This window comes from Peromyscus maniculatus, chromosome 21, assembly GCF_049852395.1.
Source record: "Peromyscus maniculatus bairdii isolate BWxNUB_F1_BW_parent chromosome 21, HU_Pman_BW_mat_3.1, whole genome shotgun sequence".
Lineage (NCBI taxonomy): Eukaryota > Metazoa > Chordata > Mammalia > Rodentia > Cricetidae > Peromyscus > Peromyscus maniculatus.
Window position 1 is genome coordinate 780,951 of NC_134872.1, and position 60,948 is coordinate 841,898.

At 40.1% G+C, this 60,948-nt stretch overlaps 3 protein-coding genes and 1 pseudogene across 4 annotated transcripts; all 4 read left to right on the plus strand.

The window, feature by feature from the left end:
- The first annotated feature begins 23,952 nt into the window (after positions 1 to 23,952).
- Positions 23,953 to 24,891, plus strand: LOC102917330 (olfactory receptor 2H2-like). Its single transcript, XM_006998335.3, has one exon. The coding sequence runs from the start codon at positions 23,953 to 23,955 to the stop codon at positions 24,889 to 24,891; it is 939 nt and encodes a 312-aa protein (XP_006998397.3).
- A 4,668-nt stretch (positions 24,892 to 29,559) lies between these two features.
- LOC102921030 (von Hippel-Lindau disease tumor suppressor pseudogene) lies at positions 29,560 to 45,121 on the plus strand (annotated as a pseudogene). Its single transcript, XR_013046821.1, has 4 exons — positions 29,560 to 30,239; positions 38,595 to 38,664; positions 41,017 to 41,155; positions 45,065 to 45,121. The product of XR_013046821.1 is annotated as a von Hippel-Lindau disease tumor suppressor pseudogene (transcript).
- On the plus strand, positions 41,153 to 45,121 carry LOC102917028 (olfactory receptor 2H1-like). The gene has a single exon (XM_076558073.1). The coding sequence runs from the start codon at positions 41,228 to 41,230 to the stop codon at positions 42,164 to 42,166; it is 939 nt and encodes a 312-aa protein (XP_076414188.1). The 5' UTR covers positions 41,153 to 41,227; the 3' UTR covers positions 42,167 to 45,121.
- A 2,456-nt stretch (positions 45,122 to 47,577) lies between these two features.
- Positions 47,578 to 52,835, plus strand: LOC102916719 (olfactory receptor 2H1). The gene is made up of 2 exons (XM_076558074.1): positions 47,578 to 52,571; positions 52,696 to 52,835. The coding sequence occupies exon 1, from the start codon at positions 51,352 to 51,354 to the stop codon at positions 52,288 to 52,290; it is 939 nt and encodes a 312-aa protein (XP_076414189.1). The 5' UTR covers positions 47,578 to 51,351; the 3' UTR covers positions 52,291 to 52,571; positions 52,696 to 52,835.
- The last annotated feature ends 8,113 nt before the right edge of the window (positions 52,836 to 60,948 follow it).

Genomic DNA, 60,948 nt, shown 5'->3' on the forward strand with positions numbered 1-60,948 from the left:
ACCACCGCCCGGCAAATATGAATTCTTAATGATTTTCAAAATTGCTGGGAGAAATTAACTGGCTACAGCCTACAATTGGATTAACAACTCAAGAACTAAATAATTTATTTCAAACCTTACAAGGTGATAAGGACTTAAATAGTCCAAGAAAAATGTCAGCTGAGGCTGAGAGAGAATTGGCTCTGGTAAAAAAGAAATTACAGGATATACATGTGGACAGCTTGAATCCAGAGCTTCATGGTAGTCTGGTTATTTTACCCTCTGCACATTCTCTCACAGGAATTCTTATCCAGAGAGAAGATGATATTTTAGAATGGATATTTATACCACACAAACAATCTAAAAAATTAAAAGACTTATGTAGGAAAGAGTTCTGAATTGATTCTGAAAGGAAAATTGGGACTTTGTCAACTACCAGGAATAGACCCAGCTAAAATTGTGATACCTTTTACTAAGGCTGAAATGCCTCATTATGAGCAGAAAATAAACATTGGCAAAGAGTTTGAAGTAATTTTTTGAGAGAGATTAGCAACAAATATCTCAAAAGCCAGAGACTTCAGTTTATAAAAAGAACTAATTGGATTCTCTCTCATATGATAAAAGTAACTCCAGTTTCTGGAGACCTACATTCTATACTGATGCAAATAAATTGGGGAGGGCAGGTTATAAGTTACTAACTAATATTGCCCAAAGACCTATAATTCACTTCAAAAATCATAATTATATGTTATTTTCATGGTGTTACTAGATTTTCTAGAACCTCTTATGATAGTTACTAACTCTCCATGTGCAGAAAGATTTCTTTTACATATTGGAACTGCTGAATTTATTCCAAATGATTCAGAATTAATTGCATTATTTATTCAATTATAAGACATAATCAGAAATAGAAATCATTCATTGTATGTAACACATACCAGATCCTATACGGGTCTACCAGGCCCTCTAGCAGTAGGTAATGATGACATTGATCAGTTAGTAGGAAAAGTGGTAGAAGTTACATAATTTCATAACAAACACCATGTTAACAGCAAAGGTTTGAAGAAAGATTTTTCTATCACTTGGCAACAGGACAAGGAAATTATAAGGAAATGTCCTACTTGTTCTTTGTCTAAACAAACATCATTACCTACAGGAAGCAACCTAAAGGGTACTTAAAGAAATAAAATTTGACTAATAGATGTGTTTCATTTTATAGAATTTGGAAAATTAAAGTATGTGCACCATACCATGGATACATATTCAGGATTTCAATGGGCAATTGCTCTGAGTTCTGAAAAGGCTGATTCTGTAATTGCACATTTATCAGAAGTTGTGGATATTATGGGGATACCTGTACAAATTAAGACTGACAATGCTCCAGCATGTGTCTCTAGGAAAATGAAATAGTTTTTTTGCATAACACAACATAAAGCATATTACAGGTATATCACACAATCTTACAGGACAAGCAGTTATAGAAAGATCTAATTGCACTTTATTAAGAACTTTTTTTTTAAGAACTTGGTCAAAGAATTTGACCTTTTATTGAGTGGCAGGAGGATCTAGGATAAAAAACTAGTAATTTTTTATAATGTTAATTATGAGTCTATAATTAAGTAAGGCTCTTTGACTTTTGTTTTGTTTTGTTTTCAAGACAGGAACTCTCTACACAGCCCTGACTGTCCTGGAACTTACTGTGCAGAATGGGCTGGCCACAGAGATCTGCCTGCCTCTGCTTCTAAGTGCTGGGGTTAAAGGTGTGTGCCACCACACCTGGCACAAGCATTGCTCTTTGAAAAAATATAATTATCAAATTTCTTTATCTGTCTCTTCTTTGAGGGCCTTTTAATTTTTATTTTATTTAAATACCATTTTTTCATTTATTTTGCATATTGACCAGCTTCCCCTCTCTCCTCTCCTCTGAGTCCCCCCAACTCATTTTCCCATCCCCCCTTCCCTTTCACTCCTCCATCTTCATTCAGGAGAGGCAGGCTCCCATGGGCTTGAGTAAAGCATGGCACATGGACTTGAGGCAGGATGGAGCTCCTCCCCTTGTGTCAAGGCTGGGCATGTTAATCCAGCATGGGAACAGGTTTCCAAATGCCAGCTAAGTGCCAGTGACAGGTCCTAATCTCACTGTTAGAAGACTTACAAAGAGACCAAACTGCACAACTGTCACACACGTGCAGAGGGCCTACGTCAGTCCCTTGGAGACTCCCTAACTATTGGTCCAGAGTCCATGAGCTCCCACATGCTCAGATCAGCTCTCTCTGTGGGTTCCCCATCATGACCCTGACACTGCTGACTCATGCAGTCCCTCATCCTTTCTTCAGCAAGACTCGTGGAGCTCAGCCCAGTGCTTGGCTGTGGATCTCTGTATCTGCTTCCATCAGTTACTGGATAGAGTATTTCTGATGATAATTAGATAATCTACTGACTACAGTAGATGGCCAGTTCAGCACCCTCTCCACTTTGCTAGGAGTTTTAGCTGGGGTCATCCTCGTAGATTCCTGGGGAATTCCCTGGTACCAGGTTTCTCCCTAACCCCCAGAATGAGCCCCCATCAAGATGTCTCTTTCATTACTCTCTTTCTCCAGCCCACCTCTCAAACCAAGCCTGCCCAACCCTCCCTCTATCTCCCCCACCCCTACCCCCAGTTTACACAGGAGATCTCTTCTATTTACCTTCCTAGGGAAATCCATGCATCCCTCTTTGGGCGCTCATTGTTATCTAGCCTCTCTGGGGCTGTGGATTGTAGGTTGGTTATCCTATACTTTACTCCTAATATCCACTTATGAGTGAGTGCATACCATGCTTGTCTTTCTGGGTCTGTGTTACCTCATTCAGAATGATTTTTTTCTAGTTCCATCCATTTGAGTGAAAATCTCATGAGGTCATTGTTTTTTATAGCTGAGTATAATGTATTGTATAAATGTACCACATTTTCCTTTTCTATTCTTTGGTTGAGGGGCTTCTAGATTGCTTCCAGTTTCTGGCTATTATGAATAATGCTGTTATGAACATAGTTGAGCAAGTGTCCTTGTGGTATGATTGAGCATACGTTGGGTATATGCCCAAATGTGGTATTGTTGGGTCTTGAGGTAGATTGATTCCCAATTTTCTGAGACACCACTATACTGATTTCCAAAGTGGCTGTACAAGTTTGCACTCCTACCATCAGTGGAGGAGTGGAGGAGTGCAAACTCCACTTTCTCCACATCCTCTCCAACATAAGCTGTCATTAGTGTCTTTAATCTTAACCATTCTGACAGGTGTAAGATGGTATCTCAGAGTCGTTTTGATTTGTGTTTCCCTGATAACTGAGGATGTTGAGCAATTCCTTAAATATCTTTTGGCCATTTGAAATTCTTCTTTTGAGAATTCTTTGTTTAGATCTGTACCCCATTTTTTCCATTGAATTATTTGGTATTTTGATGTCTAGTTTCTTGAGTTCTTTATATATTTTGGAGATCAGCCCTCTGTCAGATGTGGGATTGGTGAGGATCTTTTCCCATTCTGTATGTTGCCATTTTGTCTTATTGACTGTGTCCTTTGCCTTACAGAAGCTTTCATTTCAGGAGGTCCCATTTATTAATAGTTGATCTCAGTGTCTATGCTATTGATGTCATATTCAGGAAGTAGTCTCCTGTGCCAATGCATTCAAGGCTACTTCCCACTTTCCCTTCTATCAGGTTCAGTGTATGTGATGATATTTTATTTGTGCTCTAACAAATAAAACTTATTTTGGGATCAAAGAACAGAACAGCCACTAGATTAGACATAGAGACCAGACAGTGGTGGCACACATGCCTTTAATTCTATCACTTGGGAGGCAGAGATCAAAGCCACACTGGGAACAGAGCCAGGTGTGGTGGCACATACCTTTAATCCCAGCACTTAAGATCTTATGTCTTTGCTTGGGAAGAACACACAGTTTTAATTCCAGGAAGTGATGGCAGGAAGCAGAAAGATATATAAGGTGTGAGGACCAGGAACTAGAAGCTTTTTAGCAGCAATTCAACTGAGATCCATTTGGATGAGGACTCAGAGGCTTTCTGTCTGAGGAAACAAGATCAGCTGAGGAGTTGGCTGTGACTTGTTCTTTTTTTCTGATCTTTCAGCATTCACCTCAATATCTAGCTCCAGGTTTTTATCATAAGACCCTTTAAATTTTGTGTTCCAAGTGCAACTGGATTTATGTTGAGGTCTTTGATCCACTTGGACTTGAGTTTTGTGTATGGTGATAGATATGGACCTATTTGCATCCTTCTACATGTCGATATCCAGTTATACCAGCACCATTTGGTGAAGATGCTTTCTTTTCTTCCATTGTATAATTTTGGATTCTTTGTCAAAATCAGGTGTTCATAGGTGTGTGGATTTATGTCAGGGTCTTTGAATCAATTCCATTGATCCATGTGTCTGCACTTATGCCAATACCAACCTGTTTTTATTACTATAGCTCTATAGTAGAACTTGAAGTCAGGGGTGGTGATGCCTCTGGAAGTTCCTTTATTGTACAGGATTGTTTAGCTATCCTGGGTTTTTGTTTTCCTATATGAAGTTGAGTATTGTTCTTTCGAGGTCTGTGAAGAATTGTGTTAATAGTTTGATGAGGCTTGCATTGAATCCGTAGATTGCTTTTGGTAAGATTGCCATTTTTACTATGTTAATCCTTCCTATCAATGAGCATAGGAGATCTTTCCTTTTCTGATATCTTCTTCGATTTCTTTACTTAAAGACTTAAGGTTCTTGTCATACAGGTCTTTCACTTGTTTGGTTAGAGTTACCCCCAAGATATTTTATATTATTTGTGGCTGTTTTAAAGGGTGTTGTTTCTCTGATTTCTTTCTCAGACCATTTATTATTTGTATATAGGAAAGCTACTGATTTTTTTTTTTAGTTAATCTTGTATCCTGCCATATTACTGAAGGTAGAATTTTTGAGTCACTTATGTATACTGCAGATAATGAAAGTTTGACTTCTTTCTTCCCAATTTGTATCCCCTGGATGTGGTGGTAATCTAATTGTACTGAATTATTATTTTGATTGTATGTTAATAAATAAAGTTGTCTGGGAGTCAGAGCTATTAGAGCCATAGCAAGAATGTGGCGGTGGTGGCACACGCCTTTAATCCCATAGATATCTGTGTGTTCAGGGTCAGAGCTATTAGAGCCATAGCAAGAGTGTGGCGGTGGTGGCACACGCCTTTAATCCCATAAGATCTCTGTGTGTTCAGGGATACAGTCAGCATTGGAGACATATGCCTTTAAGACCTAGGGGGCTGTACATTCAGACAGTGACGAGGCAGTCATGTGTTTGGGTTTACAACCAATGAGAAGGCAGAACAACATACTATAAAAAAACGAACCGACAGGAAGTAGGTCTCTTTTCGCGAAGCTGGGACAGCAGGAGGAAGGGTGAGATTTTAGCTCTGAGCTCTGACTTCTCGGCTCTCTCTTTTACATTGTTTCTGTGTTTCTTATTTAACAAGACGGTTGGTTACATCTACATCTGGCGCCCAACGTGACAAGAATCCATTAAAAACTGCTTGGCTTGGCGGTAGGTCCGCTTTCCCGCAAGGGCGGCAGGCGGCCCGCGGAGGACGCGGCACGCGGCAGCCGGCGGCGATCGGCTTCTTAGTCTGAGCAGCGGCTTCTTAGCCTGGGTCTAGTTCTGCTTGACCTCAGGCTGGACTATCGGTGAGCTGCTTGCTTAAATCCTGCTTGCTTAAAGCCGGTGCTACAAACAACTCAGACCTGCCCTGCCGAACAGGGCCCTGCCTGTAAAGCCAACGCACGTGGTTGGAGCTTAAGGAAGTCAGACCCAAGCCTTGACTCGGCACAAGAGGGAACACGTGGCTGCATTTAAACTTTAGCCAGCTACGCTTTCTTGTTCTCTCTCTCTCTCTCTCTCTCTCTCTCTCTCTCTCTCTCTCTCTCTCTTTCTCTTTGGATTTACACCTGGGACACTAGGTGGCTGCTTTGAAAATCCCCTCGAATTTCTACTGTTCTACGCAGATGCGGTAAGTCATAATATATCAGATATTTTAAAGGAAACTATCTAAAAGAGAATTTTTTTCACATTAAAAAACAAATGGGTTTTATGTGTACATTGGAAGAAAGTTGGTTTTTGTTCGAAATTTTAGGCAGTCTGGCAATGGAACAACTATATAATATTAGTATTGGTGGAATTATGCACCTTATCACTATAATAATCCACATTTTAATATTTAAAAAGATAGTCAATTTAAGTGCCAGGATAACAGCTTTAGAAGAACTTGTTAAACCTGTAAAAATTCAGACAGAAGAAATTAACAGTGAAGTTGTTTCAAGTCGGGATCATAAGGTTGGAGAAAGAAAGCCTGTTTTCACACAGTCACCCTTAATTTATCCTGTAACCGTACAGCAGATGCCTGATCAAATGGCTACACAAAATACTTGGGCTCCAATTGAAATGTTGGATTTAAAAAGGTTTAAGGAGGCAATAGTATCTTATGGCATGCATTCCCCATATGTAAAGCAAATGTTAAACACTTGGTCAACATATAATAGGATAGTACCACAGGACTGGAGGGACCTTGCACAAGGTGTTCTGGAACCCAGCCAGAGACTTCAATTTCTGACTTGGTTTAAGGAGGAGGCTAAAAACATAGAAAAACAATGGAGGGATAAAGGAATACAAGTTTGCCAGGATCATCTTATGGGCGAAGGCCAATATGCTTCAGCACAAACACAATGTTTATATGATGTCCAAACCCTAATTTTATGTCGAACGGCAGCCTTGAATGCATGGGACAGAGTTGAGGAACCAGGAAAAAAATCTGAGTCATTTACAAAGTGATGCAAGGCCCAAAAGAGTCTTTTACAGATTTTTTACAAAGACTGGCTTCAGCAGTAAAGAGAATGGTCTCGGATTCAGAAGCTAGTAAGGCAATAATTGAATCTTTGGCCTTTGAGAATGCGAATGCAGCATGCAAAAGAATAATCAGGCCATTAAGGGCAAGATCTGCACCTATGGAAGATTGGATTAGAGAAACAATTAATGTTGAAGCTGATGAGCATGATGATACATGGGTAGGAGAAGTAATTTCAAAAGGTTTGAGGAGTGTTAGATGTTTTGGATGTGGAAAGCAAGGACATTTGAAAAGGGACTGTAGACAGGTCATTCCCAGAAACAATGTTTCTTCAAGGAACAATGGCAACAGAATGCCCCTTCCTTCTGGAGTATGCAGAAGGTGTGGTAAGGGAAAACACTGGACCAACGAATGTAGATCAACAAAGGACAGACAGGGTAATCCTTTGCCTCAGTCTTCGGGAAACTCCCAGAGGGGCCTCAGGCAGGCCCCCAGTGCAAATCCAGTTCAAACCTTTCCTGCAGCCATAGAGGAAATGCCTGCTCTGGAGAGCGATTAAATAACCAAATGCCTATTGGAATAAATCATGCTGGTCAGGATGATGAAACAGAGAGAATAGAAAATTCAGGAGAAAACATAAAGAAATTTTTTTGGCAAACTTCTATTAATGAACAAAGACCAAAATTAACAATAAAAATAAATGGTGTTTTGTTGTCTGGTCTGGTAGACACAGGTGCGGACGTTACCATAATTGCACCAGAATTTTGGCATCCAACTTGGCCTCTTCAGGAGGTAAACGTTCAACTGTTAGGAATTGGGACATTATCTCAGGTGAAACCGAGTGCAAGATGACTCGAATGTATAGGTCCAGAAGGACAGAGAGGAAAATTAAAACCATATGTGGCTAACATAACTATGAACCTGTGGGGTCGAGACTTGTTGCAACAATGGAATACTCAGATTAACATCCCTCCAATCTCAGAAACAAATCATAAACTAGAACATGTTACTGAGAGAAATATTAGAAGATATTGTTCTAATGAGTGGTCACCAGCCATCCATATTATACAAGAACAGGGCACAATAACTGATGATCTTCCAAAGACACCAACAGCTCTACCTTTAAAATGGTTAACAGACAAGCCTGTATGGGTCCAGCAATGGCCTTTAACAACAGAGAAACTCCAGGCTTTAGAAGAGCTGGTAGAAGAACAGTTAAATGCTCAGCATATTGAAGAATCAACCAGCCCTTGGAATTCTCCTGTATTTGTTATTAAAAAGAAATCTGGTAAATGGAGAATGGTAACAGACCTTAGGGCAATTAACAAAGTAATTCAGCCAATGGGTTCTCTAAAATCTGGGATGCCTTTGCCTACTCTGTTACCAAAAGGATGGCCTCTCATAGTTATTGATTTAAAAGACTGTTTCTTTTCAATACCCTTACAAGAAAAAGACAGAGAAAGATTTGCTTTTACAGTGCCTACTTATAATAATTCTCAACCGGTTAAAAGATTTCAATGGAGGGTCCTCCCACAGGGAATGTTGAATAGCCCAACTCTGTGCCAATATTTTGTACAGCAACCATTGGAAGTGATACGTAAAAAATTTCCTAAATCTATAATTTATCATTATATGGATGATATTTTACTAGCTGACTCAAATGCAGATACTTTAGAAATAATATTTGAAGAAGTAAAGAAAATTTTGCCTTGCTGGGGATTACAAATTGCTCCTGAAAAGATACAAAGAGGAGATTCTATTAATTATTTAGGATATAAAATAGAGCTACAAAAAATTAGACCCCAAAAGGTGCAAATTCGGAGAGATAGACTACAGACTCTTAATGACATTCAAAGATTATTTGGAGATATTTCTCATCTACGAACTATTGTTGGGGTAAAAAATGATGAACTGACTAATTTGTTCAAAACCTTAGAAGGTGGCAAGGACTTAAATAGTCCAAGAGAATTATCACCTGAAGCTGAGAAAGAATTAGCCTTGGTAGAAAAGAAAGTGCATGAAGGACACGTGAATCGTATTGATCCAAAGCTGGATTGCATTTTGGTTATTTTACCTTCTAGGCGTTCTCCTACTGGAATATTAATGCAGAGGGAAGATATTATATTGGAATGGATATTTTTACCAAATAAACCAAATAAAAAATTAAAAACTTATGTGGAAAAAATCTCTGACTTGATTTACAAAGGAAAACTGAGACTTCGTCAATTAGCAGGCATAGACCCAGCAGAAATTGTCGTACCATTAACTAAGGAGGACATTGAAAAATTATGGACAGAAATATCCCAAAAGCAATAGAATTGATCTTATAAAGAGAGCTGATTGGATCTTGCCTTGAATTGTACGGCAAAAACCCATATCTGGAGTTCGTACATTTTATACAGATGCCAACAAAGAAGGAAAGGCAGGTTACAAATCAGAAAATTTAAGTAAAGTGGTTCAAAGTCCGTATAATTCAGTTCAAAAATCCAAATTGTATGCTATTCTGTTGGTATTAATGGATTTTTCAGAACCTCTCAACATAGTAACTGACTCTCAGTATGCTGAAAGAGTGGTGTTACATATTGAGACTGCAGAATTTATCCCTGATGCTTCAGAATTAACTTCACTATTTATTCAATTACAAGATACAATCAGGAAAAGGAATCATCCTTTATATATAACTCACATTCGATCCCATACTGGTCTGCCAGGCCATCTAGCACAGGGCAATGATGAGATTGATAAATTATTGATAGGAAATGTGCTGGAGGCCTCAGAATTTCATAAAAAACATCACGTCAATAGTAAAGGTTTAAAAAAGGATTTTTCCATAACCTGGCAACAAGCCAAAGAAATAGTAAAGAAATGTCCTACTTGTTCTTTCTACAATCAAACGCCATTACCAGCAGGATGTAACCCAAAGGGTACTCAGAGAAATGAAATCTGGCAGATGGATGTGTTTCACTTTGCAGAATTTGGAAAATTGAAATATGTACACCACACTATCGATACTTATTCAGGATTTCAATGGGCAACTGCTTTGAGTTCTGAAAAAGCTGATTCTGTAATCACTCATTTGCTAGAAGTTATGGCCATCATGGGTATACCTGCACAAATCAAAACTGACAATGCTCCATCATATGTCTCTGTTAAAATGAAACAGTTTTTTGCTTATTACAATATAAAGCATATTACAAGCATACCACATAATCCTACCGGTCAAGCAGTTATAGAAAGATCAAACAGAACTCTAAAGGATATGCTAAATAAACAGAAATGGGTAACAAAAACCCCCAGAAATAGACTGCATAATGCTCTTCTAACTTTGAATTTTCTGAATGCCAATGAGAAAGGAACAACAGCTGCAGAGAGACATTGGATAATAGAAAAAACTACAGAATTAAATCAGCCTATATACTTTAAGGATGTGCTGACCTCAGAATGGAAACCAGGGTATGTATTACATTGGGGACAAGGTTTTGCTTTTGTTTCTACAGGAGAAGATAAGCTGTGGGTACCATCAAAATTGATAAAGGTTCGATTTGAACAAGAGAGACCTCTTAATTAGAGGAGGTGATAGTTCATTAACCAGCATGAACATCCAATTTAAACTAACTTGTATCAATAACACATGCCTTTTCATTTAATCAGATAATAACTTGTCAAAAGGAAACATCCCCAAAATTAGTCTTGGGGAAAGGTTTTTGTTTTTGTCTTTTAGGAGAATGAAGGTTAAGGAATCTGAAGAACACTGGACAAATGAGACAACTGAAGAAAAGTGACAAATCATCTATCCCAAGAAACAGAGTGAAACGGTGTATGGGTATATATTATCTAAAAAATTTTATGTCTTCCTAAATGTTTGTTTCTGCTTTTCTCTAAAGATTTAACACTATTGGTTTTCTAATAGTCCCAGTTCAATTAAAATTTAAAGCTGACTTTGGAGTTGGAGAATGGCTCTCTCCTTCTTTAAACTCAAGCATGTTGTTAAAAGGAAAATGCAAACTCCCTGTATCATGCCAGAATAAGAGCCATCTTCTGCTATGGTACAGGACAAAAGCAAAATTAATTAAGGGACTATTCTATTACTAATCTCAACTCTTTGATTCTATTCTGATTCTTTAAACTTTTCTCAAAGTATAAATTTTATATCAAAATTTACAAGATTAATATATATATGCATTTTAAACTTTGTTAAGATATGTATGGTCACATAGAGTACTAACTAATTCTAGAAAAAAAAGGCTAGCTGCATATATATGTTTTTGTGTTCGAGTCTCTTATCAGTTTTCTGCAGGAAATCATGGCCAGGCCTAACATCAACTGAAGTCTCCAGAAAGAAGATGGGGCCCCACAACAACAACAATTCCACTTGGACAATAATAATATCATTAAGCTGACAAACATCATCCATAGATCAGCTTTGAACTACAAGGTGCTCAGAGCAATTTTGAGATGACTAGCTGAGATGATCCAGTCTCAAAGACTACTTGAATAAGGACTTGAGATAAACCCTGAACTTTGGCATTATACACAGACTGGATAATGAAGGATATAGTTACCTCTCCTAGAATTTGACAATTAACCTAAAATTTTTCTTTCAGGATAAAGAAAACTTCGCCCATACCCAGCAGGAAGCAATTTTAAGAATACGACGCCCACATTCCCAAAGAGGTGGTGTGGGGCGGGTGGTTTTTTGGTCTTTTTAATGGGTTTTGGGTCTGGGATAATTTTCAGTGTTTAGGGGGGTTGGTTACAAGTTATTGTCAAGGGTTAGGAAAAAGGCTAAGCAAAGGAGATTAGATTTAAGGTTCTTGTTTAAAAAAAAAAAGAAAAGAAAAAGAAAGAAAGAAAAGAAAAAGACAATTACTAATTTTAAATACTTTACATTGGATTGGATTGTTTTATATTGTATACAAATTTGAAATTGATATTGTTAGAAAATGCTATATGTATATTTCTAATTGTATTTATACCATTCATTTAACAATGTAATGCAAATTTCTGATCCTTGAATGTTATTATTATCAACTATTAGGATATAAAGAAATGAAAGTTAGTAGTTAGACATTACAATAGAACTTGTAGTCATATTAGATATGTTTTAAAAATTGAGCAGAGATGTTTTAGACAGGTCATCTTCAAACCCTTCAGAGATCTACAGAATATGGCATTTACAATGTTTTAATAACTTACAAAATTTTTCTTTTTTGAGACATGTCGGCTCCTGGCAGTACCAATCTACTTTAGAGAAAATATGGGCATTGAAGAAACTGCATATGGAGTCAACTTTCATTCTGGCAAAAGTTAGCCACTGGACAACAAAGTATCCTCGAATCAACAGGACAAAATGGACAGACAGATCACGAAACAAGGGACTACTGATTCTTGCCAAAACAAGTGTGGTTATGGCTTTATCAAAAGGCATCTTCTGAGGCCAGGACAATATGGCCCCATCCCTGAAGTGGCCTTCGCATCCGGAAAAGGTACAGTGCCCTTTTCTTCGAAGGCAGCTTAACAGGCAGAGGGCCGATGGATTCTGTTGTACAATGGAACAGCAGCTGAAAGCTCATGCCTCTCAAAAGTAGACTGGCATTTAATAGAGGGATGTGGAGAAGAAGGGGATGCTGAGATGAAGCCATATATACACAGCCAAGAAGAATGGACAGCTGAATTAAAAAACTGTCAACAATTTCCAGAATTTAAAATCCTGAATCATGACAGGACACTAGTGGAATTCAGGTGTTTCTGGTACGTGGACTGCTCTCACCCAATGTGAGGTTGAACTGTTGACCTTGTGTACATCCTACTTCACAAATGAGTCTGTCAGATACACTAAGCCTATAGGCTGAAGATGATGCCCCAACACTGCAGAGAAACCTCAGGTGACTGCCCAGGCAGCTGGCTGTTTCTGTCAACTCACAAAATTTTTTGGAAGTTGCTTGCATGCACTTCTTGTTTTTATTTTTGTTAGCTAATATTATTCCCTTCTTGGGTCTCTGAGGGAGTTGAAGATTAGTTAGTTATGGTTGAAGATTAGTTAGTTATAGTTGAAAATTAATTAGGATAGAAAGTGCATTAGATACATCTTGGATTTACCAAACTTGGATAGATAATGGAATTATTTTCTCTGATTTGTCAAATACCTGTTTAGGTATTTATTACTTGTATATATTGTATATAGTTATTGTACTTTTGTATATAGTTTTTCTTTTGTTAGTTATAACCTTTTGCTTTTTTTCTTTTTATTAAAATAGAAAAGGGGAAATGTGGTGGTAATCTAATTGTACTGAATTATTATTTTGATTGTATGTTAATAAATAAAGTTGTCTGGGAGTCAGAGCTATTAGAGCCATAGCAAGAGTGTGACGGTGGTGGCACATGCCTTTAATCCCATAGATATCTGTGTGTTCAGGGTCAGAGCTATTAGAGCCATAGCAAGAGTGTGGCGATGGTGGCACACACCTTTAATCCCATAGATATCTGTGTGTTCAGGGTCAGAGCTATTAGAGCCATAGCAAGAGTGTGGCGGTGGTGGCACACGCCTTTAATCCCATAAGATCTCTGTGTGTTCAGGGATACAGTCAGCATTGGAGACATATGCCTTTAAGACCTAGGGGGCTGTACATTCAGACAGTGACGAGGCAGTCATGTGTTTGGGTTTACAACCAATGAGAAGGCAGAACAACATACTATAAAAAAACGAACCGACAGGAAGTAGGTCTCTTTTCGCGAAGCTGGGACAGCAGGAGGAAGGGTGAGATTTTAGCTCTGAGCTCTGACTTCTCGGCTCTCTCTTTTACATTGTTTCTGTGTTTCTTATTTAATAAGACGGTTGGTTACATCTACACCTGGATCTCCTTTTGTTGTCTTATTGCTCTAGTTAGATCTTTGAGTACTATATTGAATAGATATGAAGAGAGTGGACAGCTTTGTCTTGTTCCTAATTTTAGTGGAATCACTTTGAGTTTCTCTCCATTTAATTTGATGTTGGTTGTAAACTTGCTGTATATTGCTTTTATTATGTTTAGGTATGTTCCTTATATCCTTGATCTCTCCAAGACCTTTATCATGAAGGAGTGTTGGATTTTGTCAAAGGCTTTTTCAGCATCTAATGAGATAATCATGTGGTTTTTTTCTTTCAGTTTGTTTATACAGTGGATCACATTGACAGATTTTCATATGTTGAACCATCCCCACATCTCTGGGAAGAAGCCTACTTGGTCATGGTGGGTGGTTTTGTTTTTTTGTTTTTTAATGTGTTGTTGGATTTGGTTTGCCAGTATCTTATTGAGTATTTTTGCATCAATGTTCATGATGGAGATTGGTCTGTAATTCTCCTTCTTTGTTGCATCTTTGTGTGGTTTGGGTATCAGGGTAATTGTAGCTTTATTTTTTTTAAAAATGGCAATGTTTGTTTTTTTCCATTTTGTGGAACAATTTGAGGAGTATTGGTATCAGTTCTTCTTTGAAATTCTGGTGGAATTCTGCACAGAAACCAGCTGGCCCTGGGCTTTTTTTAGTTGGGAGACTTTTGATGACTGCTTCTATTTCCTTAGGGGTAATAGTCTATTTATATTGTTTATCTGGCCTTGATTTAATTTTGGTATGTGGTACCTATCAAGAAAATTGTCTATTTCTTTTAGATTTTCCAGTTTTGTGCAGTACAGGTTTTTGAAGTATGACCTGATGATTCTCTGGATTTCCTCATTGTCTGTTGTTATTTCTCCATTTTCATTTCTGATTTTGTTAATTTGGATAAGGGTTTGTCTATCTTCTTGATTTTCTCAAAGAACCAACTCTTTGTTTCATTGATTCTTTGCATTGTTCTCTTTGTTTCTATTTTATTGATTTCAGCCCTCAGTTTGATTATTTCCTGCCATCTGCTCCTCCTAGGTAAGTTTGCTTCTTCTTGTTCTAGAGCTTTCAGATGTGCTGTTAAGTCACTAGTGTGAGATTTCTCCAACTTCTTTATGTAAGCACTTAGTGCTATGAACTTTCCTCTTAGCACTACTTACATTGTGTCCCATAAGTTTGGATATGTTGTGCCTTCATTTTCATCGAATCCAGAATGTCTTTAATTTCTTTCTTTATTTCTTCCTTATCATAGTGATAATTTAGTTGAGAGTTATTCAGTTTCCATGAGTTTGTAGGCTCTATGGTTTGTGTTGTTGTTGAATTCTAACTTTGTCCCATGGTGATCTGATCAGATACATGGGGTTATTCTGATTTAGAATCTATTGACATTTGCTTTGTGACTGAGTATGTGGTCAGTTTTAGATAAGGTTCCATGAGGTGCTGAAAAGAAGGTATATTCCTTTCTGTTTGGGTGAAATGTTCTGTAGATATCTGCTAAGTCCATTTGAGTCATAACTTCTGTTAGTTCTCTTATTTCCTCATTAAGTTTTTGTCTGGTATTCCTGTCCATTGGTGAGAGTGAGGTGGTGAGAGTGGGGTGTTGAAGTCTCCCACTATTAATGTGTGGGGTTTGATGTGTGATTTAAGCTTTAGTAATGTTTCTTTTATAAATGTGGGTGCCCTTGGATTTGGGGCATAAATGATCAGAATTGAGACTTTATCATGGTGGGTTTTTCCTGTGATGAATATGAAATATCCCTCTTCACTTCTTTTGATTAATTTTAGTTTGAAGTCTATTTGGTTAGATATTAGAATAATTAGACCAGCTTGCTTCCTAGGTCCATTTCATTCAAAAATCTTTTCCCAGCCCTTTACTCTGAGGTAATGACTGTCTTTGAAGTTGAGGTGTGTTTCCTGTAGGAAGCAGAAGGATGGATCCTGTTTTCATATCCATTCTAATAGCTTGTGTCTTTTTATAGAGTCCATTAAATTGAGTCCATTGATATTAAGACATATTAATGACTAGTGATTGTTAATTCTGTTATTTTTTGGTTTGGATGGTGGTGGTGGTAGTGTGTGTGTGTGTGTGTGTGTGTGTGTGTGTGTGTGTGTGTGTGTGTTTCTGTTCTTTGGAGTTTGTGGGTGTGAAATTATCTATTGCCTGTGTTTTTATGGGTACAGCTTATTTCCTTGGGTTGGAGTCTTCTTTCTAATACTTTCTGTAGGGCTGGATTTGTGGATAAGTATTGTTTAAATCTGGTTCTGTCATGGAATATCTGTGGTGGTATTGTGTTTCCCAAAATATTGTGCACCCTAATAAACTTATCTGGGGTCAGAGACAGAACAGCCACTAGATACAAAGGCTAGGAAATGGTGGCACTCACACCTTTAATTCTAGCACTCCAGAGGTAGAAATCCCTCTGGATCTCTGTGAGTTCAAGGCCACATTGGAAATGGCCAGGCATGGTGACACACACTTTTAATCCCAGAAAGCGAGCCTTTAATCCCAGGGGGTGATGGTAGAAAGCAGAAAGGTATATAAAGCGTGAGGACCAGAAACTAGAAGCATTTTGGCTGGTTAAGCATTTGGCTGGTTAAGCTTTCAGGCTTCTAGCAGCAGTTAGCTGAGACCCAATCTGGATGAAGACTCAGAGGCCTCCAGTCTGAGGAAACAAAACCAGCTGAGGATCCAGCAAGGTGAGGTAGCTGTGGCTTGTTCTGGTTCTCTGATCTTCCAGTGTGCACCCCAATACTTGGCTTGTTTTATTAATAAAGACTCTTTAAGATTCCTGCTACATCTGAAGCCCAATGTTTGTGGTACGAATTCATGAAAAATCTGCTTCCTGCAGCCTTGTGGGCACCAGATCTGGCCTGAGCTACACTTGGCCGGTTGTGGTGGAGCACGCTGGTAGGATTTACTGAAGGAGAGAGAAGCAGGAGGATCCCAAATTTGAGGCCGGCCTAGAAGGCTTGGGAGAAGCTTCGGCCTGGACTGAATCACAAACGGTGGTGGGACCATGGAGGCAGAGGCTGCTGCTCCAAATTGCTGGCTTCTTTTCATCATGTTGATGACTGCAGTGATGCTGCTACCTGGGAAGAAATGTTTACTGCTGCTTGCTCAGAGAAGAATTGCCGGGACCATTGTGTTACAAGAAAACATCTTAATATTCTTCCCTTATTCTGTATGTTTAGTGTTTTGATTATTATGTGGAAAGGGGATTCTTTTTTTGGTCTAGTCTATTTGGTGTTCTATATGCTTTTTGTACCTTCATAGGCATGTCCTTCTTTAGGTTGGGAAAGTTTTCTTCTATGATTTTGTTGAATATATTTTCTGTACCTTTGAGCTAGAATTCTCCTTCTATCCCTATTATTCTTAGATTTGGTCTTCTCATGGTGTCCCAGATTTCCTGGATGTTTTATGCTAATTTTTTATATTTAACATTTTCTTTGAACAATGAATCTGTTTCCTCTATCTTATTTTCAGTGCCTGATTCTCTGTTCCATCTCTTGTATTTAGTTGGTATTGCTTGCATCTATAGTTCCTGTTCACTTACCTAGATTTTCCATTTCCAGAATTCCCTTGGTTTGTGTTTTCTTTATTGTCTCTATTTCAATTTTCAAGTCTTGAACTGTTTTCTTCACTTGTTTGATTGTCTTTTCTTGGCTTTCTTAAGGAATTTATGAATTTCTTCCATATTTTGTTTGTCTTTTCTCAAATTCTTTAAGAGAATTTTTCATTTTTTTCCTTAAGGGCCTCTATTTTCTTCATAAAGTTATTTTTAAGGTTGTTTTCTTCTACTTCATCTGTGTTGAGATGTTCAGGTCTTGCTATTGTAGCACCACTGGGTTCTGGTGGTGCCATATTGCCTTTTATGTTGTTGCATGTATTCTTAAAGTGCTGTTTACCCATCTAGATTTGGGATAGTTATAGTACAGGTGTTGATTCTTGTGATGTCTTTGTTTGGTGGGTCTTTTATTCCTTCATTGTTTGTTTCCTTTATTGTCTTTTGAACCCTTGAATGGCAAGGGTTCTGGTGGTTGGCTGGTCCTCAGGTACAGCAGGGTTGTCTCAGCTGAGGTTTATGGGGGATGGGTGCCTAAATGCAGTGTATCCCCCAGTTCTTCTGGCTTGTTTGGGCCTTTTCTTGTGCTTATAGAGTCTGATCTTTTGATTGGTGTGGGTTGTACCTGCGCCAATAGAGACTGCTCTTCCAGCTGGTGTAGGTGGTGCTGGTGCCTATTGGAGTTGCTCTTCTTCCAGCTGTTGTGGGTTGCCCTTGTACCTAAAGGCTCGTCCAGCTGTTGTGGGTTGCCCTTGTGCCTAAAGGGTCTGCTGTTCTTCCAGCTGTTGTGGGTTGCACTTGTGCCTAAAGGGTCTGCTGTTCTTCCAGCTGGTGGAGGTGGTGCTCATGCCTATAGGAGCTGCTGCTCTTCCAACTGGAAGAAGTGGTGATTGCACAGGGGCTGCTGATGTTGCAGGGGATGTTTGGCCAAGGGGAGGATGATGAGGTTTGTGTGCGTGGGTGGCAGAGTGGATCATAGAAGTTACAGAGTCCAGTGGGTGTCAGGAGTGTTGGTGCAGCCTGCCTGAGGTCTCTCACCTGTTGGCCAGCTGCTCCCAAGCATACTTTAAAAGATATGCTTAATAAACAGAGGTAGATCATACAGTGCTTTATTAACTTTATTGGCTTTAATTTTTAATATTAATGAGAAAGGAACAATGCAGAAAGACATTGGATAGTAATAAAAACTTTGGAATTAAATTAAATTAAATGATATATTGACCTCAGAATGGAAACCAGGATATGTGTTATGTTGAGGAAGAGATTTTGCTTTTATTTCCACAGGAGAAAAAAAGACTGACAAAGATAAGATTTGAACAGGAGAGACCTCTTGATTAGGAGAGACAATAGTTCATCAAACAGCTTGGTCATTCTATAGAAACTAATTTATAAGACTAAATAAGCTCTCTCCTTCTCTAAACCCAACCCTTTCATTTGATCAAGTACAATAAAAATTATTATTAAAATACAATACTTTTTCTGTTGCCAAAATAGACTTTACCTTAACAAAGATATAACATGCCACAAAAGGAACTCCCTAAAGTTAGGGCTGGGGCAGGGTTTTGTTTTGTTTTGTTTTGTTTTCTTTCCAGGAGAACAAAAGCATCCAACTAAGGAATCTAAGGACCACTAGGCATACTTCTGAAGAAGTATGAAGGTCCCCCCGCAAAAAAAGTATAATTGACCTAATGGAATAGCACACCTCCAACAGGTTAGAATTTCATAAATCATCCCAAATGCTTGTTTTTGGTGATATTTTGAACAAATAAAGTTTGCCTTAAGATCAGAGGACAGAACAAGTTACTAGATTAAACATAGAGGCCAGGCAGTGGTGGCACACACCTTTATTCCTAGCACTCAGGAGTCAGAGGCAGAGATCCATCTGGATTTCTATGAGTTCAAGGCCACATTGGGCTACACGAGATTAATCCAGTCTAAAAGAGAAACAGAACCAGGCAGTAGTGGCACATACCTTTAATTTTAGCACTTAGGATCACACACCTTTAATCCCAGCACTAGGAAGGTTGAAACAGGAAGTGATATGGCTAGGCAGAGCAAGGAATGTAAGTCAGGAGAAGACAGGAATTCACACTCTGTCAGGCTGAGGAGGTGGTGACTTAAGAGGTGGTAGCTGTGGCTTGCTCTGCTCCTCTGATCTTCCAGCTTTCACTCTAATATCTGGCTCTGGGTTTTTATTACAACCAATTAGGATTCATGCAACATTGTACAAACATAAAAGGCAAATGGTCTTTTTGTGGTTCCAATTCAAATAAAAATTAAATCTGGCATTGGAATTGGAGCCATAGCTCTCTCCTTCTCTAAACCCAAGCATGCTTGTTAAAGGAAAATCCAAAATCTCTGTCTCATGGCAAAAGAGGCACCTGGTATGGGACAGAAAAAAAAATTAAGGGATATAGCTAGAGTTTTCCTGCCTGGCCCACAGTCAGGACAAATCTATGTCACCCACCAGTCCCACAGCCACTCAGACCCAACCAAGTAAACACAGACTTATATTGCTTACAAACTGTATGGCTGTGGCAGGCTTCTTGCTAACTGTTCTTATAGCTTAAATTAATCCATTTCTATAAATTTATACCTTGCCACATGGCTTGTGGCTTACCAGCATCTTCACATTCTGCTTGTCCTGGCGGTGGCTGGCATGACTCTCTTCGCCTTTCTGTTCTTTCTTTTCTCCTCTCTGTTAGTCCCGCCTATACTTCCTGCCTAGCCACTGGCCAATCAGTGTTTTATTTATTGACCAATCAGAGCAATTTGACATACAGACCATCCCACAGCAAAGGGACTATTCTATTGCCACTTATCTTAATTAGAGTTTATGTTGCTCTGAGGAAACACCATGACCAAACAAACAAAGTTGGGGAGAAAAGGATTTATTTGGCTTACACTTCAGCATTGCTGTTCATCACTTAAGAAGTCATGACAAGAATGCAAACAGGGCAGGATCCTGTAGGTAGGAGCTGATGTAGAAGCCATGGAGGAGGATGCTTACTGGCTTGCTTCCCATGGCTTGCTCAGTCCACTTTCTTATAGAACCCAGCACCAGCAGCCCAGGGATGGCACCAATCATTATGGGCTAAATCCTCCCCCATTGATCACTAAACTAGAAAATGCCTTATAGCTGGATGTCATTGAGGCATTTCTTCAACTGAAACTTTTTCTGATAACTCTAGCTTGTGTCAAGTTGACACACAAAACCAGCCAGTACAACTGACCTCTTCTCAACTAGAAGCACAAACACATCACTATTAAGCCACATCCCTTCCTTTCTTATTCATCCCCAAGATCTCACATTAAAATTATTTTAAAAGTCTCACAGTCTGTACCAATTCAAACACATTAAATTTTCAGTCTCTTTAAAATATCCAATCTCTTTTAAAAGTTCAAGTCTTTCAGCTATGGGCTCCTTTAAAAATCAAAATTAGTGTCTACAGTACCTCTCATTGGCATGGTGTACTGATCAGACAGGATGGCTGACCAGCAATCTTTAGGGATTTGCCTATCTTTGCCTCCCCAGAACTGGGATTACAAGCATGTGCCTGATATTTTTTAACATGGCTTCTAGTACAAAACGTACATTTTCATACTTGTCTTTCAAGCATTTCGCAAAATGAGCTTTCTCCTCAGCCCTTTCTGCTGCCATACTTTAACAAGAGAAAAAAAAGAAATGAAAATGATATTTGAGTATGAAATAGGTTGAAATGGCATGAGAGAAAAGGGATGGGACACTCAAAAGATTCACAGAGATGAAACAATGTCATTGTACTGCCCAGTGACAGAGAAGAACAGATGGTAACCTCTTTATTTAACACTAGGTAATAAACCTGCTAACAGATTTCTTCTAGAGCTTCTCCTTCACTCATAACCATCATTATCAACAGTGGCTAATTAACTGTCTGTGGGCAGAGGCCCCAGAGTCCTCACAGAACTAATGAGCATTTGTTCCTATGGGATGGGAGTCCAGGGATACCTCCTTTCTATCTACAGTGCTACCGAAATTATACCAACTTCCAGGACTCTAGCAGAATGGTGGCGGTGGGATATGGTGCATGTGGAACTATGACACTCAATCTCCTTTGGTTCAAGTCTCAGCTCAGGTTATATTGTCCTAACTAAATTACTTAACCTGTCTATGTTTCCATCTCTTCATCGGAAATCAAAGGCAAAACACGTTAGTCATATCCAGGTAATGCCATTGTTGCAAAGTACTTGGGAAGTTCAGAGTGGCATTCCCATCCACACTACTGCTGAGTACTGATGCCAGTGCTTTCAAGGGAGCACAGCCATCAGTTTGCTCAGTTTTCATGCTGTGACAATCAAGTAGAGGCTTCATTCACACCAGAAGCTCCTCATCATAGGGAAGCCTTGGCTGCCCAGGGGTGAGAAGATTCGACCTGACCATGGTAAGTCCTGGGATTTTTCTTCTCCTACAGTCCATCAAAATCTCCCATGTCTTTAAGAGTGGAGGCACCTCTGGCACACATTGTATGGTCCTGAACAAATTATTTAACCTCTCCGTGTTTCTCTTCATCTGTAAACAAAGGTAGAATACAGTCATTGTATCTGAGTTACGCAATTGATGCAGAATGCTTGAGTACCTGATAGGAAGTCAAACAGGGTTCAGAATCCAGGCCTGGCCTTATTGGCTGTGTAGTGTTGGGCAAGTTGTTCAATGCTCTGGTACTGCTCCTCTGCATAGGGAGAATAATACTAAGGATTATTCTAGAAATGTAGCATGGGACCAGATTGCAGAAAGCTCTCAGTAGATAGTAATAAAGTTGTGATGTGAACACTATCAAAAGCAGATACAGCAAGCCTTTCCCTGATCTTTAGTGATCAGTAAAGAAAAAGAACACATCATGAAAATGAAATAACTGAAAGACTGTCAAGTAATATTTGAGTTTTGGTGGTGTCTCAGAATTAGAAGATCAGGTAAAAGGGTATTGTTTTGAAATAGCACACACGCATACACACACACACACACACACACACACACACACACACACACACACACACAAAGCCACAAAGACAGTCAAAGAATGATGGACATCTAAGAGCTTGAAAATAATAAACACAAAGTGACCAGGAAAGTAAGAAAGCCAAGCGTGTAGGAAGGGTAATGAAGAGTGAACAGCTGAGTAAGAAGCCCTTGAATTGCTTTTTAGCCACACAAGAATACAGTACTATAAAACAACATAGGAGAACTTATTATAAATAATCCAAATAAGAGCTATTGCCTCTTAAGAGGTAGGAAGTGAGTGTGATCAGGAGAGGCATGCAAAGGGCTTTTAAGATTTAAACAGCCTTTTGCAGAGTTTATTAACAATAAAGCACTTAAAATTCATGTTGGGGCCTCTTCCCTCAGAGAGGAAAAATGGGGGGAAGAAGAAGAGGTAGAAGTAGACTCAGTAAAGCTGGAGCAGGAAAGAACTTTCAAACAAGAAGAAGCAATCTGTGAGGATACACAGCTCAACCATTCCCTCTGCGGGTCCCACCCATCAGCCTGCAGGGACCCTGCCTCGAAGCTGTCACAGTGGCTGTCATTGCCTGCCACCTTCAAGATGGGCTTCAGGGCCCCAGATCTCCTCTCTTTCACAACAGTAGCTTCAGCTCCTGCAGGATGCAACACTGTTCTCTACAGCTCTGCCTCCCCCCAGACTCAGTAATTTACTTCATGGCTTCTGATTATGGGTTCTCCTGCGGATGTTCAATGTCCTGGTGGATCTTTCAAAGTCATGAGACCACTCACCTTTCCAGCCTATGAGCTCTGACACATAGTCTGTTCACATTGTCTAATATTCATACCAAATTAGTTCCATGGCTTAGCTACGACAGAGGAACTGTGTATAGTATGTTAATCCTGGCTAGATACAATGCAAAAATAATAATTATAATAATCTTCTGAAAAAGTGTACTGGAGACAAAATATGAGTGATAATCAAATCCATGTCCACACTTAAAAGTGAGAGCAGGAGAAGTGGATGGGAAGCAGGTTGGATGGATGGCAGGGTTGGTGTGGGCAGGGAATGGGAGAAGAGGAAGGAGGGGAAACTGTCCTCCATATGTAAAATAAATGAAAAAATGTTAATTAAACAAGAAAGAAAATACAAAGAAGGCATCTGTCCTTCAGACAGTAACCCACAACTAGAATAGGACAATAAGGTTTAAGCAAATGAGACATTTGAATGACACATGTTAATTTTTTTAAAAAATTAGCCTTTCAAAAGAAGAAAATGAGACCAGTTCTACACTGTTCACCATCAAGTCATTAATCCAACCACACAGTTCCTTACAACTGCTAATACTCGGAGAGAACAAAGTCAATAGTTGCACAGTGTTCAGATCATAAATGGTACTCAATAAATGTTTGTTGAAACAATGAAAATTAAGTGATTAATGATTCATGTTTTTCATCAGCCTCTTTTGTCCTTAGCTGAGAATTCAGAGGTACCAGTATGAGAATCCACCCATTTTCCAGGACATTCCTGCTTTATTCTCAGACACTAGACTTTTGACCTGTAAGAAAAGGAAAGAGAAAGGGACTTGATGGTGATCCAGGAAAGAGAGCATAGGGAGTAGAGGGAGAAGAGGAGCATCCACCTCAAGTGAACTTTACAGAACAAGTTGAAATACACTGTCCGACAGCTTCATCCCTCCAACCAGACACAAAAGGCCATGGCCAACCACAGCTCCCCAGTGGGCTTCTTCCTGCTGGGCTTCTCTGAAAACCCACAACTGGAGAAGATTCTCTTTGTGGTTGTCTTGTGTTCCTACCTTCTCACACTCCTAGGAAACACACTCATCCTCCTGCTGTCCACACTGGACCCCAGGCTCCACTCTCCAATGTACTTCTTCCTCTCAAACCTCTCCTTCTTGGACCTCTGCTTCACCACAACCTGTGTGCCCCAGATGCTGGTCAACCTCTGGGGACCCACAAAGACCATCAGCTTCCTGGGATGCTCTGTCCAGCTCTTCATCTTCATGTCCTTGGGAACAACTGAGTGCATCCTCCTGACAGTGATGGCCTTTGACCGCTATGTGGCAGTCTGCCAGCCCCTGCACTATGCCACCATCATCCACCCCCGCCTGTGTCGGCAGCTGGCAGCTGTGGCCTGGGCTATAGGTTTGGTCCAATCCATAGTTCAAACACCTCCCACCCTCCGCCTGCCATTCTGTCCCCATAGACAGATAGATGACTTTCTATGTGAAGTCCCATCTCTAATTCGACTCTCCTGTGGGGATACCACTTATAATGAGATCCAGATGGCTATTGCTAGTATCTTCATTGTGGTTGTCCCTCTGAGCCTCATCCTTGTCTCTTATGGTGCTATTGCCAGGGCAGTGATGAGGATAAGCTCTGCAAAGGGACGCAGGAAAGCTTTTGGGACCTGCTCCTCCCACCTCATCGTGGTCACCCTCTTCTACAGCTCAGTCATTGCTGTCTATCTGCAGCCTAAAAATCCCTATGCCCAAGAGAGGGGCAAGTTCTTTGGTCTCTTCTATGCAGTGGGCACTCCTTCTCTTAACCCTCTTGTATACACCCTGAGGAACAAGGAGGTCAAGAGGGCCTTCTGGAGGCTGCTGGGGAAGGATGGGGACTCTGAGGAGAGCTGAGGGAGAAATAGCATTCTTTCTAAATTAAAATGAATTTGAGCTTTTATTTAAAAAAAAAACTTAATTTCCAAGTCCACTTACTCTTTCATACCATCCAAGCCACAACAGTGGACCAGGTGAGTGACAGGTTATAGCAAGATGGGCTAGTGAAAAGTAGAGAAGCAGAAGCAGAAGAGATTAGGAAGAGGAAAAGTGCCAGGTGTTTCTTCCAAAATTAAGCCTTCTTACCTGGACTGATAAAGAGGGCAGCTTTTATAAAGGGTTCAAGAAATTCAGAAGCAAAAAAAAATTTACAAACCCTAGGAAGCTCATGAAACTTATAGGACTCTAGTAATTCCTCCTTGAGCTGACATAACCAGTAAACAATTGGAAGAGAGAATCCTCCCCAGAGACCTAGCTACGAGCAACTTATACACCTGACTCCAGTGAGACAATAGACATGTGTCCTTATCCATGCTTAAGTGAGGCTTGTCTGTATAAAGCCACAGGTGTAATACATCACTCAGGCTCTATAAGTAGCCACAGTAAACTCAATAGATGACCATGTTGGACTTGAATGGAATGATTTATTTGTCCTACCTTTGGTGCCCTTTCTAAGAGTTTATTCACATTTGTCTAGGGTGGAAAAAGAGGGGGCAAGAGCGAGATGCTGTGGGATGTTCTGTATGGCAAATGTGTTGCTCTGATTGGTCAATAAATAAAACACTGATTGGCCAGTGGTTAGGCAGGAAGTATAGGTGGGACTAACAGAGAGGAGAAAAGAAAGAACAGGAAGGCAGAAGGAGTTACTGCCAGCCGCCGCCAGGATAAGCAGCATGTGAAGATGCCGGTAAGCCACGAGCCGTGTGGCAGGGTATAGATTTGTGGAAATGGATTAATTTAAGCTATAAGAACAGTTAGCAAGAAGCCTGCCACGGCCATACAGTTTGGAAGCAATATAAGTCTCTGTGTTTACTTGGTTGGGTCTGAGCGGCTGTGGGAGTGGCGGGTGACAAAGATTTGTCCTGACTGTGGGCAAGGCAGGAAAACTCTAGCTACAGGGAGAGAGTTAAAGACAGACAGACAGATGGACAGACAGAGAGACAGATAGAGGAGGTATCTTTAATTCACATTCAAAATGTAGTTAATATTAATCTCCTTATGTTTGTTTTCTTTCCCACTCAGTTTTTAATTGTCCTCCTTTTGTTTATAGATTCCCAATCCTCTGTATTCATTTTTCCTAGTTATCTTTACCATTACACTATACTTTATTATAGGGTTTGGGGGGGTTGTTGTTTGGTTTGTTTTTAGTTTTTTTTCAAGGCAGGGTCTCACTATGTAGCTATAGCTAGCCATGAATTCACTCTGTAGACCAAGCTGGCCTCAAACTTTCACATATTCACCTGCCTCTGTCTCCCATGTGCTGAGATTAAAGGTATGTGCCACTTTAACACAATTCTGGAGTATTCTCCACTGTATAACTAGAAAGAAGCCAAGGAAAATCCCATTTTTAAAAAAAGAAACAAGCAAGCAAAAAACAAACAAACAAACAAAAATAAACCTAACCCAGAGACTTTCCTACTCAAAGACAAGAGCATTCAGAGAATTGGTACTGCTTTTAGAAATGTGAGAAACACTAGAATTTGATCTCTCTCCCTCCCCTTGTCCCTTCTTACATGGGATTCTTGCCAGGGTCAAACCCGAGACAGAACTAGTCCAGAGACCCAGATGTCCTCACTGGTGACCTTGGGAAAGAATTCTTCTTGAGACTGACATCCTTGCTGATTGGCAAAGAATCAGAGGGGTACTCTTGTTCTGGGTCATAACTTCTCCTCATCTTGTTTTCTAGACTACAGAAAGAAAAAAGGAAAACAGATAAAGTAGTATTTCAATTTCAGGAATTTTGTGGGTTAAGGAGATGGAACAAGAAGCATAGAAATCCTTGAACCTCCTATCCTACTCTAAGCTGATAGAATATCCCAGATGAAGTCAACCCACCCAGTAAGTCTTCTCTAGAGAAAAGCCTTCTTCCTCTCCAGGAATAAAGGTTTATGAGGGAATTTGTCAGTGCTTTGAAAGTGAATGATAGTCTAGAAATGCAAAGCAAACTCAACATAAAATCTGCTGTGGGGACTCGAGAAATGGCTCAGCAGATAAGAGCACCGGATGCTCGTGGAGAAGAACACTGGTCCAGTTCCAAGAACCCACTACTGGTTTAAAACTGTCTTCAGTTCTACGGGATCTGCATCCTCTTTTGGCTTCCCTAGGCACCAGGAACTCACATGGTGAATTTATATACATTCAGTCAGTGCTCATAAACATAAAATAAGAACAAATAAATTTCAAACATGCACCTAATGAATAAATGTTTCTTTTAAAACCTACAGTGAATTCTTTATGATTTGTTTTGTTTTTACTTATGTGTATTTGTCTGTGTGTGTATGGTCAAGTGTGTGCAAGTGCATGCAGAGACCAGGTCCTCTGCTCTTGCACTGCTCTTGCAGAAGAAGATCCAACACCCATATCAGAAGACTCACAAACCCAGGTCCAGGGAATCTGAGCCCTCTGGCCTCTGTAAGCACCTGAATGTGCACATGCCTAGTTACATACACTCAGAGAGACTTGCATCCCCTGGAGGTAGAATTTCAGGCCATTGTGAGCCACCATGGATGGCTACTAGGATCCAAACCCCAGTCCTTGGCACAAACAGTAAGTGCCTTAAGCACTGAGCCATTTCTCCTGGCCTCCGAATTCTTATTTACTGATGGTGCAGTTAGCATTCAGCAGAAGCAGAAGACTTGGAATATACCTTTGCCTAACATGTGTGAGGCTCTTAGTCCAATTCTCAGAACTGGAAGAAAAAAAATGGATTGAGAGAGATGACTAAGAGAATGTACTGCTCCTGCAGAAGATCCAACACCCATATCAAAAGGCTCACAACCCAGGTCCAGGGAATCTGACACCTCTGTCCTCTAAGCACCTGCACATGCACATACCTATTTGCATACACACACATACTTGTAATTTAAAAAATATTTTTTAAAATTCAGTGGAGACAGAATGGCTGGGTCAGAAGCTTGGGAAATCTCCCTGAAAATCACCAATAATCTAAGCTAAATAAAACGCACCATTGCAAGACACTGGAAATTAGCCAAAAATATGCAATAAACTCTACTTATTCAGAAAAAAATTACTGAACCTGAGAAAGAACATTCTGGGACATGTTAGTCTGGAGCTGGTCCCAACAAGCCTCCACCCATATTGTGAAACCAGGTTATTCAGGCAGGCCACAGGGATCCGAAGTTCTGGTGAGGATGGAACTGTTTTTATTTGGAGCAGGCAGAAAAAAAAAAGAATAATACATATTTTGAGGTTATCAAAAGCAACAACACCTCAGTGGGTACTAGGAAATGTCAGCGATGTAGCTGCTCTGAGGTTGCAGTGTTGTTTTGATCAAGTAACTGACTGGCAAGTCAGCCAGACATGTAACAGCAAGTTCTACACAGTAAGTCAACCAAAGCCTTAGTCCAACTCAGCGTATCTCTGGTGTCTGGAATGGCCAAATACAGTGCCCCTTGTGATGTTTATCATGCTGAATACCAGGCAGAAAATAAAAGTCAATGTAGATTTGTAAGCTGCCTGAACTTGGAAAGCATTTCCCAAGTTACATGTAAACCTATCAGAAAAGGGTGAAATCATGCTGGTTCTAAGAGTTTAAGCACAAAACCTCCAACCCACCACTGGCTGACCAAAATTAGCTCTTCTTTCCCTGGAGAAATACATAAGAAGACCACCTCAAAAACATAATTTGGGTTTGTCATGGTGGTTCATATCTGTAAGAGACTCTGTATCAGAATAAATAATAAAAGTTGAGGGTGTAGCCCAGTGATAGACAGAGCACATGCTTAGCATACTTGGGGAACTAGGCTCAATTTCCAATAATAAAAATATAAAATGATGTTTAAAAGTTGAGTTATCCCTAAGTAGAGATATCAATAGCTACACACAGCAAAGAAAACAAATTTCATAAAATTTACCCACAAGAGAAATTCAACAAATAAGCCTAAAATATCATTGGTTTTCATCCATTAGATGAAGATCGATTACAATGGATATTTGCTGCATATTATCTAAAATATCCAATTTTTAGTGGTGCCTTCCTTCTGGCTCGTGCCTGTGGTCTCAGCACATCAAAGGCTGGGTGGATTGTCTGCAGTTCAAGGTCATCCTGAGTTAACGTAGTGAGTACTGGGTCATGCATAGGTACCTAGTAAGATCCTTTCTCAATAAAAGGTCCAGTTTTAGCCCTCAAGAAGAATATATATATGAACGCGTGTGATGTTAGACGTAGAGGAGGGCTGTCAATGGTTTCTGGCAGGTCCCAATGTTGCCGTGGGGCGGGGGGTGGGGGGGGTACCAAGTACTGAATACGTATTTGTTCAAATGAGTAATTTTTTTATCCACAGTAGTTATGAGAGAGAGAGAGAGAGAGAGAGAGAGAGAGAGAGAGAGAGAGAGAGAGAGAGAGAGAGAGAGAGAGAGAGAGAGAGAGAGAGCGCTAAGTTCTCTCTGTGTGTTCTGGCAAGGTCCCAAGTCACCTCTAAGATTAAATCTACCTAACTGAAAGCCAGTAGGCAGAGTGACCTGCACCTTCCCAGCCCACGCTTCCTGGAGCGATGGGCAGGGACCCGAAGAACCGGTCAGGGCAACAAAGAGTAGAGACGTGAAGAACTTCGGATGCACTGTGGCGGCGGCTGCTGAGTCCTCCTCTGGGGAGTCCTGGGCTGCGGGATTCCAGAGCTGACTTCGCCTTGAAGCTGGACCCGGAAGACCTCAGGAAACCCATGGCTGCAGGGCGGGCGCCACCCGAGCTGCGCTCAGTGAGAGTAAACCCGCGCGACCTTTCCCGTGTAGTGGTCTGGAACCGCAGCCCGCGCGTGGCGCAGCCCCTGTGGCTTGACTTCCAAGGCGAACCACAGCCCTTCCAGACGCTGCTGCCAGGAGCCAGCCTCAGAATCAACAGCTACCGAGGTCACCCTTGGCTCTTCAGGGACGCCAGGACAAACGACAGACTCCTGGTTAACCAAACTGAGTTATTTGTGCCATCTCTCAGTGTTGACGGGCGGCCTGCCTTTGCCAACATCACACTGCCAGTATACACCCTGAAAGAGCGGTGCCTTCAAGTTGTGCGAAGCCTAGTCAGCCCCGAGAACTACAAAAGACTGGACATTGTCTCCTCACTCTACGAAGATTTGGAAGACCACCCCAACGTGAAGAAAGACCTGGAACGGCTTAGCCAAGAACGCATTGAAAATCAGTGATCAGAAAAGGCAGCCAAAGAAAATCACTGAAAAACTCAGCTTCTGACGGTATTGATGAACAAACCAGTGGATGCTCTGGTAGACAGTATCAGGAGGGTTAGCCTCTTTGGTTGGGGTAGAGGAAAGCTAACTTAAACGCACAAAGCAAACATCATAGAGGGAGTCGTTTTATGGAAAGTATTTTTTCTAATTGTTTAAGGCTTGTCCTTTTTCTTAGTCCATTCAGTTTGCAGTGCTATTTTGCTTCTGTTTGTAAACCAGGATTGACTTTCCACAGCTACTGAAATAATGGTGGTAATTTATCTCCACAGAAAGCAGCTGTGCTCCTGTTTAGTGCTAGTATTAAAGGTAAATAAATTGTTGCCAGGTCTGCGTCTTTTTTCTTTTCCTTTCAATGAATCCATGGAATTCCATGTGGTTTGGTATTTTTATCAGCAGGATTTGAGTATACTTTTCATCTGGTTAGAAAGGGCATCTTCAGGCCAGCTGCCCATAACTGTGGGTTTATAGAATATCCTGCAATATGTTACAGTTAAATAAATGTACATATCCTTTCTTATATTCTGGACTTCAGGTCATTAACGTCATACTTTTTTAAATTTACGTTTTACTTGTGTGTCCCTTTCTAGCATAACTATTTCTCCACATTGCATTACCTTTCACAAACATCAGTGTTGCAGCCCCTCTTGTAACTGATGGGATTTTATCACATTTCCTGGCATTGGTCATTATTTTGGGCACATCTTGTGCTGTAATCAGAGTGAAGTGAATGAAACAAAATCCTACACTGGTTCCCTTCCACCCTTCAAGTTATCTACTCTTTGTACCTTCTTTAAATATTCAACAGGTGACCTGGACTTTTGGTTGATTACATAGTGTTAATTTTGGTTTTCAGTTTTGTTGTTGTTGTTTTGTTAGACAGGGTTTTGTGTAGCCAGGACTTATTATGTAGCTGAGAATAAACTCGAACCACTGACCCTTCTCCCTCTGCCTCTGCCTCCTGCACAAGGACTGGGATTGCAGTCAAGTCCGTTTTCTGCTTGGGCTTTATACAAATGTATTGTACTAGCTCTACATAACATGCCTCTAAATATTTAAACTATTTGTTGAAATGTTGCCCTGAGAAACAAATGTGGAGACGGGAAATTCCCTGTGCTGATATAGAGGACACCCACATGTCTCTGTGGGGTGGACTGGGGATTTAAAGAGGTCTGGTGTGGTACTGGTTTAATGAGCCCCTCAATTTCTTTTAACCCCTCTTTAATGTCAATCTCATTAAATCATGTAATTCCAACACCATCCTTTTGTGTTGTACAAAGAAGTTTAAAAACAAGTAAAATGACTAATGTTTCATTTGGAGTTTTGTGACTGTGTTAAATATATTGTTCTTAACAGATGGTATTTTTTCCTATTTTTTTGTTTGTTTGTTTTATTGAAAATAGATTCTGTTCTGATACAATATATCCTGACTATAGTTTCCCTCCCTCCATTACTCCCAGTTCTTCCCCCACCTCCCCTCTGCTTTGGATCCACTCCCTTTCTGTCTCTCATTAGAAAAGTCTTTTAAGATACAAAAACCAAACATGACAAAATAAATACAATAAGATGAAGAAGAAACTATCTTATCAAAGTTGGACACAGCAACCCAACAAGGGGAAAGAGTCTCAAGGGCAGGCACAAGAGTCAGAGACCCACTTGTTTTCAGTCAGGAGTCCCATTAAATCTACAACGGTAATAGCAATAACAAAGCACGGGACCTGGTACAGACCCATGAAGGCCTTTGTTTACCATCTCAGTCTCTGCTTAGCTGGTTCAGAGGGCCTTGTTCTCATGTCCTCTGTCTCCTCTGACTCTTACACTCTTTCCACCTTCTTTTGCACAGGATTCCCTGAGCTCTGAGGGGAGGGATTTGATGGAGACCTCCAACTTAGACTCTGTCTCCTCATAATGTCTAGCTGTGGATCTCTGCATCTGCTCCCATCTGCTGCTGGAGGAAGTCTCTCTGATGATGACTAGATAAGACACCAATATATAGCAGAGTATAGCAGAATATCATTAGGAATCACTTTATTGATTTTTTTTTTTTTGGACCAGCAGTGCTTGGTTTTATCCCAGGTCTCTGGGCAATCTAGTCTCTAGTTCTTGGTGGCCCAAGAAGTGTTGAGTGTGGGTTCCTTCCCATAGAGTGGGCCTTAGGTCAAATCAGATATTGGTTGACTTCCCCTACAAATTCTGTGCCATCATTGCCCTAGCATTTTGTGCAAGTCGGACAGATTGTAGGTCAAAGATTTTGTTGCTAGGTTGATGTCCATGTTTCTATTTCAGTAGCCTGCAGAGTGCCTTCCCTCAACAAAGAGACTAGAACACTGGGTAAAAGCTTCATATAGGCACCAGCTCAACTTCTTCATGTTCAATGAGTCCTGTGGGTGTTGTCCTCAGCAACAGGGCCCGATGTGAGTTTATAGAGAACATCCTTTTGTCTTGGCAACAACCTAGGTTATTTGGGAATTTCCATGGGACTCCCTTGGCCAGCAACTCAGCTGAACACAGCCCAGTCCCACCAATGGAAGCCTTGCCTGGCTACAAGCTGGGTCTTGATGTAGATTGATTCTCAACTTTCTGAAGAATCCCCATATTGATTTCCATAGTAGCTGTGCAAGTTTACACTCCCACCAGCAATGGAGGAGTGTTCTCCTTGCTCAACATCCTTACCAGCATGAACTATCACTTGTGTTATTGATCTTAGCCATTGTGGCAAGTGTAATATGGAATCTCAAAGTCATTTTGATTTGCATTCTATGATGGCTAAGGATGTTGAACATTTAAGTGCTCAGCCACTTAAGATTCCTCTATTGAGAATTCTGTTTAACTGGATTATTTAATGTTTTAATATCAAGTCTCTTGAGTTCTTTATATATTTTGGGTCAGATATGGAGTTGGTAAAAATATTTTCCTATTCTGTAGGCTTCCACTTTGTCCTATTGACATTGTCCTTTGCCTTACAGAATTTCAGTTTCATGAGGTCCCATTTATTATTTGTTGATCTTATTGCCTGGAAAATTGGTGTTCTGTTCAGGAAGCTGTCTCCTGTGCCAATGTGTTCAAGGCTATTCTCCACTTTCTCTTCTATCAGGTTAAGTGTATCTGGTTTTATGTTGAGGTCTTTGATCGACTTGGGCTCAAGTTTTACATGGTGATAAGTATGGATCTATTGCATTCTTCTACAAGTCAACATCCAGTTTGACCAGCACATTTGTTGAAGATGCTCCCTTTTTTCCCAGTGTATATGTCTGTCTTCTTTATCAAAAATTAGATATGTTGGTGTGTGGCTTTCTGTCTGTGGCTTCAATTAGATTCCATTGATCAACATATCTGTTTTAATGACAATACCATGAGGATTTTATTTATATTTATATATTATATATATATATGTATATGTATATGTATATGTATATGTATATGTATATGTATATGTATATTATCTGTAGTATAGCTTGAAAGCAGGAATGGTGATACCTCCAGAAGAAGTTCTTTTATTGTTCAGGTTTTAGCTATCCTAGGTTTTTGTTTTTCCATATGAAGTTGAGAATTGTCCTTTCAAAATTTGTAGAGAATTGTGTTGGAAGCCAAGCATGGTAGCACTTGCCTTCAATCCTGGTGCTCAGAAAGAAGAGGCAGGCAGATCACTGTGAGTTCCAGGCCATCCTGATCAATAGAGTGAGTTTCAAGACAGCTAGAGCTATTACACAGAGAAACCCTGTTTCAAAAACTAAAAAAAAAAAATTTAAACAGAATTGTGTTGGAATTTTGATGGACAATGCATTGAATCTATAGGTTTATTTTCGTAGGATAGCCATTTTTACTATGTTGATCCTACCAACCCATGAGCATGGGAGATCTTTCCATCTTCTGATATCTTCTTCAATTTTTTTTCTTAAAAAAAAACTGAAGTTTTTATCAAACAAGTCATTCACTTGCTTTGTTAGAAAAACCCTAAGATGTTAGAGACTATTGTGAAGAGGGTTGTTTTATTATTTCTGATTTCCTTCTTTCTGATTTCTTTCTCAGTCCATTTGTCATTTGTACATAGGAAGGCTACTTTTTTTTTTTACTTAGTCTTGTGTCCAGGCACTTCTCTGTAAATGTTTATCAGTTAAAGGTTTCTATACCCTGATATTAAGCCTCTCTGCTAACACAGTAAGCAAAAATAAATAAATAAATAACAACAAAAAAATAAGAATTCAAAGTACAGGTTTAATGACTAAAATGTAAAATGCTCCCAGATGATTTTTCGGCCTCCAGAGAGGAGTCAGGGAGAAGAGACCAAAAAACCCATAGCCATTCTCTGGGAGGCAGTTTTAATACCCTATAGGTGTGGTCTTGAGCATCTCTGGTGGAGGAGCCACCTTTTGGCGGGTTTTCTGAAACAGGGCAGGTTTGGAGGGGGGGGAGGAAGATGGGGGAGGAGGGAATGAGGTGGAGCTTCTACCTGAACATCTGTAGGAGTTCACTGGTGAAATTTTTTAGGGTCATTTATGTATACTATCATATCATCTGAAAATGGTGCTTTGACTTCTTTTCCAATTTGTATCCCGATCTCCTTCAGTTGTCTTATTGTTCTAGCTAAAACTTCAACTACTGTACTGAGTAGATATGGAGAGAGTGGAAAACCTTATCTTGTTCCTTATTTTAGGAGAATTGCTATGACTTTCTCTCCATTTAATTTGATGTAGGCTATAGGATTGCTATACATTGCCTTTATTGTGTTTAGGTCTGTTCCTATGTACCTAATCTCTCTAGGACTTTTATCATGAAGGGGTTTGGATTTTGTCAAAGGCCTTTTCTGCATAGAATGAGATGATTATGTAGGTTTTATTCTGTCAGTTTGTTTATATGGTGGGTTACATTTACTGATTTTCAAATCCTGCATCTCTGGGGTGAAGCTTATTTGATCATGGTGAATTTTTTTAGTATTTTTGCATCTATGTTTATAAAGGAAATCAGTCTGTAATTCTCTTTCTTTGTTGAGTCTTTATGTTGTTTGGTTATCAGGGTAACTGTGGATTCATAAAATGAATTGGGCTATGTTCCTTCTGTTTTTAATTTGTGGAATTATTTGAGGGATCTTGGCATTAACTCTTCTTTGAAACTCTGCCCTAAAACCATTGGGCATTTAGGTTTTTTGCTTCTTTGAGAATATCAACAAGATAGACTAACCCTTATCCAAACTAACTAAAAGGAAGAGACAGAATATCCAAATTAACAAAACCAGAAATGAAAAGGGGGACATAACAGGCACTGAGGAAATCCAGAGAATTATAAGGACATATGTAAAAACCTAGAAGCTGACAAATTAGAAAATCTAAAAGAAATGGATAATTTTCTCAATAGGCACAGCTTACCAAAATTAAATCAAGATCAGATAAACAATTTAAAAAGACCTATAACCCCTAATGAAATAGAAGCAGTCATTAAAAGTCTCCCAACAAAAAACCTAAGGGCCAGATGGTTTTAGGGCAGAGTGTAAAGAAATATGGGTTAGTTTAAGTTATAAGAGCTAGTTACTGACAAACTAGTAGCCAAGCATGTATAATTAACAATAAGTCTCTGTGTGGTGTTTTGGAAACTTTCTAGCAGGACAGAAAATTCAGTCAACATAATTCTTTATTGGTTCTTTGGGAGCTTCACATCATGCACGCCAACCCCACTCACCTCCTAGTCCCTCCATATCTGCCCCTCATCCCTGCAGAATACCCCGCAAAGGAACCCAAAAAATTAATTAAAAACAAGACAAAACAAACAAACAAACTCAGCTCAATCCTCCATCTTCCCAATACTTCTTCATCCATTCTAGGGGCATCAGGAGCTGCAGTGTGTCACGTAGTGTACCCTTTTTGTCCAATCAGCCCCACCTACAAAATGTTCCTTGCAATGAATTGTTGTTTCAAGTCTTCTGGCACTATCACTGAACACTCACCAAAATTCCTCTCAGATATCTTGCTGTTGCCCTAAGTCATGAAGATTCTTCAGTTATCATTCCACAGAAGCAGTTCCTTCATGCACTACAGCAGGTCATAGATGGGGTAGTTGATAGGGTGGACCAACCCAAGGCCCAGGATGTGGGTCTGAGTTGTAGCTGAGCTCATCAGTCAGGGCCACTGGGATCATTCCCTCTCAGGCAAGGGGCAGAGCCAGCTCTCCTAGGCCCATGACATTGGGGCCAGCTCTCCCATGCCTGTGGTTAGGGGTGGGGCCATCTCTCCTGAGTGCAGGGGGTAGTCTCCCATGGTGGGCACAGCTCTCCTGCTGTAGTATCCAGTGAGGGGCAGAACCAGCTATCCCAGGGATCCTGGATTCCTTAAAGGAATTTACTCATTTCCTCTTGAAGGACCTTCATCATATTCATGAAGGCTGTTTTAAAGTCTTTATTTTATGCTTCAGCTATGGTAGAATATTCAGGGCCTGCTGTGGTGGGATAGTTAGGCTTTAGTGGAGAGATACTACCCTGATTGCTGTTCATTGTGTTTTTGTGCTGGCTTCTCAGCATTTGTCTTTGTTGGGTGAGTGTTTTTTTCCTTGGATTCTGTTTCTTCTCTGGATTTTCAGAGTGGAAAGGCTGCATGTTGCCTGTTTTCCTAGGCTGTTCAGCTGGTATATTCCCAGGGAATGCCTGTTAGTGTTGGAGGCTGGGTAACTGGGATGAGTTGGGGAAGGAAGGTTGGGGTGAAGGTTTTTATGATCCCTTGGGGATGGAGGTCAGAGAGGAAATGGAGACCACAGCAGGTTTCCATCTACAGAATGAGGATGAGACAGTGGAGGGGGATCGGGGGTTACTGGATCTCAGGAACAGTAGAAGAGGTGTGGGTCTGCCTTCAGCCTACTCCTTGCCCTAAGAAAGGCAGCCCTTGGGTTAGCAGAAGATGCCTGTATCTGAGATACAGCAACAAATGGGAGGATAAAGTTAGGATGGGATGCTTTGTGTAATCCACAGGAGATGTGGGTGGGGGTGAGGGGAGGCTGCAGCTGGTGTTCTGTTGCAGTGCTAGGAAGTAGAGTGCAGATTGGGTCTAGGGGAAGAGAGCTACAGGAAAAAGTCTATGGGTAGCCTACCTGGCTTTCTGGCAGGCATGACCTGTGTCAAGTTTTCATTTTTAAAATAATCATTAATGCATTAAATAGTGACTCAGGTGAATAAAAAAGAAAAGTGGTGGAGGAATAAAGAAAAAGAAAGGAGAAGAAGAGAAAAGAAAAGAGATTGACCATGGAGAAAACAAGAAAGAAAAATAAGGAAAGTCCAAGTAGGAACTATGGAGTTGAAAAATAAAATAAATAAGATTTAGAAATTATCCAGAGAGATTCAGCAGATAATTAGAACTGGCAAATGAAAGAATCACACTTGAAGGTGGATCAAAATTATACAAAATATACATTATAATAATGGAGCCAACTGTTGTTTTCTAGAATTTTGCAAACCAGCTATTAAAAAAGACCTTTACTAAAAGTCAAGTTTGACAATTCTAGCTATGACAAATAGTTTCAAAGTCCTGTGAAAATGCCTCATGTCGCAAATAATGCAGATGTGATTATTGTCATCTCTACTAACAGAGAAGGAATGGTGGCCTTGTCCCTTATTCCAGTAATGGCTATGGTTGGCACACTTTCACCAGGAGTCCCCTGCCCCCTCCACCATAATTACTAGCTAATTGTCTGTGGGCTGTGGAACCCTTGTGTCTCAGCTGAATTAATGAGATATTTCTCTCTATAGAACAGGAGTTCTGGGATCCCTCTCTCCACCATATACAGTGTCAGGCTTTCTACTACCAGGACCACTAAAACAGATGCTAACTTCTCTACAGACTGCTTGCCAAAATCTTGCTAATTAAGAGATGCCTCTACCCCATTTGGCCTCATTTACCCCATAGAAAAGGCAGCAGGCTGTGGTTGGTAAACAGTCAGTTCATTTGTGTTTACACATGAACTCTGGTGCTTACCACTATATTGTGCTAGCCTAGTGGTTTAAGCTTTCTTTGTTAACTTCCTTATGTAAAAAGAAAGATACTAATACATAGAGTTGTAAGAGGCAATCAGAGGTGTGTGGATAAATGCTTAACAGCTTGACTGGAGGAATGCAGAGCCCTTATTTACAATGTTTGCTCTGTTTACACAGCACAAATGCTCCTGGCATGGATGATCTTAGGTAATTATAATTTAAAAGCTATCTCATAAAATCTGAGAATTTAAGTATCAAATAAGTTAGTTCTAACATATTATATGAGTGTCTACTCAAAAAAAGAGCCTGGCTATAAAGCTTAGAGATTCTTATTACAACCAGAGATCTAGTTGCCCTTTCAGAGACCATCATTCTTCCTTATTTCAAGTTTTCTTCTTGATGTCCATGCACAGACAAAGAACCAATTAAGAATTTCAACATGGTCAATTGCTGACAACTAAAGCAGATCTTCTTCAGATGAGGGTAAGTAAAATATTTGCTGTTCTCTCATGTAATACTGGTTTCCATGTGTCCTCAACAATAGAGCCCCAGAAGGAGAGTTTTAAGCGGTGAGGGGCTTTTATCTATCTGCTTTTGGGGTTCTATTACTTTAGGGGTTGATTTTAGCTTTTGAGGCAACTGTACCCCAAGATAAAATCTACCCACTGCTGCCTCTTGATTGCCAAGATGACAGGTATTAGGTACTGCAAAACTGGGTTGAGTTTAATCAGCCACATTAAATCACACTAATCTGGTGGCCTCAAGCCCTCACATTTTGGGTAGAAAAATGTCAGTCTGTCATAGCTCTGCACTAGGTATTTTCCTCCGTATTCCTCCAGGTATGGGGGAAAGTCTCTAGAATTCTCTTAGTCCCAACATTTTTTTGAGTGGGTGACCTGACAAACCTTACTTGCCCCGAGAGAGTTCACTGTAAAAATTCATGGTAAAATTGTAAGATCTATGCAGGGTTGCTATGGAAACCAGATGTTCAGGCAGCCGTTTGCTATACTTGGCACAAGTGACACACTCCACAGTTGGAAAGTGCTAATAGCAAAAGAAGAAAATGACTACCAGACCTTCATTACCCCCTTCAAGTGACCAGCCTCCACCAGTCCTGACAATCTGAATTCAATCCCATGGATTCTCATGATAGAAGTAAAGCAGTTCCCACAAACTGTCCTCTTACCTTCACATGTATGCTGTCACACACACAAAAATAAATAAATAAATGCAATGCATCTTAATAAGATTTCTTTATTTTCTATCACACGTATGATTATTTTTGAATGCATGTGCATGTGTTCACTACATGGCTTGGTAACTGCAGAGATCAGAAGAAGGCATCAGATCTTCTGGAGGAGTTTATGGAATTGTTGTAAGCCACCATGTGGGTGTTGGGAACTGACATATGGTCCTCTGCAAAAGAACAAGTGCCCTTAACAACGGAGCTATCTCTCCAGCCCCTGTGCAACGTATTTTTAAAGAAACAAAAGTTATGAGAAGACAGAGAATAATTCATGTAAAGTTGAGATTGGTAGTTCCATCTTTCAGAATGGAAAATGAGAAGTCAGGGAGGGGCACACAGGGCCCTCTAAAATACCTGGAATGTCTATTTACAACCTTAACCTGGTTATTGGATACATTACAGGTTGAATTCCTTATTGTTTATACTGTAGAGATTTGCTTTGTCTATACTTTCATTTGAATATAAAATAATAATAATAATAATAATGAAAAATATTCTGTAGGATCAAGAACAAGGGGGCAAGAAAAAAAACCAGAAGGTTCTGGAAATAATGATGGGGCAGTGAGTGAAGCCCTGTACCTGAGTGTTCTTCCTTCTTAGAACACTTCTGGCGGGGCCCCACCTACCCATTGCTATCCTGTCATCTGCCAGGCCAGAGAACCCTGTGTCCTCGGTTCAGCTTCCAGAGGAGTCGCAACCTCCCCAATCTGTCACTGAGCTGGCCGGCTATGTTCCAATATTTCCAGTCACTTCACTGATGGAGTTTTCTTGGATGAAATTTTCCCCAAGTTTGCCCTTCACTTTATTAATTCTGTACTTTCAATCACCTCATAGACCTGCATGATTGAAATTTATATCTAAGTCTTTTGATAATGCAACTGTGAGCCACAGTAATTTTAACAAGCCACTCTTGCATCCTGACTGTTAACTTTTCATGAGGACTGAGTGATTGGAACAAGGCTACTTCCTATCCAGGGCAGCTGTTTAGTAATAAATTGTAAAGAAGCCAAGACAGCTGAAATGATCTGCTATGTATGAATGGAGTCTCCTAAAATGAAAGAAAACCTCTCATATATATAACACATTCTGAGCCAGATTTGGTGGCTCACACTTACAGTCCCAGCATTCCAGAAGCTGATACAGGAAGATTGCCTGGAGGCACTGGCCAGCCTATGAATTGTAGTTTAGGTCTGCAGTTTACAAATAAATAAGTAAATAAAGAAATAAAATAAATTCAAACCAATTATTTTGAATGAATTTTCAGGTTGTATCTCTGTAAGTTTCACCATTTCTGTGTTAACCTAGCGAATACTTATTGGTAAATAAGGCAGTGAATACTGCCTCAGAGGTACATCCATACCCCAAAAACATAGTATTTAACTAATTCCCCCAAGAGATAGTAAGCATGAGGAAGCACCGAGTAAAAACAGAAAAGCACTGAGGATATAGGGCACCCAACACATTTCTCTGAATGAGTGAATGAGTTGATTAACCAGTCAGAAATCAGCATTCTCCACCCTTAACCAGGAAGTCAGGGGACCAATGTGAGGATCTACCCAGCCTCCTTCACATTCTTGGTTTCCTCACAGCCACTACACAACGTTTGACCAAGAGAAACAGGTGAGGGCAACGACCTGCTCGGTGATGAGCCTGGAAAGTGAACTTGGGGGAGCAGAGGAAGAAGAAAAATGTCCATCCAGCATGTCCTGACTATGAAAAGCAAATACAGTGAGTTTTCATGAGACGCCTTATATCACACTAATCTGACAGCTTCATCTCACTAACCAGACACAAAAAGCCATGGTCAACCACAGCTCCCCAGTGGGCTTCTTCCTGCTGGGCTTCTCTGAACACCCACAACTGGAAAAGATTCTCTTTGTGGTTGTCTTGTGTTCCTACCTTCTCACACTCCTAGGAAACACACTCATCCTCCTGCTGTCCACACTGGACCCCAGGCTCCACTCTCCAATGTACTTCTTCCTCTCAAACCTCTCCTTCTTGGACCTCTGCTTCACCACAACCTGTGTGCCCCAGATGCTGGTCAACCTCTGGGGACCCACAAAGACCATCAGCTTCCTGGGATGCTCTGTCCAGCTCTTCATCTTCATGCTTCTGGGGACCACCGAATGTATCCTCCTGACAGTGATGGCCTTTGACCGCTATGTGGCAGTCTGCCAGCCCCTGCACTATGCCACCATCATCCACCCCCGCCTGTGTCAGCAGCTGGCAGCTGTGGCCTGGGCTATAGGTTTGGCTCAATCCATAGTTCAGGTACCACCCACCCTCCGCCTGCCATTCTGTCCCCATAGACAGATAGATGACTTTCTATGTGAAGTCCCATCTCTAATTCGACTCTCCTGTGGGGACACTACTTTTAATGAGATTCAGTTGGCAGTTGCAGGTGTCATCTTTCTGCTTGTGCCTCTGAGTCTCATCCTTGTCTCTTATGGTGCTATCGCCAGGGCAGTGCTGAGGACTAACACTTCAAAAGGACGCAGGAAAGCTTTTGGGACCTGCTCCTCCCACCTCATCGTGGTCACCCTCTTCTACAGCTCAGTCATTGCTGTCTATCTGCAGCCCAAAAATCCCTATGCCCAAGAGAGGGGCAAGTTCTTTGGTCTCTTCTATGCAGTGGGCACTCCTTCTCTTAACCCTCTTGTATACACCCTGAGGAACAAGGAGGTCAAGAGGGCATTCTGGAGGCTGCTGGGAAAGGATAGGGACTCTGGGGAGAGCTGAGGGAGAAATACTTGTGTGCTTTCTGAATTAAATGGAGTTTCTTCATGATATGTAGGTTGTATTTATATATTTTTGCATATATATTATGTAACAATAATAATAATAACAGAAAAAGAAGCTATCAACTTGAGAGGGGGAAGATGTGTGAGGAGTTGGAGAGTGGGAACCTGGGAGGAGCTAGAGGTAGAAAAGGGAGGGGAAAGTGATATAATTCTATTTCAATGAAAATATATTTTTGAAAAAAATTTAAATGTTCAGCTTCTAAGGCCACACAACTGAGCCACTATAGTGGGACAGTGTGACTATGGAGAGGGAGGGAGGGAAAGTGAGAACATATGCATTTCCTTTATAGATCTTAAGTTCAAGCACTATCAACTTTTTATATTTCTCCTCTTTTCCACTGTATTTTATTGCCTTTGTTTCTATACATCCTCAAACTCTGCCTTGGTTGTTTCTTCATATATCTTCTCTCACCAGCTGTTATATCTGTATATCTGCATTGCCATGTAAGCAAAGGCTTAGGGCATAACAAATCTGAAATTTGGAAAGATGCCCTTTGATCATCTTACAATGTGAGAGAATGTGATAGTCTAGTGATGTCTTAAGTCTCTGCCTATCATCTACGTATCTGTCTATCTCCTAACTCTATCTATCATATATATATATATATATATATATATATATATATCTCATCATCATCATCATCATCATCATCATCATCTATCTATCATCTATCTTTGCACCTTGTAGTCATGAAACATTTCCTTGTGGCCTCCCAGCTTCTGGCAGAGCATGAGGTTTTCTTCCTCATAACATTAGGATATAACAACAGGACATGAGAGCTATCTGCAACTAGACACTGTGTCTTCACTGATGGAGGTTGTGACTTGAATGTGAGATGCCCCTATAAGCTCATGTGTTTGATCATTTGGTCCACAGGTAATGGAATTCTTTTGGAATGGTGTGGAACCTTTAGGAATTGGCTCCTGGCTGGAGGAAGTGGGTCACTGAGGCAGGCCTTGAGTTTTCAGAGCATAGATTCAATTGCATCCACCCTCTGCTTCCTGACTGTGAATCCAGTGTTGCTCTGTTGCTCACATCCCTGCTACCATGCTTTTCCATCATCATGGACTGCATTCCCTCAATCTATGAGCCAAAAAAAAACCCTCACCCCTTATACTGATTCTCGTCAGGTTTTTGGTCCTAGCAAGAACAAAAGTCGCTAAAACTGAAACAGGACTGAGAAAATGGAGGGACATGGAAAAGAAAGTAGCCCCTACCCCAGAATCTTGTTTAAGCCTCTGCCAGCTGAGAATCCAGAATTGGAGCACAGTTAACATTTGTTACGAAGGTTGCCTACATAAAGGCACCATTCTTTTATGTAGAGAAGTTTCCAATAAGAATGTTAAAATAATGAATCATGGCTTAAGCACATGATTCATTACTACCTTCAGGAATGACCTTGTTCCTTTCCCAACTATAAACCTGCACTTTTCTAAGACACAAGAACCTCCAGTTATCATAAAAGATATGTTTTAGGCCCCTATACAACCCTTTCACCTATGGTTTCATCTGATCAGGTTGTATTCCTACCCAAGACACCTCAGGAGCTACCGTATAATCTCATTGACCAAATGCTAGTGGCCATTTCAGAGGAGCAGCAGGTGGCAATTGAAGTTAAAGGTGTCAGCCCACCAGTAAATCTCAGATAGACAAGATCCCAAGACCACAGACTCCAGTTCAAGGTGTCAGCCCACCAGTAGGAAAATCCCTGATAGGTAAATCTCAGATAGACAAGACCCCAAGACCACAGACTCCAGAATGTCTTTTGCTTCTGCTGTGCCTTTACATGTTTGTGTCTGCCATCTTCCTCTGGTGTCTGGCATGGTGTGAATGGGTGTGGGAGATCCCTACTGCCTGTAATATAGTGTGTTTATATCATGGAAATATCACGTTCTACTGGTCATTTTTACCTGTGGACTATTATGAAGATTTCTTCCTAAGCTGTACTGTCTAATTTATAATAATGTTTTTATAGAGTTTTGATGATAAAAATAAAACAAGGAAGTGTCACACAGCTAGAACACATGAGTTTCTATTGAGGAGTCACATAGACTATGGCTTAGGTTAATGATTAAGAAAAACAATTGAGTCTCAGTAGCCCAGCTAGCTTAAATTCTTTTAATTTTAATGTTGGGAGATGTGTTCACCAGTCTCAGAGTGCATCATAGCTGAAACACAGCTTTGAAAATAACTTAAAGTTAGACTAAGATGTTTTTGTCAAATAGCTTTGAGGTGAAAGACCCAAAAAGGCAATCTAAAGTTCTAGAAAGGCACATAGTTGAATGAGGAGTTCATTAAGGTCAGGGAACAAGAACAAAGCAGCCCAATTATCATTAGATGGTGTGTTTTTCTTGTTAGGGTTTGTTGATGACCAAAGGTGATGATTAATTCCTTGTACCCATTTCTGCCCTCAGTCTCCTGATATAAAAAGCTATTGATGAGTAAGTATGCACCCTGAAGATTTAAAGTAGAGCTGACTGGTTCTTTTTCATATATAAAAGTTTAGATTTGTGATTGATTTCTTTAAGATTCCTTATAAGATTACCTTTTACAAGATAAGTAAAAAAAGTGATTGGACCTTTCTTTGTGACTGCACAACATAGCCTGCCAGTAAAAGAACTAGCTGAGAAGAATATCTTGCTTGCTTAAACTGTTAATCTGTAACACATTGCTTGGGTATGAATGTACATGGGTTCTTAGGGATAATTTGTTTTTCATCCATAATACATAAAATATTTAATCATGTAAAACATACCTTTTTTACTTGTATTCATTGTAATCATTCACTTGAAAAACAAAATGTAACCACATTGTAATTTTTATATTGCTTGAAAGATTTTGCTCAGGTATACAAGCTGTAAGGAAAAAAAATAAAGAGAATGACAAGGAAAACATCAAGAATGAGAGAATTAAGGGGAAAACATCAAGAGAGACAGAAGTGACAGTTCCTGATAGAGATAAGAAAAGAGAAGAGAATGCAAAAGAAGAATAAAGAAAATGTCTGAAGGAAACCATCAAAAGAGTGTGTGAGTGTCTTTACCCTCACCCCCTCATAAAGAAAGTCATAGCGTGCTGACTTTTTTGATTCCCTTTGAGCCCTGCGCTGCTGGAGGCTGGTCCCCCAGGCAGGGAAAACCAAAAAGAGGTGGGGGGATATTCTTAGCAACCTTTTGAGATATTATTTGAAGGCAGCCAAAAATAATGGCAGCTAATGAGAAAATAAAGAGCAACTGTCTCTTGTGAAGTCCAAATACACACTTTCTATGTGCTCTACCCTGTTCTGAGTACCTCTGTCTCCAATGCTTGAGTCTACAGAGAGTTTCTTCCTAGTAAAATCAATCTCTGCTTCACATTGGCTCACACTGAATTTCCTGTCTTCAGCAAACTCCTCCCATCCTCACTCATGTAGAAGTCTGTGAAAGAACTCCACAGGCTGCTGCAGGAAGCAGTGCATCTCTGGCCCACAACCCACTGCTCCTGACAACATAGTAGGGTATCTCAACACTATTGCCATCATACACTCCTTTAGATTCAGTGTCATCCTTTTTGAAGTACATAAGTAATAAACTGCCTGCTGTTAAGGTGCGTTCATATGTAATGAGACTGAGAAGGAAAAAGAGACATTGTCTTCATGTCTGGTGAGGGGCCCATGCTCCTGTAAATATCCCTTCACCTACATTACTGTAAGCAAACCTAGTATAACTCACTGGGTTACACACACACACACACACACACACACACACACACACACACAAAAGGACATGAAAATAGAGGGAGGAAGAGAATAATGGGAGGAGAAGTAGAACAAAAAAAGGTAATAGAGGATGAATATGATTAAAATAGATTGCACACATATATAAACATGTCATACTGGAACTCAATGTACTAACTAATACATGATAATAAAAAAGTATTTTTAAACCTAAGTACTTCATTTATGTAAGGTGTACCTGAATTTTGACAAAGAGATAAGAAATAAAATACAATACTTGTGTATTGAAAGGGTTAAAACAAGACTTAAGAGAAATAAGTGGGACACCCAAGAGGACACCATAGCTAAAACAATGCCATTATGCCCCCTAGTGACACAAAGGAGAGTGTGACATTTTCAACATGGAATATTCTAATGGAATGCTGACCTCGATCCTCTCTGTTCTTAACATCACTGTCAACAGTGGCTAATTAATCATCAGTGGGCAGAGGCCCCAGAGTCCTGGCAGAACTAATGAGCACGTGTCCCTATGGGATGGGAGTCCAGGGATACCTCCTTTCTATCTCCAGTGCTAGCAAAAGAAAAGGTAACTTTTTGACTTCGGCAGAATATTGGTGCTAAGATGCAGTGAGTGACTGATCCTGGAAGCAGTCTCCTTTAGTTCAAGTCTCAGCTCAGATTATATTGTCCTGGCTAAATTACTTAACCTGTGTCCATCTCTTCGTTGAAAATCAAAGGCAAAACACGTCATATCCAGGTAATGCCATTGTTGCAAAGTACTTGGGAAGTTCAGAGTGGCATTCCCATCCACACTACTGCTGAGTACTGATGCCAGTGCTTTCAAGGAAGCACAGCCATCAGTTTGCTCAGTTTTCATGCTGTGACAATCAAGTAGAGGCTTCATTCACACCAGAAGCTCCTCATCATAGGGAAGCCTTGGCTGCCCAGGGGTGAGAAGATTCGACCTGACCATGGTAAGTCCTGGGATTTTTCTTCTCCTACAGTCCATCAAAATCTCCCATGTCTTTAAGAGTGGAGGCACCTCTGGCACACATTGTATGGTCCTGAACAAATTATTTAACCTCTCCGTGTTTCTCTTCATCTGTAAACAAAGGTAGAATACAGTCATTGTATCTGAGTTACGCAATTGATGCAGAATGCTTGAGTACCTGATGGGAAGTCAAACAGGGTTCAGAATCCAGGCCTGGCCTTATTGGCTGTGTAGTGTTGGGCAAGTTAGTTCAATGCTCTGGACTGTAAAGGGAGAATAATATTAATGATTATTCTAGAAATATAGCATGAGGCCAGATATGCAGAAAGCTCCAGGCAGATGGTAACAGCGTTGAGATATGAACACCATCAAGAGCAGATATGGCAAGCCATTCCCTGTAACTTTTTAGTGCATGGCTATGTCTTTAGTGATCAGTAAAGAAAAAGAACACATCCATAAAAATGAAAATAACTGGAAGACTGTCAAGTTTGAGTTTTGGTGGTTTCTCAGAATTAGAAGGTTGGGTAAAAGGTGTAATGTTTTGAAACAGTGCGCGTGCGCGTGTGTGTGTGTGTGTGTGTGTGTGTGTGTGCGTACACACACACACACACACAAAAAAAAAAAAAAAAAAAAAACACCAGACAGTCAAAGGATGATGGACATTGAAGAGCTTGAAAATAATAAACACAAAATGATCAGCAGAGTTGCTGTGGGATATCTTTCTGTATGCTGTGAATATGTGTTGCTCTCGTTGGTTGATAAATAAAGCTGTTTGGCCAATGGAAAGGCAGAATAAGGTTAGGCAGTACATTCAAACTGAAGACAGAGAGGAAGAAGGGTGGAGTCCGGCAGAAGCTGAGGGCCACCACCAGGAAGGAGAAGCAAGATGTGAGAGAACAGGTAATGTCATGAAGCCACGTGGCAAAACATAGATTAATAGAAATGGGTTGAATTAAGTTATAATAACTAGTTAATAATGAGCCTGAGCCATAGGCCATACAGTTTGTAATTAATATAAGCCTCTGTGTGTTTACTTGGGACCACTGTGGGACTGAGCAGGACAGGGTGGGACATAGGAAAACTTCCAGCTACAGAAAGTAAGAAAGCCAGGGGTGCAGGAAGGGTATTGAAGAGTTCACAGCTGAGTAAGAATTGCTTTTTAGTAACACAAGAATGCAATGCTATAAAACAACATAGGAGAACTTATTATAAATAATCCAAATGAGCTCTTGCCTCTTAAGAAGTAGGAAGTGAGTGTGATCAGGAGAGGCATGCAAAGGGCTTTTAAGATTTAAACAGCCTTTTGCAGAAGTTATTAACAATAAAGCACTTAAAATTCATATTGGGGCCTCTTCCCTAAGAGAGATTAATGTGGGAGGAAGAGAAGGGAGGAGATTCAGTTAAGCTGGAGGAGGAAAGATGGCACAGATTTTTTTTCCTTTGAGACAGGTTCTCTCTATGTAGACTGGCTGTCCTGGAACTCACTAGAAAGACCTTGAACTCACAGAGATATGCCTGCCTCTGCCTCTGGAGTTCTGGGATTTAAGGCATGCCCCACCACACCCAGCTGGCACAGAGCTTCTAAGCACACAAGGGACCTGTGAGGAGACACAGCCCAACCATCCTCTCTGTGGGTCCCACCCATCAGCCTGCAGGGACCCTGCCTCGAAGCTGTCACAGTGGCTGTCATTGCCTGCCACCTTCAAGATGGGCTTTAGGGACCCAGATCTCCTCTCTTTCACAACAGTAGCATCAGCTCCTGCAGGATGCGACACTGTTCTCTACAGCTCTGCCTCTCCCCAGACTCAGTAACTTTACTTCATGGCTTCCGGTTATGGGTTCCTCTGAGGATGTTGACTGTCATGCTGGGTTTTTCAAAGTCATGAGACCACTCACCTTTCCAGCTCTGACACATGGTCTGTTCATATTGTTCAATATTTGAAAAAGTTCCTTAGCTTAGTGACTTAATGTGGGCTGCTACAGTAAACTGGTGAGCTAAAAATGGTATGTGAATTTTGACTTGATCCTATGCAAAAAGTAATTTTATTGGCCTGGTTTTTTGTTGTTGTTTTGGTTTTTTTTTTGTTTTTTGTTGTTGTTTTATTTAAACTGAACACAAACTAGGGTTATATAGGAAGAGGAACCTCAGTTGAAAAAATGCTACCATCATCCTGTCTATAGCCAAGTCTATAAGGCATTTTCTTGATTAATGATGGAAAGGCATACCCTACTGTGGGGAGGTGGTTCTGGATTGTATAAAAAAGCAAGTATAACAAGCCATGGAAATCAAGTCAGTAAGCAGCACTCCCCCATGGTCTCTTCTTCATTTCCTGCCCTGACTTCTCTCAGTGATGAAGTATAACCTGAGAGCTGTAAGCTGAAATAAACCATTTCCTTCAAAAAGTTGTTTTTGGCCATAGTGTCTTATCACAGCAATTGAAACCCTAACAAAGACACCTCTGAAGGTATTGGAACAATGGACAACTTTGGAATATAATGTGTTCATGAGGTAACGGTACTATATCAATTATAATTTCTTTGAATTTGGGGCTGAAGAGGTGTCTCAGCAGGTAAGAACACTGGTTGCTCTTCCAGAGAACCTGAGTCCAATTCCCAGCAACCACATGTTGTCTCACAACCATCTATAATGGGTTCTGATGCTCTCTTCTGGCATAAAATTGCACGTGCAGATAGAGCACTCATATAAATAAAATAAAATAATAAATCTTTAAAAAAACTAAAAAATAAATTCTTTGAATTCACTTCCTGTACAAAGTTTATTTCAGAGACCACATTATTGTAGCCAATGCACAACAAAATATAAAGGCAGAAAGGAGCTTGATGCCATCAACTTGTTCTCAATGACTCAGAATGAAAATGGTACTCTGGGAATATACTGTGAGTAAAAAAAAAAATTAAATGGTGAATCTTTTAAAAAGTTATATAGGAGCCTTTAGAACCACTCTGGTAAGTTTTATGAATATGTAAACTTGCTTCAAAACAAAATATTTGAAAATGTAGCTGAATGATATTAACTAAGAATTATGCAAAACCAAACTCTACTTTTGATGTCCTATATTTCAACATTATGGTGCTGAGACAGGGGGATCTCAAGTACAATTCCATTCAGGACTACATAGTCATTTTTAGATCAGTCTCTGCAATGTGGTCTTTAAGAAAAGAAAGGGAGACAAGAAGGAAAGATGGAAACAAGAAGAAGGGAGGGAAGAAACAGGGAAGGAGAAAGAAATAAATTTTACTTAAGGTACAAAATTTTGCCTTATAGGAAAAGAAAATAATTAAATAAACCTACTTTAGATTTTCATTAGCAAACTACATGGGGTTTTGGTCGTTGTTTTATTTTGTGAGGCAGGGCCTCACTCTGTAGCCCAGGCTGTCTCAAACTCACAGGTCCTCCTACCAAAGCCAGACCAATGCCAGAATTGTATCTTCTCTCTTTTTTTTTCATTTTTTAAAATTATTTTTATTGTTTTTAACTATGTGTGTCTGTGTCTGTGTATGAGTATGCACACATGTGAACAGGTGACTGAGGAAGCCAGAGGAGTCAGATCCCCTGGAACAGTAAGTCTGGTAGTTATAAGTGGGCCAACATGAGTGGAGAACCCAACTCAAATTTTCTGTGAAAGTAGTTTATGCTCTTAACCATTTAGTCATCTCTCCAGCCCCACGATTCTATGTTCTTAAGAATTATAGTACCAGGTGACAATCACTGTAGAGCTAACATGTTTTTCTTAAATTTTTCCACATACATATATTAGAAAGTTGAGATAAGGGTTTCTCGCTTGAAGGGAAAATATTTGCTCCAATTTTATGAGCCATAAAGATTTTTTATTTAATTTTAATTTTATGTGTATGGGTATTTTGCCTATATGTATGTATTTATGTATGTATGTATGTATGTATGTATGTATGTATGTCTTCTGGTATAATCTTCTGCAAACATGCACTAAATAGAACACAAATGCTACAAGAAAGTAAGATAAGTCCTTGCTATTATTTATCATCAGATCATCAATCAGCCACACAATTCATGGTCATTCCTACCACACAGAAGAAACAACTTCAAAAGACCAATGTTCAGATCATAAAATATGCCTAGCAAATGTCTGTAGTGACAATGAAAATTAATTAGTGTTTTTAATTAGCCTCTTTTGCCCTTAACCAAACAATCAGAGGCTCCAGTATGAGGACCCACCTGTTCCTGGTTTCCTTGGGACCACTAGACATTTGACCGGAAGCAGTAGGAGAAGACCAGGAGCAGTAGGAAAACACAAGGAGCTGCTGGGTCAGGTGCCCAAGAAAGCAAAGGAAGAAATGTCCAAATAGCAGAACTTCATAACATATTGAATCGTGATGATGGGAGAGCAACTTCAGCTGGATTCATAGCAGAAACGAGTCATGGTCAACCACAGCTCCCCAGTGGGCTTCTTCCTGCTGGGCTTCTCTGAACACCCACACCTGGAAAAGATTCTCTTTGTGGTTGTCTTGTGTTCCTACCTTCTCACACTCCTAGGAAACACACTCATCCTCCTGCTGTCCACACTGGACCCCAGGCTCCACTCTCCAATGTACTTCTTCCTCTCAAACCTCTCCTTCTTGGACCTCTGCTTCACCACAACCTGTGTACCCCAGATGCTGGTCAACCTCTGGGGACCCACAAAGACCATCAGCTTCCTGGGATGCTTTGTCCAGCTCTTCATCTTCTTAGCCCTGGGGACCACCGAGTGTATCCTCCTGACAGTGATGGCCTTTGACCGCTATGTGGCTGTCTGCCAGCCCCTGCACTATGCCACCATCATCCACCCCCGCCTGTGCTGGCAGCTGGCAGCTGTGGCCTGGATGATGGGGCTGCTCCAATCCATAGTCCAGACACCTGCCACCCTCCGCCTGCCCTTCTGTCCCCATAGACAGATAGATGATTTTCTATGTGAAGTCCCATCTCTAATTCGACTCTCCTGTGGAGACACTACTTTTAATGAGATTCAGTTGGCTGTGTCCAGTGTCATCCTTGTGGTTGTACCTCTGAGCCTCATCCTTATCTCTTATAGTGCTATTGCCAGGGCAGTGCTGAGAATAAACTCTGCTGAAGCATGGAAAAAGGCTTTTGGGACCTGCTCCTCCCACCTTATCGTGGTCACCCTCTTCTACAGCTCAGTCATTGCTGTCTATCTGCAACCCAAAAATCCCTATGCCCAAGAGAGGGGCAAGTTCTTTGGTCTCTTTTATGCAGTGGGAACTCCTACACTCAACCCTCTCATTTATACCCTGAGGAACAAGGAGGTAAAAAGGGCATTCTGGAGGCTGTTGGGAAAAAATGCGGACTCCAAAAATACCTAGCAGAGAAATACTTATGGCAGGAGGATTGCTAGGCCAGCTTGGTAGACCCATTAAGATCTTTTGAACAAAACTGGGGAGAAATTGGTAATTGGAACATGAATGACTGGCGCATACAACAGGAGAGATGTGAAGGCAGTGATGGGAACCTGAGTTACCTACTTACGAGTCTTGCTTCAACTCCAGTTTCTACTCCTGTTACATGAAGATGTACTGCTACTTTACTGTAATGAAGGATGCTGTAACCATATGGTTTTCAGGTGGTTGACAGAACCCCACTAATGGTAAGCATTTATAGCCTTGCAGACATTAGATATCCCACAGTTGGCAGCCTTGTCTCTTACAGGGTTCAGTGAATAGCAGCAGGTCTGAAACATTTCCTAATGGATACTTTTCTTGCAACTGTAGGATAACCTTGACCAAGAACTCTAAGAGGCCAAGAATTCCTTCCCTCCATTGATACTTCAATACTCCAGAGTCTGGTGGGTCAGATGTGCAAAGCACCAATGCACTGGGACAACAGCCCTTTCCTGCTTTGTGTTCCAGTCAGTCATCAGTAAGCGGTTCTGTGAAGAAAGCTCATCACTGAAATGTGCTTCCCCTATGGTCAAAGCATTGGTAGTTTACTACCAGTGGTGTTAAATGTGAACACAAGAATTTGTCCTTATCCGGCCAAACTAGTGGAAGCCCATGAACTGTGGACTGGTGGCTGTGAAGCCCCCATGGGACTGGACTAGGCCCTCTGGATATGGAAGACAGTTGTTTGGCTTGAACTGTTTGGGGGCACCCAGGCATGAGGATTGGGATCCATCCCTGGTTCATGGGCAGGCTTTTGGGAGCCCAGTGACTGTGGTGTGACACCTTACGCAGCCTTGGTGCAGTGGGGAGGGGCTTGGACCTGCCTAGGCTCAGTGTGCTGGGCTCTGCTGACTCCCCATGGGAAACCTTGATTTGGGGGAGATGGAAATGTGGGGGAGGGAGGGCTGGAGGGTGAAAAGAGGGGGGATCTGTAGGTGGTATGTAGAGTGAGTAGAAAATTGCTTAATAAAGAAAAAAAAAAAGAATTTGTCCTTACTTTGAAGAGATGTCATGTCAGGGTCCAGACTATCAGACCTCTAACAGCTTCAAACATTTGAGGAGCCCTAGATCTTTATGAGTTTTATTTCCCACTCTCTGAACTATTATAAATGCCCCCAGTACACTTTCCCTCCTGGCTGACGCCAATTAATCAATACAATTTCAATTAAGCTGATGATTAAATTTTCTGGAATTCTACAAAACAGTTGTTAAACTCAATCATGTTTAAAGGTTAAATTAGATGGCTGTCAGTAGTAGCTAATACTTTCAAAATCCTGTGAAAATACTCTATGTGGAAAATTCTACAAACAAGTGATGAAGATCCTGACACAAAATACTTTGTATAAAATTCTCAGAAATTTCACATCCTTAAGGAAATGTTCTGAAAGCTATAAATAGGCTATTTATCAAAGAATCTTATTAAAATAAGTCTTGGGCCAGGCAATGGTGGTGCACGCCTTTAATCCCAGCACTCGGGAGGCAGAGGCAGGTGGATTTCTATGAGTTCGAGGCCAGCCTGGTCTACAGAGTGAGTTCCAGGGCAGCCAGGACTGTTTCACAGAGAAACCCTGTCTCAAAAAATAATAATAAGTCTTGGGATGTTATTTCTAATTTCACTCTTAAAAATAGAAGTAAAATGTTTTAAACCTGTCTTTTTTAAGCAATAGTATATATTTTAGGTAATGTGTATTTAAAATCAAATTTAGGTAATGAGTTTTGGTATATGTATTTTTAAACTGTGTTGAATCAATGGATGGACTGAAATGTCTTTTGAACATTAGAGGAGCTAATGTTTGTGTGGCTTTTAAACTATTTTGATTAAAAGATCATTGAAGATAAGTTTCTGAAAATTTTGGAAATTTGCTATTGGTTTCATGTTATAGGTTCATGCCATATAGATGTGTTCATGTGCATGCATGCGTGTCTGCATGTGTATAGAGAACCTCTAGAAAATGTTATTTTATGTGGATTTATATGTTTAACATTTCAAAGTTTATTTTATGTGTATATGTGACTTGAGGGTATATATGCAAACCATGTGTGTGCGGGAGTCCTCAGAGGCCAGAAGAAAGCACTGGTTCCCCTGACACTGGAATTATAGGCAATTGTGAGCTGTGGTGTGTATTCTAGGATCTGAATCCAGGTGCTCTGTAAGAACAATAAGCACTCTTAACTACCATTTCTCCAATTCCCTATATTTTTTAAATATTACATGTGAATCCTCATCAATATTTCTGAACACATTTCTAGAACTTTAACTATTTCAGACAGTATTTAGATTAACAAATGTTATCTTTTTCATATTCTGAAAAATATATTCAAAATACTCATGAGAAAATGATTATAATCAAGTTCACAAATCTGTCCAATTTTTCTTTTCACAGATGGTCATTATTATCATGTGCCTACAACTAATATTCTCGTCCTCATATAAATCTTGTCATGTTTACATTGTTACAACTCTCTTTTCAGTCCTCATTTGTGCTTACGCCTCATGCTGTTTTACCAGAGATCACCACAATCATTCCTCTGTCCTAGAGGAGGAAAAGAATTGTTATGAGGTTGGGGAAATGGCTCAGCAGTCAAAAGTACTTGTGGCTCTTCCAGAGGATTCAAGTTCTGTTTCCAACACATGAATCAGGCAGCTCACAACCACCTGTAACTTGAGCCCCAGGAGATTCTGAGTCCTCTTCTGGCCTCTTAGGCATTCCTCTTGCACAACATACACACAAATAAAAAAATTTATTTTAATCATTTAAAAGAATAGAATAATCTGACAGTAGTGGTGCATGCCTTTAATCCAAGCACTCAGGAGGCAAAGGCAGACAGATCTCTGTGAGTTCAAGGCCAGCCTGGTCTACAGAGCTAGTTCCAGGACAGCTAGGGCTGTTACACACAGAAACCCTGTCTTGAAAAACACGAAACAAAAGAATAGAATTATCATAATAAATCTGTCCAAACAGCATTAAAAAGTTAATTTATACAAACTCAAAATTGAAATAAATTGTAATAAAATAAAGGTAATATTTAAACTCATGATTTCCCAGTTGTTTTATTTATGCTCTGTGACTATTTCCATGACTTCTAGACGATAAAATATTTTATCATGCACTGACAGCAGTGCGCAACTGTGCATTTCTTTCCAATTCTGTGTGGTTGTGATGTATCATATCAACAGGTTTATCTGTTCATTTGGTTGGTTGGTTGGTTGGCTATTTTTTTGAGACAAGATCTCACTATGTAGCCTTGCCTATCCTGGAACTTGTTATGTAGATCAGTCTGACCTTGAACTCACAGAGATCCATCTGCCTCTGACTCCTGAGTGCTAGGATTGAAGATATGCTCCACCATAGCCCCACCATACTGACAGCTAAAAATTGGCCACAGTGGAAATAGTTGCACTATAGACAAGCATGCTCTGTACACATTTAATAACAGCATTATAAAGACTTGCAAATTTCAGGTCATCCTTGGATATATAGGGAGACCCTGTCTATATAAACCAAGAAGGGAAGAAGGATGGGATGGAGGAAAATGACAAACAGAAGGACAGACCAAGGGAAGAAGGCTAAGTTAAAATACATGCTCTATCTCAGGCTTGTTTGCCTGAAGGAAAAAACACTGTCAATGTCCCATAGCAATAGAGTTATGAAAGAGTTCTGACACAAACTTGAAGCAAAATTATAGTGTGAACTTAAATCCATGTCTGTAAATCTAACTTGAGTCTGGTCCTTCTTCATAATAGCATCTGAAAAGAGCCTATTCAGTGCTGTAATGCAGAAAGACTGTAATGCAGAAAGACTGTAATGAAGACCCAGACCCAGGCATGGAAACCAGCCATCACCACTACAGTTGGAGCTAGTCCTTAGTTTCCTTTGTAGGATTCCATCATTTCTAAGATACATCTTGGTTTGGAGATGATTAGAATAGTTAATTGCATGGCCGAAGTAATAGGATCAACCATCTTTTTTATCCTGCTCAGTGTTTTTTACACTGTGATAATCTTTTGGGTTATAATACCATTCTCTTGCCTCTACAGAAGAATGTAGATTCAGGTTTTTAGCACAGCTACAACTGTCACTCAACACACCAAAGAACCACTGTGGGATTCTGCCAACTACTAAATATGCACATTTGAGTTACATATTCTGAGTTCAAAACTGAGATCCAAGTGTAGTCATGGCCCTGATACATCCACCTTCATTTGAACTAGGATAACAGAACCTTTATTCCTATTATGATGCTTGGTTTACATTAGATGAGGAGTAGACAAATATCCTAAGTCTTCTACAAACCTAGGATTTGATCATCCTGTATTATTACAATGTGGGATGTTTCAGAAGAACTGGGCAGAAAGGGAAGAACCTGAGAGAACTGAAAAGCATAGTCCTATAGGATAAATGAAAGAATTAAGAGGAATGTCTGGATGCTTGTTGCAGGTTACTTGATCTCACTTTGACACCCCAAGACAATGTTAATAAAGTTAACCTTGAATCAATGGACAAAGCTAGCCACTAGACGATCAAAATTAGGCACAGAGAAGCCAGGAACACAGGTAGAAAAGACACACAGGAAGGAGTAGGGAGAGACTTAGAGATTTTGTACTTCTTCAGTCTGGGATGTGTGGAGAGAAAGGTGCTTGCTGAGTCTTCCATAAAAAAGGGAAGGTTAGCTGGTTACTCCTCAGCTTCTTTTGTCTATCAGGTTTTCACTCCAATATCTGACCCACAAGTCTTTCCTGATAAGAGAACAACTTAGATAAAAACAACATCAGGAGTCCAACAGATGGGACTAGTTCCTATGGTGGCTTCTGAAGCTGCCACTTCTCCCTGCCACTCTTCGGGTAGCTTCTCCTACCACCACCACCCCAAGCCTTCCCCTTGTGTCACAGGCTTCTCCCATTGAGGTTCCCCTACATCCACTCCTGGGGTGGATGCTGCATGTACCTGCCTCACGACACCCATTCAATGCCCGCTAGGGCTTCTGCTGCTGCTAATGACAGGGCACTCCAATGCTCTGTCATCCAGATGGACCCTGCACTGGTGCCCACCACACCCTCACCACCTGCTTTGCCCTCAGTGCCCACTGTGTCAGCCTGGCTGCCTGGGTACACCGCCATGCCTGCATTACCCCCCCCCCATGTCACCTGTTACCACTGTCACAGCCACCACTGCTGTGGACAAACTGAAAAGTCAACAGATTTGATAAGGCACTTGGGAAGGCCAAAGAAAAATATTTACCACATTAAAAATGGGAAATATCACAATGCAGAGAGTTAGAACTCTCTATAGTGCAACAATGGATGGCTTGAAAATAGAAAAAAAAATAAATGAAATTATAACCAACTTAGCTAGGGTTGACATAATGTTGATTACAGTTTTTATCAGTTTGGTAACTCATATTTTACCCTTTAAAAAGTGGTTTGATAACTGTGCTAAATACGAAAAATTGACTGATAAAACACAAGCTTTAGAAAGACATACTAAGGAAAATAAGAAAAATACTCATACACAGACAGGGAAATTTAGACCAAAACTTACCACATCACCACATGATGAAACCCAAGAGGGGTGGCCTAAGGCTATTAGAAAACCAACCTTAGTTACTATACAAGAATGACCAGCAGATAGGCACCCACAAGGTTATGCAGAAGTTAAATGGAATCTTATAGAAATGTTAGATTTGAGGAGATGTAAAGAAGCAGTTATTTCATATGATAAGCATACATCCTATGTGAAACAGATGTTAAATTCACAGGCAACTCAGAACAAAATTATTCCCCCAAGACTGGAAAGATTTAGCTACAGCAATGTTGGAGGCTGATCCTCAGTTACAATGGACAGCATGGTGGAAGAAGCTAGGGACATAGAACAGTGGAACAGGGCTGGAGGTGTTGGTATTCCCCAAGACCAGTTCCTCAGTGAAGGCCAATATGCTGATTTGCAAAGACAGTCTGGATTTGATGAGCACATTTTGGCCCTATGTTGGTTAGCAGCTTTCAATGCTTGGGACAAGGTTGAAGAATCAGGAAAGAAGTCTGAGTCATTTACTAAAATTATACAAGGCCCAAAAGAAGCATTTCTGATTTTTTATAAAGATTGGCATCAGCTATAAATAGAATATATCACATCCAGAAGTCAGACAAATACTAACTGAATATTTGGCTTTTGAAAATGCTAATTCAGAATGTAAAATGATGATTAGGCCTTTAAAGGTAAGATCAGAATCCATAGATGAATGGATTAAAAATACAGCTGATATTGAATCTCATGCTTATGATGCTGCTTTGATAGGAAAAGTAATTCCTAAAAATTTTTTTAAATCAAAATGTCAGAAGTTTTAATTGTGGTAAACAAGGTCATCTGAAAAGGGATTGTAGGCAAAGCATTCCTAGAAACACTGATTTTTCTAAAGAAAATGCAAATAAGAAGGCCCCAGCCTTCTGGAGTATGCAGAAGGTGTGGCAAAGGCTGGCACTGGACTAATGAATACAGATCAACAATGGACAGGCATCAAAAAATGCCTTAGAGGGACTCTCACAGGTCCCAGTATCAAATTTTGTTCAATAATTCCCTGTCAGTATGGGAGAAACTCATCCACAAAATAAAAGACTTAATGCCTGTTTTAAAAACATCCATGCTCTGGATGTGATCAAGGACACAACAGCTTCAGTAGATACAACAAAAAATCAGGAGATTACACAGTGCTTTATTAACTTTAAATTTTTAAATGATAATGAGAAAGGAATAACAGCTGTACAGAGACATTGGACAATACAAAAAATTGCTAAACTGAATCATCCTGTATATTTTAAGGATGTGTTGAGCTCAAAATGGAAACCAAGGTATGTCTTACATTGGGAAAGAGGTTTTGCTTTTGTTTCCACAAGAAAAGAAAAGCTGAGATACCATCAAGATTGATAAAGATTAGATTGGAACTGGAAGGACCTCTTGATTGGGAAAGGCAATAGTTCATTAAACAGCTTGGTCATTCTATCCAAACTAACTCAAAAGACTAACAAATGCCTTTTGTTTGATTAGATATAAAAGAAAAAAATCTTATTAAAAGATAATACTGTTTCTGTTGCCAAAAAACATTTTGTCTTAGCAAAGATATAACTTACTAAAAAAGAAATTACCCAAAGTTAGGGGCAAGGTTTTGTTTTTGTCTTTCCAGGAAAATAAAAGCATCCAACCAAGGAATCTAAAGACCACTGGACAAATGAGACGTTGGAAGAATGAATCATCAAGAAAAAAATGCACCCCCCCAAAAAAAGTAAATTGGCCTACTGGTACAGTACACATCCAACAGGGTAAAATTTCATAAATCTCAAATGTTTGTTTCTGCTGCTCTCTGCAGGCAAATGGTCCATCTGTGGTCCCAATTTAATTAAAAATTTAAAGCTGGCTTTGAAATTGGAGTGTGATTCTCTCCTTCTCTAAACCCATTCATGCTTATTAAAAGAAAATTCAAAATCTGTCTCATGTCAGAAGAGCTACCTGGTATGGGACAGAAGAAAACAAAACTTAGGGGACTACTCTATTGCCATTAATCTCATCATTTTTAGTTTCCATATGATTCTTTAAAACTTTCTTACGGTACAAATATTATCTCAAAATCTATAAGATTATTATATATTTAAGCTTTCTGTTGTGATTTTAATGGTCATATAGAGTTCTAGTTCTAAAAATAAGCTTCATCTAGCTTCCTGTATATGATTTCAGGCTTGAGTCTAAGGCATGTAACTAGGAACTATGTTTGTGTGCCCCAAACGTATTAACAGATTGTGGTCCTTTAACCTCTCAGAGATCTGCTGCATATGACATTTAAAATGTTTAAGTTTTCTGCAGTGAACTGTGACCATTCCTGGCAGTGACATTTGCGGTCTCCAAGATGATAGGGCCCTATAATGAATCCACCTGGGTTGTGGTAATACCACTAAGCTGACAATCACCACCCAAAGATCAACTTCAGACTACAAATTACTCAAGACTATTTCAAAGTGGTTAGCTAAGATGGTCCAGCCTCATAGACTACTCCAGCCAGTTCTTCAGATAAGCTCTGAAGTTTCCCATCACATTGAGACTGGACAACTGCTAGCTCTCCCAGGACTTGACCATTATCTCAATTTTTTCAGAGTCCCCTAAAAATGCTGTTACTCACAAACAGCAAAAAATAATTTTAAGAACACGATGCCCACATTCCCAAGAGGTGGGGTGGGTGATTTTTGATCATTTGGTGTGTCATGACCCATTTTGGGGGGTTGGTTGCAAGTTGTTATTGGTAATGGTCAAGGAGGAAACTAAGCAAAGGAGGTTAGATTCAGGGATCTTTTCATGAAAAGATAAAAAAGGGGGATATAGGAATGATGATAAAAATGTCGATTATGGAATCTACTTTTAAACTAGAAAGCAACTATTAATCTCAAATATATTACATTGGTATGGTTTTTTGTATACTGATACAAATTTAAGGTTACTTTTGTTTTAACACACTGTATATATGTTTCTACTCTTGTTTAAGGTATTGTACTTATGCAGCTCATTTAAAAATGTAAATCTAGTCCTTGAAAGCTATTATTAT

Excerpts from the sequence above, each read along its gene's own strand:
- LOC102917028 (XM_076558073.1), top strand. The coding sequence starts at position 41,228 with ATGGTCAACCACAGCTCCCCAGTGGGCTTCTTCCTGCTGGGCTTCTCT.
- LOC102917330 (XM_006998335.3), top strand. The coding sequence starts at position 23,953 with ATGGCCAACCACAGCTCCCCAGTGGGCTTCTTCCTGCTGGGCTTCTCT.
- LOC102916719 (XM_076558074.1), top strand. The coding sequence starts at position 51,352 with ATGGTCAACCACAGCTCCCCAGTGGGCTTCTTCCTGCTGGGCTTCTCT.